The sequence below is a fragment of the Talpa occidentalis genome, unplaced genomic scaffold, assembly GCF_014898055.3.
Source record: "Talpa occidentalis isolate TD23 unplaced genomic scaffold, MPIMG_talOcc4v2.1 talOcc4.4, whole genome shotgun sequence".
Classification (NCBI taxonomy): Eukaryota; Metazoa; Chordata; class Mammalia; order Eulipotyphla; family Talpidae; genus Talpa; species Talpa occidentalis.
The window spans coordinates 146213697-146282950 of NW_023604295.1; the positions used below are offsets into that span (position 1 = coordinate 146213697).

Here is a 69254-nt window from a genome sequence, read left to right on the forward strand (position 1 = left end):
ACTGGTGCCTAATAGATCCAGGATCACATGAACAGAAGAGATGAAGACATTTGTCTCTCACTTTTCACATAGATTAACAAACGCTTTCGAAACTTGATCAAGGCCGCTGCTTAGGGACGCGGGAGATGGGCTTTCTAGCTGGGAGATTGTAAACCAGTGTTGCCTTTCTAGAAATCAATTCAGCATCACAGCACAAGAGTCTTAAAATGTGAAAATTCTTTTTTTTTTTAAGATTTATTGAATGATTGATTGATTTATATATACAAGCACTGGGTACAGTCAGAAGCGCGGGAGGGTGAGAGGATTCACCAGAGCCAGAGCGGGGAGCAGAGCAGGCAGAAGGACCGAAGCACACTGCTGAGGGGAGCAGCGGGCGGCAGGAGAGGTCTGCGCGCCATGTGGGACCCTCCTCCGGTGGCCGGGGAGCAGCCGGGGATCGAACCGGCGCTGCAGAGGCCTCGGGCAGCTTCGCAGCCCAGCACTCAACCGCTGCGCCACCGGGGAGGCCCCAAAATGTGTAAATTCTTTCACTTAGCCCACTTACAGCCATATAGCTCAAAAAACAGCTGATCAACTAATTACATATTTTACAAGGGTGTTCAGCAGTTTCTTTACACTACTTAAAGCTGAAAATTACTTATTTGACCAATAGTGGCTAAATAAATTAAGGGGAAGTCTGTGACAGTTAATGACAATGCTCCAGGAATTGGGTTTATTAGGTGTAACTTATATTGTCTTGTTGACTGAAATAATCAAGTCCTAACACTGTATAAGCAGTTTGGCCCTGTTTTTTTAGAGCGCATATGTCTATATAAGGACTAGAAATCTGTGCTCCGAATGATCAGAGTCTCCACTGGTGGTGGGATTTTGAGTGATTTCTTTACACAGATCTGAATTTTCTGATTTTCAACATGTATGTGTTCCTCACTCTGCAAAAAATTAGGTTAAAAGGGAAGTAATGACTTTTTTATAAGCTTAGGATAAAAGGAATAATCTTCATTAGAGAAAGTCAGGAATTGCTCCTTCTGCCCAGCTGCCGTGAGTGGCCGCCGGGCCTGGGCAGGTGCCACGGGCAGGCTCCGGGCTGCCCAGTTCTGCTTCTGAGAGTTCAGCCTCCACGAAGACTAACAGGGGCACAGCGAGGAGAAAGCACTGAGCACAGCCTCGGGCAGCATATTTCTGACTTGGAGTAGAAGCGGCTTGGGTGTGTCACCCAAGGGTGCCCTTCAAGTAGGGTGCCCAGCCTCGCCAGGCCAAAGCCTGACACACTCTGAGAAGCAGGTCACGAAACAGGAAGTGGCGTGTGGCCCCGGCGTGGCATTTCTTAAAAGTGGCAATGGAAACTCCCACCCCAGAGTCGCAGCCGCTGTCTCTGGATGGCGGCCGGTAGGTAATTTTTATCTTTCTCTACACTCTCAGTTTCCTGTCAAAAAGCCAGTCGCGGTATAAAGAGGAAGGTGCTTTGCCTGTGGTTGATCGGGGCCCGCGGCAGGTGAGGGGCGTGGAGGACCTGCCCCCCCACAGCCTTCCTGGTGTTTCTCCAGGGCACACAGCCCCATACTTTGGGGGGTAATTGCTTATTTTCTTTCCTTTACACTTTATGTTTTAAAAAGACACGAAGGCAGTGCAGTCACGTCGCTCTGCGTCCTCCCGTCCCTTTGTGACCTCACTCCGCAGCCAGTGGCTCGGCTGGTAGTCTGCGCCCGCCACCGACCCCCGCCGTACACGCCCGGGGTCACGCACGACCCTCACGGACATCGGCCGTTTTCTCTTCGCTCCACAATAGTAGAGTCCGATTTCCCTGGTGGGTTCAGATCTCTTTTATTTTGCTGATTTACTTATCAACTCATTCGATTTTATTATCATATTATTATAGACATTATCTGTGACCAGCATCTTAAAATATGAACAGCTCCCAAAGGTGTAATTGAAAAATAAAGGTCGCTTCCCTCGTAAGCTAGAGAACCTCTCGGGGTTTCCAGCCCCCTGTCTGCCTTCGCCACTCTTCTAAGTGCTGCGCTTTTCAGTCTCTCTCCGGGTGACGCACGCTGGCTTCCGCTGAGAGAGACCAGGAGCCGCAGGCTTGGCCTCGGTCCCCCAAGTGCAGGTCGGTTCTCCCTGCCCCCACAGTGGCTGGCTTTGGGCTCCGAGTAGCATCTTCATCTGACCCCTCACCCTGGGCTGCGGAGTGCGCCTCTGGCCTGCTGCCCACACGCTCTCCCTCCAGCTCACGCCCTCCTCCGTGCTCCACTATCACCACAGGTCAAGGCCCCCGACATTAAGCCCTGTTCTGTGTCTGTATTAGCGTCACTTCATGAAGAGGTGACGCCTCGAAATTTTTTAAATCGAAAGGCAAGTATTCCAGCAGTTACACGGCTGCGTACATTTTTCTGTAGATTAGTTGGTCGCACCAGGAGGGCAGATGACATCACCTTGTGAAAGCGTCATCAGAGGGAGAATTTCCCAAACATCAGGGTGTAAATGAACCTCTAGTATTTTCCTTCCCGTCTTTGCAGTGACATTTGGGGCCACTACTTCCCATGCCTCCCGCCACCCCCTCCCAGATGTCCTTCATTTCATGACTGTCTGAGGTCAGGTCTCTCCCCGTGTGGCCTGTGCTGCACGGGGGCCCCGGGGCCTTCGCAGACCATTAGGCTGCCTCTGGGAGGCCTGGGCAGGATTAAGCCACATCACACAGCAGCCCCCAAAAACCCCCAGGCTCAGCCCCCACCGTGGCTTCCAATTGCTCCTTCCGAAAAAAGCCGGAATGAGGAGCTCGCCCTCTGCAAGTGCCTGCTGAGTGTTTGCAAGCACACGCGTTAGCCTCCACTGTGGTCAACACGCGGGGCCGCAGCCCAGTGCGCTGTGGCTGGCGGGCCACCGGCCTGGGACCTCAGCCGCCTGCTGCCGAGCACCCTCCGAGCTGGGCTGTGCGCTTAGCCTGGCTCAGGAGCACCACAGGGTCAAAGCCCACGTCCCTCCACCAGCCAGGCCCTGGCATCTCCGGCGAGGCCTGTGCAGAGCTGCTCGGATCAGGCGCGCCCAGCTGCGGGGCCGTCTCTCCACAGTCAGTGACTACAGAGATGAAGGCTCGGGTCACAGGATAAAATAAGTCCCAAGTGGTTTTGTCCACGTTTTGGTTGCAGCTGGCCACGAGTGCGCGTGAGTCACGGCCCCAGGGCCTGGCCGAGCAATGGCACTCAGCGACTGTCCGCACCTATGGCCACGCATTTCTCTCTTTATTCAAGTAGTTGCTCAGCTGAAGTTTTGTCTTCTTTTATTAAATCCTAAAAGTCACGTGTGTATTTTCCTATCAGATGCTTTTCAAATACTCTCCCCCACCTGAGGTTACCTAGTCACATCTTTAACAGTCTCTTTATTGAAGTGCAGTCTTCAGTTTAGAAAAAGTCTAATTTAACTTATTTTTCAATTGTAGTTTATGCTTTTATATTGTAAAGAGATTTTTTTGTCTAAACCAAGGTCACAGCGATCTGAAAATATGCTTCTTTTTGTGTGTAACTTTAAGGTTTTCTTCTTTGCCTCCGACTCCCAGTGATCTGGTTTTCATTGAACTTGGTGCGTTTTTCTCCATCCACAGGATTGATGGACTTTCTTGAAAATTTGGGTTAATGGTTGTTAGGAAATTTGGAATTTCTAGCTGCTATTACTTGAAATATTTTTTCCTTCCATCCCTTTTTTGATGGTGTCTTGGTCACTTGACTGGCCCCCAGGTGACCGGCACCCTGCCATGTTCTCCCCAGTCTTGTCTCTCTCCATGTCCACTTTAGATCTGATGCCCAGGCCCGGGGGCTCTGCCAGTGCCGCTTCTGGGCCTCTTCCCACCAGAACCCGCCCCCGTGGGGCATCTCCACTGCAGCTACAGGGTGCGGTGCAGGCTGGAGGGGACACGTCACGTCCACTTTGTCACACACGGGAGATGCCACAAAACCAGGCCGCGTTTGGGGCCCATAACAAGGGGTCCCCCAACCCTCCCATCCTGCCCCCCCAGCCCCACCCACGCATGTCCGTGCCGCGGGGCCTCCCTCCTCTGTGGCGGGTGGCAGCACTTTTTGAGCCCCAGTGTGCACTTTCCTGGTCTTATTTTAACTCAGTGTAGTGGCGGGCGCTCGTTCCTGAGGGCAGCTTTTTAAAATTTGGGCTTCATTAGTTTTCCCTCTCACTCGTATATCAGAAATCCTAATGAGAAGACTGAAGTCTGCGTACAAATTGCTGAGGAAATACCGAGGAAGAGAGGCTGAAGCGAGAAGGCGGCCACCCCCGAGTTCCCTCTCCTGACGCGTCCACTGCCAGGTGCTGCCCAGCCAGGTGGCCCTGGGAGAGCGAGGCTGGCCCGAGCGAGCATCCCCACGGGGCCGGGGGTCAGCACTGCAGACTTGTGCCCTGCCCCGGACTCCCACTGCGTGACCCACCTTTGCCAGTGGGTCAGGACCCTCCCGGGGCCCCGGGCTCGCCTCTGCACAGGTGTCTGCTCCCAGACCTCACTCACCCGGGCAAGCGCAGACGCTGCCAGACCGCAGAGCAGACAGGCTGGTTGGTGCTCACGGCAGCGCCGGGGCCTCCACTCCCCCGATTTCACAGCAGAGAAGACAGGCTCTGGGGCAGGGCAAGAAGCCCCCGCGGGTGGTAATGCGCCCAGGGGTGCGCTTGGCTCCGGTTCCTGCCCCTTAGCACCCTGGGTCAGCCGAGGCCTGTCTGTGGCGCCTGGGCCTGCTCTGCCCGCTCAGTGCCGCTGTGCGCTAGAATAACATGCTGTCGCACACACCCGCATGAGCACGCACGGCACACATGGCAATGCTGTAGAATACAGGCGCCACAGCTAAATGCCACTTACCTGTTCAGAGATGGGGTGACGGACAGCTTGGTCCAGCCCCATACTGTGGATGGATCATGTTTTAGAAAAGGTCTAGGCCACCGGCGGGCCAGTCAGCGCCCAGTCCCCGGGCCAGGACCCTCGCCCCGATAAAGGAACGTGGTCAGCAGACGGCGGCCTGTGGCTCACCGGTGCTCCTGGGCGTGGCCTGAGGCTCCAGTGGCGGGGACTGGAGACCCGGCCGTCTGCGTGGGGCGCTCCACCTGGCGGGGCCGGCCAGCGCACGAGGGCCTCCTCCACTTGAAGTCCACGGCACTATTCACTCTCCCCGCCGTGAGCATTTGGTGGTTTCCAATCTTGGCTCCTGAAAAGGTAATGCTCCGCGAACACTGGGGTGCAGGTATATTTTCAAGTGAGTGGTTTTGTATTCTGTGGGTAAGTAGCCAGAAGTGGATTAGCTGGATCATACGATAAATTTTTCTTAATTTTTGGAGAAATCACCATACTTTTTTGAGACTATTGGGGAAATTTGGTATGGGCTGGAGGCCAGATACTGTGGGATCACCGCCAGCTTTGTCAGGGGTGATGACAGCGTCGTGGTCACCCAGACAGTGGCTCCATGTTGTGAGACTCGTACACAATACGCCGAGGTGAGGGGCCTCCTGGCAAGTCATTCGTTTCATCGCTTTTCCAAGCTGCATCTTTTATTCATAAAATAATTTGTCCTGAAATAATTTGTCCATAAAATAATTTGGAAGATAACTGTGACTCTGGGTGGTGGCATTGCCGTGTTCATGCCCGTCTTTGTTTTCCACATATTTTTATTATATTGGTCTTGCTACTCGGGTGGATAGCTTTGTGCTTGACCTCTGTGTGGACCATTGGCCTGTGTAGACACCTGCCTGTGTAGACACCTGAGCACGGCGAGCTGGTTTCCATTGGCACCTTCCACGGGCCTCACCACCCTCGCTACCTCCTTTCCCTCCAATTTATCATCTGTCTAAGGTTTTCATTCATCCACCATCTTTCGTATATCAGTAAAATCATGTTTGTCTTTCTTTGATGTTTGTCTTTCTCCTTCTGGTTCATTTCACTGAGCATAGCCCCCTCACTGTTGCAGCAAATGGCGGGATTCCGTCTCTCTCTTTAAAGCTGACTGCTTTGCCCCGTGCGTGTGGGCCGCGTCGCCCTTGGGCATGTGGGTGTCTCCGTGTCTTGGCTGTTGTGGATGGAGCAGTGTCCTCTCTGTCCATCTGTCCCGCTGGAAAGGAGGCTAGCGTCCCAGGCTGGGAGACCCCTGGAGCCGCAGGACCTCGCGTGCACCCTGGGCTGCTGCCCTTGCACTTCCTGGCCCCACCCAGCCTGAAGCTGCTCGAGCCTCACCCTGGCTCCACTTGAGAAACCGTGACCTGTCACACCAGTGGCGGGAGCCCCGGGGAGCCCATGCATCTCGAGAACCCGTGGAAAATCATCTGCACAGACACTGTTAAGAAGCCAAAAAGAAGTGTAAGTAGTGGGCGATTTCTTCCAGTCAAGTTACTTAAATGTTTCCTTGTGTTGTTTAAGGGACATAAATATTTGCTCGGGGAGCAGAAATTGTTGGCAGCACGACTGGCCAGACAGGCTGGTCATATGGGGAGGTGCAGGAGTAAGAAAATTCTGGAAGCTGTTGCCCACTGACCCTTCACTGAGCCCGCAGCTGGGAGACATCAGGGAAGACCTGAGGGTGCAGCAGCCCTGGCTACTCAGTGACCCTTCTCCAGAACTGGGGCGACCCCAGCTCCCAGCCTTGTGCCCTTCTGTTGCTGCCTAAGTCCTTCTTTTTCATTTTTCTGTGTGTGCCAGTAACATATATGTACTCTGAAAGAATTCAAGGAATACATGAAATTATGAGAAAAAAAGTAGAAGTCATAAGAAGTCCTATCACCCAGGGGGGGACATTATTAGCATTATAAGAAATGACTGTGGGGGCCACTGCTTTGCATGAACGCATATGCGCACGAGGGTGAAAATTTGCTTTTAATTGTTTTTGTTTGTTTGTTTTCCGTCCCCCTTTCCTGTGTCTCCTTCCCTACCAGTAACCAAAGTAAGCACTTGGTGTTCATCCTTGCCAGCCTCTCTCCATGTAACGCAACACACAGGCCCACGCCTGGCAGGAATCTCTGTTCCCAGGCTTTGGTGTTTTCAGACATCTCATCGCCTGTGCAATCTGCCGATTGCTTTCCTCATTTTTGGTGCGTTGTCGAAACCCTTCTTGGCCTCCTGCTAAAAATTCAGCATGTTATTTTTAAATGTTATTTTTAATATTAAAAAAAAAATTAATATTTTTAATATTTTAGAGACATTTCAAGTCTATATTCAACAATTCCCCAACTGGTGAGCATTATTCAGTTTTGTTTTTTTGGTTTTTTTTTTGCTGCTACGAACAATGCTGCAGTAAACATTTTTATAAGTCATTTATTCCTATATAATGATGCCTTGTCACTCTGTGAGATTTCCAGAAGTAGGATTGTATGTCCAAAGGTATGTGTATATTTTTTTATTTTAATAGAAGCCCAAAGATTGTTTGCTAAGGGATCACTAGCATCTTATGTGTAACTGTTCAGAAAATATTTATTAAGCACTGACTCCGTGCCTGGGACTGGTTTAGAAATGAAGATTCAACAACTGTTAAAACAAAGATCCCTGCTCTCAGAGTGGCTCCATTCTGGCAGTGGAGTGGGAAGAATAAATGAAATAGCATTTGTTATAATAAATATTTTTCTTCTAGAAATATGTGAAAAGATGATTTTTACTTGCTTTACCATCAATAACTGGTATTTTCATTCCTTTTATTCCCCCCATCTTACTGTGTAATGTGCTATTTTATTATCTTAATTGGCATTTTCCCATCAGTAAGCAAATTTTCATGTGCATATTTGGCACCTGGGATTTGTGTTGGATGAATTGCCTGTTTGTGATCTGCACGAATTTTTCTCTTGAGCGTACTGCATGCTGAACCCACACTTCTTGTCAATCTTCACCAACTCTGTGACTGTGATAAGTAGATGTTTATCTGCTGAACACCCTGCAAATCTTCCCCCCAATCTGCTTATCTGCTGACATCAAGATGGCTTCTATTTTTAAATTTTTATTGAATTAACCTTGGTTTATAACATATATAGATTTCAGGTGCACAGTATTATCATTCAACATCTGTGGGTGATCATGGCCACCACCAAAAGACTAGTTTCCATCCATGACTGCGCAACTCACCCCTTTGGCCCAGTTTACTACCCTTCCTCCTTCCCTCTGGTGACTGCCATTTTGTTCTTATAGTCTGACAGTTTGTTTTGTTTGTTCATTTGTTTTATTTCTTGATGTCCCACATATGAGTAAAGTCAGACGGTGTTTGTCTCACTTATTTCACTAAGCATCATACCCTCAAGGTCTATTCATGTTGTCACAGATGGCAACACTTCATCTGTTTTCTCTTTTAAATAGCTGAGAGGCATTCGATTATATTCACATGTCTTCTTTTTCTTTATTCACTGGCAATGGACCCTTACTTCCAAATCTTGGCTACTGAAAAAGTAACGCTCCATGAACACTGGGGGGTATGTATATTTTCAAATTAACCTTGGTTTATAATGTTATATAGATTTCAGGTGCACAGTATTATCATTCAACATCTGTGTGTCATCATGGCCAGCACTAAAAGACTGGTTTCCATCCATGACCAAGTGTCTTTGTATTCTTTGGGCAAATACCCAGAAGTGGATGAGCTGGGTTGTACGGTATTTCTGTCCTTACTTGCCATACTTTTCCCCATATGCCTGCACTGGTTGCCACCCACTGTGTACAAGGGTCCCCCTCGCTCCACATCCTCACCAACACTTGTTGTTTCTTGTCCTTTTGGATAACAGACCTTCTTACAGGTATGAGGTGACAGTTCATGGTGGTTTTGATTTGTATTTTCCTAAAATTATGTGACGATAAAAGTTTTCGAGGTGCCTGTTGGCCATCTGTGCATCTTCTTTGGATAAGTGTCAGAATCACTGTCCGTTTTAAATTAGGTTGCTCCTTTTTCTGTCGTTGAGTTGTATGAGCTCCTTATATATTTTGGGTGTTGACCCCTTGTCAGATAGATGATTGACAAATATCTTCTGGTCTGGAGGTTACTCTGAGGCAAATTTCTTTTTCTCCGAAGAAGCATTTTAGTTTGGCTTAGTCTCATTTGTTTATTTTTGCTTGTGTTTCCCTGGCCGTTGGCGTCCACAACAACATCACTAAGGCTGATGTCAAGGCCTAATGCCTTAATTTCCTTCTCTGTATCTTCTGGCTTCCAAGCTTACAGTCAGGACTTTAATCCCTTTTGAATTAATTTTTGTGTATGTTGTCAGCCAGGGGTCTACTTTCATTCTTTTGCCTGAACCTGTCCAGTCTTCCCAGCACCACTGAAGGCTTCCCTTGCTCCATTGTATGCTCTTGGAGCCTTTGTCATAAGTTAGTTGTCCATATACGCCGGGGTATATTTCTGGGATCTCAGTTCTATTCATTGATCTAGGTATCTGTTTTTAAATACCATGCTGTTTTGATAACTACAGCTCTGTGTTCTATTATGACATCAGAGAGCATGATACCTCCATCTTTACTATTTTCCCATGGTTATTTTAGCTATTCAGGTCTTCTGCGGATAAAATTGATTTATTGGAAATAAATTTTAAGATTTTTTTTCTCTATCTCTGTAAAGAATGTCATTAGAATTTTGATAAGTGTTGCACTGAATCTGTGCTTTAGGTAACAGGCCCACTGTCATGCTGTTATTCTTCCAATCCATGAGCCCGACATCTCTCCTGGGCTTTGTGTCACCTATTTCTTTCAGTGATGTCTCATAGTTTTCAGTGTCTATGTCTTGAACCTCCTTGATAAAGCTTATTCCTAGATATTTTATTCTTTTAGATGTGATTGTGAATAGAAAGTCTTGATTTCTCTTCTGCTAGCTCATTGTTTTTCTGTAGATATGCAACAGATTTTTGTGATTTTGTAGCCTGCCACTTTACTATATTTGTTTATTATTTCCAACAATTTTTTTTTAGTGGAGTCTTTATAGTTCTCTGTGTAGTTATCATGTCATCTGCAAATTGTGATAGTTTTACTTCTTCCTTTACAACTGGATACCATTTATTTCCTTTTCTCACCTAAACACTCTGGCTAGTACTTCTAATACTACCTGAAAAACAGTGATAAGAGTGAAAATCTTTGTCTTGTCCCTGATCTTAGAAGAATATGGTATTAGTTGTGGATTTGTCATATATGACTTTTATTATGTTGAGGTATGCCCTTTAAACTCATTTTATTGAGTTTTTTAAATCATAATTAGATATTGAGCCTTGTCAAAACTTTTTCTGCATCTATTGATATGATCATCAGATTTTTATCTTTCCTCTTTTTGGTGTAGATTGTCACATTAGTTGATTTACATATGTTGAACTATCATAGGGGTTTCTTTTACCAGATCATATCTTTAATGTTTATGAATTTGTCTTGTTACAAATATATCTTTTTGTTCTCTCTAAACTTCAATGTATTCTGTCTTTATTAATTGTTATTTCCAAACTCTGGGTTATATGTACAGGTTCCGAGATTTTCTTCCAATTAACCTTTGAACATTGTTTATATTTTTCTTCAGTATATGGGATTTGTTTTTTAATATGTTGTGAGGTAGAAATCCAATAGTACTTTCTTCTAAATAGATAGCCATTTGCCCATTCCCATTTATTAAAATAAACCATCAATTCCCCGCCGAATTAAAATGCCACCTTCTCCATATCTGCAGGTTCCATGTGTTCTAACATCTGTTTGCTGGTTTGTTATCTGCCAGTAGACCACATACCTACTCCGGTTCCAATTTCATGCTATTTTGACGACAGCCTTCTTGCTCATACTTAAAAAGTTAGGTTAAAACTTCACTCAGTCATGTAAAATTTCAGATAATTTTACCCATTTAAAAACTGACATAATTACTGAAAGTAATAATGCCCAAAGTACATTTTACTTATATTTGGAACAAAAATGAAGTCATAATCAAGAAAGCATAAAGATAAAAAAAATTACAAGACAATACTGTGTAAAACTTTACGGCATCAAGTGAATTTCAGTATTTTTCGTTCTATTTCTGTGAAGAATATAGCGGAAAGATCTCCTGTAAATTATATAAATCACCAAAATGGCATAAGGAGGGGGACACACAGATTGGAATGGACCACTTTCCACTGAAGACATTGAAAACCTATTTAAAGATCTGCTATTTAAAAGGACCTCAGGCACAGAGGACCCACAGCCCAGTTCTGGCCTTTAAAGAACAAATAATCCCGATGTTAATCAATTATTCAGACCTTAGGAAAAAAGACAAGCGCCTCCATAGATGTTATGACACCAGTGCCGTCGTAATGCTGACTCCTAGATGAGCCCCTCTTGGGCCTACAGATCCCATCAGCGCACTCACGTTAACACAGACAATCAGGAAACATCCAATAAGGAAACGTCCGTCCTGAGGGAGACTAGAGAGTCGCCTGATAAAACCCAGCAGCTGCTCCTAGTACAAAGCCATAACCCACCCCTCGTCCAAAATTCTGGGACGAAAGCCTCTGAACGCTGAACTGTCCCGGGCATCAGCGCTCAGTTTCATCTGGTGTTAAACTTGCTCTGAACTGGCAGAAAGTAGCTGGATGCCCAAAGGACTGTTCTTTGCAGATGTCACCGTGACTTCTCTGTGTGCCCCAAATACGTGGAGACGAATCGTCCCCGACTGGGCTGCACTCAAACGACGACGGCCTTTCTTTTGCTGAGGTGGGCCTGGAAGAAGGCGCGTGAGGCGGGTGTTTCCAGGGCTGTGGAAGAGCCGTCCTGCCTTCACTGGATCCAACGCACAGAGAGAGCCGATGGCTGCTCCCGGCCGCTCCACACCAGCACTCAGGCCCTTTCTTCCGGGGAGGCCGCGCGTGGCCGGCGCTGCGGGGCCCGGCCTGCGGTCAGCCCGGCCTCCGGAGCTGGCGCTGCCTTGGTGCATCGCCTGGCATGAACCCGCTATTTCACCTGCCCAACCTCAGTCCCGGGACAGCGATCACCCCCTTCTCTTCCCGCTGGGAAGGCTGATTGGAGACGGGCCCTGTCGAATGGAGGGCCGAGGGTGAGGCAACCTGCATGGCTGCCCGGGGGCCAGGGTGTGGTGACAAGGTCGTCCCGGGCTTCTCCCCACATCCAGGTCCTTGACCTTCTTCTCTCGCCTCTGGCCTCTGGAGGAGATGCCGCCATGACCAAGAAGCTGCCTGTGGCTTCCATGGCTGAGCTGGAAAGCACTCGGGGGTGTAGCACGAGCTGAGGGAGGAATCAGACTTTCCCAAGGGATCAAACCAATACTAAATCCCAGACCACCGTCCGGTGGTCAGGCTTTTCTCTGGGACGATGTACCACCTCACCCCCAGAGCCCCTGTCCCCAGGGACTGGGGCTCCCCCAGCTGCTTCTGGCCCTTTCCTTGGGCCAGACGATCTCCATGTCCAAATCCAGCCGCTTCTCCTCTTGGGCCACGTTTTCCTGTGCCAGGGAAAATACAGACGCCAGCTTGCCCCCCCCCCAATTCCCTCTCCTGCCTCCACTCTCACACCCTGAGCCTCGATGCCCCCCTTGCCACCCCTCTTGCTAAGCAGCCACTGGGCAGGGAGCTCCTCTGCTGGGGAGGGGCTGCTCCTGAGTGATCCGCTGTGTGCCCTCAGGCAGGATGGGCGTGGTGAGCAGCAAGAAGCAGGTCAAGGGGAAGGCAAAGGACCCCTGGAGCCCCGTGCCAGTTGGCGCCCAAAGCAAGGAGCCCCCGCCGCTGCCACCCCTGGTGAGTGATCCCAGCGCAGCTGCTGGGTGCCCCAACCCTCGTCTGCACAGCTGCAAATGGGCTTGGGAACAGTGTCCTGGGGCGGGTGCCCAGCGAGCGCAGGGACAGGTGGGCCACAGTGGGGGACAGGCGGGTCTGGGTCCCCACACGCTCCCAGAGCACCTGACATCACTTTCCTCTCCAGGGATGAGTCACCTAGAGCTGAGGGGCTTATCCCCAAGCCCCATAGATCGCCCGATTTAGGGAGAGCCTGTCACAAGGTCCTGGTGTGTTCCTAAACCTGTGTAGGGACTTCTTCCTGGCGGCTCGTGTCCTGCACCCCTGCCTGACCGCCTAGTCCTATTGGTTGGGGGGTTGGGGTGAGGCTGGAGCCCTCTCTCTAGCTCTCCTTCCCTTGGGGGGCAAATCAGCTGGTCATGGCTTTATTCTAAGGGTGACCTGCTGGGGGTGGGGATTGCTAACCCCACTTAGATAAACTAAGCAGTTCATCTATCTGTCTCTCAGTTTAGCACAGGGCTAAATTGCACAGTGGAATGTTTGTTGAATGAATAAATAATTTAATAGGGCAAATTCAAACTTGGATTGAGTAGTGGCCCCCAAATCATCGGCTAGTAAGTAGCAGAGCTTGGAATCTTTTAACCTTTGTAACTTAAAAAAAAAGTCACATGTTTATCAATTATGCAAAAAGCGCACGGTCCATGCTCATTATCCACTGCCCCAGGGTACCGGGGCTGAGCTCTTCAGAGCTCCTGCCTCAGACACTTTGCATTATTTATACTGCGTTTATATTTTTGATGGAGTCCAGCTCTGCATACCGTTTTGCAGAATGCTATTTTAAAACCGCATTCAACAAATATGGAATAAAAAAATGTAACACTGTATGTCAAGTTAACAGAAGAATAAAATGAGCCCCGATGCCGTCCCTTCTCATTGCCAGAGGGGAGGGTGGTGGGTCCCACTGAGACTCCCTGCTGCGCCCCTCCTCCCTCCACACACCCCGAATGTGCTTCTGCCTCCTTAACTTGCTTTTCTGGATTTATTCCTGAGCAGTGTTCACTTTCATTTTGCACGTTGTGACCTTGAGCTCAGGTGACTGGACGCACGTGTGTCAAGACAGGGCTTGGCCCCGCGGGCTCCTTCCCACCTGCAGCCCCGTGGGGTGTCTCTGCACTGCCGCCGCCTCTGTCCCTCTGCATGGTCCGCAGGTTGAGCCCCACCCGTTAACAATCCTGGGGCCTCATATTTACCAGCCCTGAGCATCTTGTCCATGTGTCTTGATGCAAATGCCCAGCCGTTTCTCTGAGGACTACCCTGGAAATAGTCTTTTAAATAACTTTCCTTAGGTAAATACTCTCTTGCAGCAGCAGAACCAGGGTGTAGCCAGGTGTTCACACCTGGGCTCTTGTGGACGGTGAAGCCCCTCCAGCCCTGTGCGCATGGTCAGGGCGGTCCCGGGGGTCTGCGAGGTGGTGCTGGTAGCAAGGGAGATGCAGCAGCCCGTGGGGGATTTACCTGTGCAATCTCCAAAGACCCGTGCCCCAGACCCAGCCTGGGCCAGGCCTCGGGTCTCAAATGTGTTTCTGACCCAGGTCCTGTTTAATCACCTGACTCCTGCCCCTGCCGACCAACACCTGGACCAAGGTAAGATGGGGCTGCTGGAGCCTCTCGGGCCTTCCCGGCCCTCCCTGCAGTCCCCGGGGTCCTGCGGGGTGGAAAGAAGGTGCTCGGAGGGCAGGCTGAGGGAGGGGCAGGCTGGCCTGCGGCCCTGCCCTGCCGGGGTCCTTGCCCAGGACCAAGGGTTCCCTCAAAGAACTGGAGTCGGGTGGGGTTTTTAAAAGAGGGTTTCCAAACTCCAACGAGGACAAAAGGAAGAGAACTATGAGAAATCCAGGCAGCCCTTCAGATTCAGCCCCCAGCCTGAGGGGCAGCCTGGCTGGGCGCCCTCCGCCCTGTGTCTCGTTCCCCACGTTCCCAGCCCCCTCATCACCCATGCGCCCTCCAGCCCTCAGAGCAGAGCGGAAACGTGCCGTGACCCCGGCCTTCCTCAGTCGGGGCTCAGACCTGGAGGCCTCGTTAGGAGAGCAGAGCCCCTGGCTTCCCACCCACTTCCATGCAACCCCCGGGAAGGCGCCTGGGCCAGGCAGGGTCAGGAACTCACTCCCCAGTGAGCACTGAGCTGCACCCCAACTGTGGAGGGGGGGGCTGCAAAGATGAGTAAGAGGAGGCTCCTCCCACAAGCGCTCAGTCCCCCGGCTCCAGGTGCTGGGGCAGGTGCGTGGCCCACCCGGGGTCCCCCATCCTGCTGCAGGCCCCGCCCCAGTGTCCCTCGGCTCCCTGCCAGGGGTCCTGTGTCCAGAACAGAGGGCCGGCGGGGCGGACACGGGAACTGCCTCTGGCCCGAGCCCTGAAGTTTCAGACCCGAAAGGGGCCATTGTCCGCTCCCGCGATCCCTCCTCCGGCCCGGGGCAGACGACCAGCCCAGGCCACGCCGCGCTAGTGACCACCTGCGTCCCTCCCGCAGGAAACCCCGGGCTCTCCCTTTGGGCTTTCCCGGAGGCCTTGGCCCCCAGAGGTCTTGACCCCCAGAGCTCTGCGGCCCTATTGAGAGGTTCAGGCCAAGTCCCAGATCCTTCTTCTCACAGTCTCTGTTCTGGGAACCACCAGCACATAAGGGCGTCTCCAGCGGGGAGCCCGGGGAGCCCCCTGACTGTTACCGGTCGTAGCTTCAGCTGCCACACTGCAGGCCACTCCCCTCCCGGGGGCAGAGCCGGAAGGTTCTGGTGGGAAGGGGAGGAGAGTGGAGGCTCGGGGCCCCCAACGATGAGGGGTCAACATGGTCCCAAAAAGTGGGTCTGAGCCCCCCAGCCATGCGACTGAGCCTCTAGATCAAGTCCCTTACATGGTAGCCCTGTTCAGGCCTTAGGACTTGGACGCGGGGTGCAGAGGGAAGTGGGGGTGAACTCCACCCCAAGCCACAGCCTCTCTTTGCTGCTGGGTCTAGAGCCGCACTTCGTGGTTGCCCTGTATGACTACGCCACAGTCAGCGACCGGGACCTGCAGATGGTGAAGGGGGAGAAGCTGCAGATCCTGAACAAGTGAGCTTTGAGAAGGCTACCGGGGTCAGAGGCCATGGCAGGACGTCCCGGCCCCCGCCCAGCGTGCCTCCCTCCAGCCAGCACCCAGCCCAGGCACCCCACATTTCCTCAAACCCTCGTCATCCTCCTGGCGCCTGCCTTTCTAGCGTCTGTCTGAAGTGGTTTCCATTCGCAACTTTCAGCTCATCCTTCAAACCCACTTCTCATGCCACCTCCTCCATGCAGCCCTCCGGACGCCCACGGCACTTGCACCCTGCTCCGTCACAGCTCTGGGTTGGAGCTGGTCGTGTCCATACTTGTCTCCCTTGATGGACAAGATCTCTCTGGGGGTCTCTCGGGGGTCTTCCGCTTGTGTCTGTTTCTCCTTCTCAGAAACTCCTCCACAATCTGTTCTCACTCCAGCACGGGCCTTGTTCTGTGGCCCCAGGCTCTGCTTCCGCTCCCGACATCCCCTCAATGGCCTTGAGTGAAGCAGGGCCGAGCCCTGATCTTTGGACCATCCCTGGGCTTCTGCTTCCTTTCTTCAGCAGCCCTGCTCCTGTTGTGGGGGCTCCTTGTCCAGCCTGACTCGCCCACTCAATTCTCAACACGTCCTGCTGGTCCAGAGGAAGAGACCTCTGGGAAGGCCTCAGGCTGGTTGGGCTGCTGGACAACCTCTTTGCCAGAGGCCATGCCCTCTCTCTCCTCCCCAGGACAGGAGCACCTGTCAGAGGCCCAGCCACAGGGCAACAGCCCAGGCCACCACCACCACGCGCCAGTTCCCTGCACCCCCATCTCCCAGGGTGGCAGCGTCCCCGAGGGCTGGGAGTGCCCCGGCGAGATGCGGGTTTGAGCCCTTGCCCAGGCTGTTTTTCCTCCTCCCTGCAGCTCTGGAGACTGGTGGCTGGCCAAGTCCCTCGTCACAGGCAGAGAAGGCCTCGTGCCCAAAAACTATGTGGCCCAAGTGGAGACACTGGAAGTGGAGAAGTAAGTGGGTCAATGACGCCCCTTGGAGCAGAGGCAGGGAGCGCTGTCCAGGGGAGCAGGGAGGAGACACACAGAAGCCCAGCGCAATGCAGGAGAGGCCAGGGCTGGCGCTGGGGGACAGGCTGACCTGCCTCTCCTACAGCTGTGTGATGCTGGGAAGCCGCCCCCCGCCACTCCCCTGGCTCACCCCGCTCTCCGTGTTCCTCAGGGTGGCCTTGAAGCTAATGGGGAGGTGAGCACCCCCAGGTCCCTGTGGGCAGGGCTGACAGGGTGGTGGCTTAGAGGCTTAGCGTCAGCACCCCGCCCCCTACTTCCACACAGTGGGCCTGGGGCAGCCAGAGGCCAGGAATCCCCTCCCGTGAGTGCTGAGTCCCAGCACCCACGCTGCCAGGACAGGGGTGGCCTCAGGATGAGCGAGAGGTGGCCCGGCCCCTGGATGCTCAGCACCTCGAGCTCCAGAGCAGGGCGTTGGAACCCCGGGAGTGCCTCCTGCCCCCCACCCTCTTCCCGGCCTTCCTCACGGGCTGGCCCACCTGGAGGCATCCCAGTGCCCAGAGTCCCAGTAGTTTGTCCAATTCAGGCCTGACCCCAGGAGGGAAGGGGTCCAGTGCATTGTCCCAGGGCAGAGGCAAGAAAGCTCACGCAAATGCTGCTCGGCTCCCCTCCCGGTGAGTCCAGCTGGCGGAGCAGGAGGGAGGGCCTGCGCAAATACAAGAGCCTTGGCTCTGCTGTCCTGAGAACAGGGTTACGGGGGGCAAGGGGATGAAACTTGAGAGGGAGGTTTGGAGAAGGGTTCCAGGGGCTTGGCCGCCTGAGCCTGCCGGCCCCTCCAGGTGGTTCTTCAGATCCATCAGCCGCAAAGACGCCGAGAGGCAGCTGCTGGCCCCCATCAATAAGGTCGGCTCCTTCCTGATCAGAGAGAGCGAGACCACCAAAGGTGAGTGTGGGGCGCCCCGGCCGCCATCTGAGGCCCAGGGGGGGCCAGCCGGGAGCCCTAGCTCCCCCTGCTCGGTTTGAGGGTGCACAATCACACCTGGCTCCCGTGCCCTGGGTATTTAGAGCACTGACCCCGGGCTGGCCTGGCAGCCTCCAGGAAGGTGGGGGCAGGAATGGGGGGGAACTTGTGAAACCCAAGCATTTGGAGCTGACGGAGTCCTCAGTGAGTCACCAGCCTGCGCCTGCAGCCTCCGACCCTCGAGGGGCCCCGGCAGGTGTCCTCAGCATTAGGAAAGCTCATCTCAAAGCCCAGCGAGCCAGACACAGGCCCGAGATGGGGCGGAGGACCCAGAATTTGCGAGCCTGAGCCGATGGGCTTTGGAGGTGCCTTTAAGGAGAACACCAGATGGCAAGAAGGTCTCAGCAACAGGCCTGTGGACAAGCCTGCTGGGGCCCTCGCCCCCCTGGCAGGTCCCGGGGGCTGGAGCCAGGCACCACACAGGGTGCAGGGGGAGGCGGGTGGGGTGATGCAGCCAGCGGGCAGGCTGGGCGCACACCTCTCCATGTTACTTTGCAAATAGGGATGAGAGAGGGGCGCCAGCTAGGGGAGGTGGGGGGAGGAGGGTCAGAGACTCCTGATGAGGCTGGACAAGGGCGCAGGGCCTCACCCGGGGACGGAGGCGCCCGAGCCTGACCCCTGGTGGGGGAGGGCGGAACTGCACCGGCGGCCTGGGACGGTGGCCAACTAGCAGGTGACCCAGACAGGCTTCACCCCCAGCTGCGCCTCAGCTTCTTCATCTTCAGTGAAAGGGGGGGCGTCACATAGGACCCAGAGAGACAGGCACAGAAAGAAAAGTTCAGAGAAAGCACTTTCTCAGCTGGAAACGCTTGTCTCAAGTTGCTGTCAACCCTTGGCACCTGCTGCCTGGCAGCAGGCGAGCGCTAGCGCAGATGCCCAGATACGTAGATGTGTGTGTGCGTTTGAACAGAAGCAGCTAATATCTCCGCCCATGCACTGGGTGCGTGAGCCTCTGCCACGGCGTGGGGGAACCGCCAGCCTTTCCCGGGGCTGGGGGCGGTGGACATGACAGCAGGATGGACGGATGCGCCAAGCTTTCCAGCAGCCGCACATTTCTCTACATTCCCTGGCAAAGTGTCCCCCGGTGACCAGATGTCCAAGTGGGGGGACAGCCTGCTGGCCGCGAGCACCGTGTCCTGCCTGGCCCGTGCTTCCCGGTGGGCCTCTCCGGCAGGAATGTCAGACAGCGTCAGATGGGGCTGCCAGGGAGGGCCCCGAGGGTTGAGGTGGAGACAAATGGAAAGGTGACTCACGGTGGGGGTGGTGGAATGGGGCGCAGAGCAGAACTGGGGAGCTTTCATCCCAGGCCCTGACAGGAAGCCCAGCCCCAGCCTGGCTCCTGCTGCGGGACTTCTTCTCACCACGTGTCTTTCCTGCCCTCGAGGTTCCTTTTCGCTGTCTGTGAAGGACGTGACAGCCCAGGGGGAGGTCATCAAACACTACAAGATCCGCTCCCTGGACGAGGGGGGCTACTACATCTCCCCCCGGACCACCTTCCCCTCCCTGCAGGCGCTGGTGCAGCACTACTCCAGTAAGCAGCCCCTGGGGCGGGGCGAGGCGTGCCTCCTGTCCCTCCCATCGCTGAGACCCCAGATGCTGTAGATCGCGGGGGGCCATTCTGGTGGGGGGGGGGCTACCCCATAGCCGGGCCCAGGGAGCTGGCGACTCCCAGCATAATGAGTCACAGTGGCCCTCACCTCCAACCCCCAGCCACCAGCACGGGCCTCTTGGAGGCAGGAGCGTGTCCCCCGCAAGAGAGCTGGCCCGCGAGCCTGGCCTTCTCCCTGAAGGGCTGAGTGTGTGCGCGCCCTGGAGGGTGGGGGGCTGATAGCGGGTGGGGCCCGGCTGGGAATGAAGTGTCCCCAGTGAGAGATGCCCCCTGCGTGGTGACCCCCAGCCCGGCTTCCTTCACACAGAGAAAGGGGACGGTCTGTGCCAGAGACTGACGCAGCCCTGCGTGAGCCTGGCGCCTCAGAACCCCTGGGCCCAGGACGAGTGGGAGATCCCCCGCCAGACCCTGCAGCTGGTCAGGAAGCTGGGGTCCGGGCAGTTTGGCGAGGTCTGGATGGGTGAGTCAGGGCCTATGTCCTGAGAACGGAAGGTCTGGGTGCGGCCGTGGGCCCAGGGGGCTCGGGGGAGGTGGGGTGGAAGCCGACACCCCTTTACAGAGGAGGTGATGGAGCATGCGGGAGCGGGAATAGACTCCCCGGCCTGCCTGCCTGGTCCCCCCGGCTCCTCCTCTGCCCGGCACAGGCCTTGTGGGGCCGTGTGGGGCCCTGGCCTGTCCTGCCAGCATCTCTAGCCCTGGCCTGGCAGACACGAGCCTTATTTCCACGCTGGAGCTGCCGCTGGGGGAGGGCCTGGTTGTGGGGGGGTCGTGGGCGTGGTGGAGGTGACTGAGCGAAGGACAAAGGGCTCCACCCGGTCCTGGCGTGGGGCACGGAGGTGAAGCCGCCCCTCCCAGGGTCCAGTCTGGGGCTGAGCCGGGCCGGGCACCCGTCCCCCTTGGGTCGGGACAGGCCAGCAGGGGCCCGCCCCCCGTGGGTCAGGGAAGCTCCCGGACGCTGCTGCCGACCGAAGAGCCGCCTCCCCCCCACCTCCGCCCGCCTCAGGTTACTACAAAAACTGTGTGAAGGTGGCCGTCAAGACCCTGAAGGAGGGCACCATGTCCCCGGAGGCCTTCCTGGGTGAGGCCAACCTGATGAAGACGCTGCAGCACGAGAGGCTGGTCCGGCTCTACGCCGTGGTCACCAAGGAGCCCATCTACATCGTCACTGAGTACATGGCCCGAGGTGGGGCTCTCGTGCGGGATCGTGGGGGTCCAGGCTTGGGGCCGCGAAGGGGAGGCCGAGCAGCCGAGGGGCCCCCACAGGACACGCATCCCCTGGCGCCTCCTAGTCAGCGTCCTGGGGCTGGGGTGCCCCCGGGGGCAGGAGGGGAGGGTCGGGAGGAAGGCGGCTCCTCGCAGCCGTGTCCCAGGTTAGAAGCACCCACCTGCACCTCGGGGTGGCTGCTGCACCAGCGCTCTCTGGCACGGGCCGGGCCGGGGCGGGGGCAGATCGTGGCAGGTCGACAGGGCCTTGGTTGGCACCCAGAGTCGGACTCTGGCCCCAGCTGAGCAGCTGAGCTGTGGGGGACGCAGCACAAGCGAATGGAGCTCTCACGGCGCTGATGGACAGTCCACGGCGTGCCCAGCTTTCAGGGGGCCATGGGCTGGTCACCCCAGGCTCTGACCTCCCCCACCCTGGGCACACACTGCTTCCCGCAGGGGCCTAAGGTGCCAGGCCAGTGGTGTCATGAAAGGGCCACTGTGGGTCAGAGAGTAAGCTGGGGGTGCAATGTCTCCCCGCTGCCTCTTAGCTGCACCCCAGTTCTTAGGTGGCACCGTGGGACTGCATCTGTCCCCTCGGCAACCGGCCTCTCCATGTGGGAGTTTTCTTGCTCCCCTTGGGCCACAGAGGACAATCTCTGCCAACAAAGCCTGGGGAGGGGGACTTGGTGGGAAGCTGGGGTGACACTTTCAGGGAGCAGTTGTGCTCCTGGTGCTCAGCCTGTGACCTCAAATCCGGCTGAGCCCTGACTTCCTAGGGCCGGGGAGCTGGGAGTTGTCTGAGGCGCTGTGGGTGGGAATCTCTGCAGAGCAGGACTCCACGGGGGAGAAGACCCGTCCCCTGTTCCGTGAGCTTGAATGCCACCCTTTCCCTGCTCCAGGAGGGGGCAGCCCCCCAAGAGACTGAGCCAGCCAGGGTGGGGTCTTTTCACAGAAGTGCAGTTGCAACTTCTCTTCCCCAGGCTGCCTGCTGGACTTCTTGAAGACGGACGAGGGCAGCCGGCTGTCCCTCCCTCGGCTCATCGACATGTCGGCACAGGTGTGTGGCTGCTGAGCCCAGGGGGGACTGAGAGACACCCTCGCCCAGCTGTGGCCCCAGAGCCTCCTCCAGGCCCCTAGACCCTCCCTCTAGGCCCCCAGGCCCCCTTTCCATGTCCCTAGACCCTCCCTCTAGACCCCAGACCACTGCCCCTGGCCCTGTGGCTTAACAAAGTCCACTGTTCAGAGGTTGCCCCCTAAGGCATGGCCTGGATGGTGAAGGACAGAACCCACAACAGTAATAGTTTCCATGTGAGACCAGGCAGAGGGCAGCCTGGCGGGGGGCCGGTGTGGCTGCCCCCGGGGTCGCCCTGCGTGTCACTCCTCCCCTGCGGGCACCTTCCTGTGTCTTCCTACGGTCCTGGAGAGATGCTCAGGCATGGCTGTCCTTCCCTCCTCAACACGTGCAGGAAGAAGGAAGGGGAATAAACCTGCCTTCCTCCCTTAGAGCAAGTCCCCGAAGTCACCCACTGCGCTTGCCCTTAGGGCCCCTGGCCAGACCCCACGGCCATGCCTAGCTGCAGGGGAGCCGGGGGCTGTGCTCTGCTCTGGGGTCATGTTGGATGAGCTGCTTCTCTGTAACACCAGGGGAGGGAGGGAGGGAGGACCAGGGGGGACCAGGGCATCATCATGACCCCATCTGACACGGCAGGCAGGGGTGTCGGGTTGTGACATCATTTCTTCCTGAGACGGTGCCCACAAGTACTTTGTGTGGCAGTGACTGAGGAGGCCCATCCCACCCCAGGAACCCTAAGTCCTCATGAAGCCCTGGGGTGGCCCTGGCTAACGGACAGACATGAGCCTCAAGCAGGGCACAGACAGAGTCTCCGCTCAGCCCTGGGGAGCCCCCTCCCCTACACTGGGTACCGCAATCGCCAGACCTCAGCTGCCCCTGCACGGGTCCTCGGTGGCCCAGGGTTCTCATGCAGAACTTTCCAGACTGGGTGAAGAGCAAAATGGAGAGGAAGAATCTTTCCTCCCAGGATTTTAGCTGAGGCAGGAAAACACAACTGTCTGTTAGAGCAGGACTCTCAGCAGAAAACCTCGGTTCTGTGGTCAGCCCGCGACACGCGCGCGCGCGCACACACACACACACACACACATCCGTTGCAGAGGGGAAAACTCCCCGGCCCCCCTCCCGCCCCGCCTGGCGCTATCTGCTGTGAGCATCGGCAGGAACTGATGTCCCCACACCTTTTTCCACTGAGGTGAGGGCAGCTGGTTCGAGCAGGCTGTGACAACGTCGCCGACATTCCTGCCGCGACCGGTTTCAAACCACAGACCACGACACGCCTGCTCACACTTCCCCCCTCCCTCATCCTCCTGCCTCTTTGCTCTCCCAGGACCAGCCCTTGGGACATATTGGGGTGACCGAGAGGCGCAGGATGAGGAGGCCCCCGAGTGGCGCCAGGTGTGGTGGGATGAGGGGAAGGCAGCCCGAAAGTCAGAGCTTCCCGCTGAACAGCTGCCAGACCCCGCTCTCGCCACGCCTGTGCCTCCAGGGCATGCAGGCACACACGCGTGCACGCACAAGGGTGCACACTCACATCTCGGTAGTGCACACAGGCATGTGCAGGTGCACGCTTGCCCCCCTGTGCACACACATGCATGCCCACGCCTCAACACCCCCGGGCTCCCTCCCGGCTCTACAGGATGACGGCAGATCCCTGCCAAGCCCCCTCGGCAGCCCCTCAGCAGCCCCCACCCCGCTGCCCCGTCAGACCTCTGAGCCCGCCAGGGGGCCGCCCCCAAGCGCCTGAGGCTCTTGCCTCAGAGCACTGAGCCACGTCCGCCACCCAGGGCGGCGTCACTGCTGTCCCACCTCCTGGACAGGCGGCCGGGGACGCCTGGCCTGCGTGTCCGCCTCGCGCCGGGCCTGGAAGCTCCTGCTCCCTGCGAGCAGAGGGGCCTGCCGGGTCTGCCCGGGTTCGCTTTCCGGCGGCGCTCCCTGCCCGCCGTCGTGGGCACGGGAGTCGGCCAGGCGTCAGCTGCTTGGCGCGGCTTTGCAGGGCCCGTGTCAGGGCGCGCGTGCATCGGCGGAACGAGTGAGCGTGGAGGACGTGCCGGACGAAGCAGCGAGGAGCGCGGGGATCGGGGAAGCCAGCCCGGGCCAGCCCCTGGCCGGGGCAGGTCTGCGGAGGAGAAGCCGCCTTCTGCTCTGCGCGGGGCTCTCCATGCGTCCGCGGGCGGGCGGGGGTCAGGCCTCAGCTGGGACGCCGTGCCTGGTGCCCGCGGCTGCCAGGGGGCCGAGCCCCCTGCTCCGTGCCTCCGTTACCCCTGGTTGTGCACACGTGCCCGGGGGCTGCCTCCGAGGCCTTCACGTTTGCGCCCCTCAGCTCCACCGCGTGCCCTGGAGACCCCAGGCCAGACCTGCTCCAGGAGCAGCGCTGACCCTGCCGAGAGAGGAGCCTCTCCTTCCCCGCCACCCGCGCCCCCGCCCGGCCCGAAGCCAACGCTGACCACCCACCCTCCGGGGTGAGGGCTGGGGCCGGGGTGTCAGGACCCTGCTCTCCCGGGGTCGGTGCCGGGGACGCGGGGGGGCGCCGCCCTGGCTCGGAGCCCCCGCTTCGCCTCTCACCGAGCCGTCCGCCCGCAGATAGCCGAGGGCATGGCCTACATCGAGCGGATGAACTCCATCCACCGCGACCTGCGGGCGGCCAACATCCTGGTCTCGGAGGCCTTGTGCTGCAAGATCGCCGACTTTGGCCTGGCCCGCATCGTGGACAACGAATACACTGCCCAGGAGGGTGAGCCCCCCGCAGCCCGACCCCCCAGGTCCCGGAGCCCCAGAGCGGTGCCCTGGAGCCGGTGGGAGGGAGCCATCCCGGCCGCCATCCCGGCCTTTCCTTGCTTGCTCAGCAGCACCCCACTGCCGAGATCTGCCAGGGAGGAGCTCTGTGACCAAGTCAGCCTGGCCCACGGCTGACTGCAGAGTGCCTGTGGGTGCTGGGGAGCCTCGACTTTAAGCAAAAGGGTGTGTCAGACAAGCAGGCCCCCAACAGCCTGCTTCATCCGGGGTCAGCGCTGGGTTGTTCTCACCAGCGTTATAAAGAAAGGACATGATCCAAGGACCTCCTGTACCCACTCTTCTGAACATATCCCCACTTCTGAGGCACCCACACACTGAGGGCACTGGGGAGCACCCCAGAAAGAAACAGCCCACATTTACTTCCCCCAAAGTCTCCCAAACTCTCTGCTGCTTACCCCCCATGGAACTAGGGTCTCACAGACACACTATAGGAAAGGCTGCTCTGAAATGTGAACACCAAACCTCACACCCCAATCGGGGCTCCCACAAAGCACTCTGCTTTGCTTTATTAGGATAATTGAGGTCAGAATCCTCTTTGCAAGAGGAATTGAAGTGATCAGATGCGTTTAAGCAATATTGGCAAGGTGGGGGTGCCCACCAGCAATGTGGGAGTGCCCGCAAGCAGTATGGGGGTGCCTGGAAATAAGCACTATTAGCAGTGCGCGTGCACCTGTGGCTGAAGGTGAAGCAGCCACGTGGCTCGGGGAACTCAGTGCACGGGGTGGTGGGGGTCAGGAGAAAGCAAGGCGGTGGGGGTGTTCCAGGGCTGAGTTAGGTGGGCCCCAAAGCCGGCCCCTCTGGGGGACCCTGCAGATACAACATTTTATGTCATTTCCTTTTGCAGGAAAAGGGTTTGCTTTTCTTTTGGGGGGCACATAAAGCTTTGGGAGGAAGGTGGAGCGGCTCTGTCCCATGACCTGCCCCTGCGCGAGACGCACGGCGTGTCTGGACGTCCCCCTAGGGCCCCCGGGGCCCGCGGGCAGGGCTCTTGCGTGCTCCCCAGGAAGGTGTCACACTCGCAAGGCTTCCAGATGCCTGGGGGAGGGTGTGCACCTGGCAGGGAAGGCGGAGCCGGGCAGGGTGGTCACCAGTGGCTCCCTGTCACCACACAAGGCCATGAGTGGCCGCTCTCCCGGCCCCGATGGGACACGCGCTGCTCACCAGGGAGCCCCTGGACAAAGACGGAGCACGGACCTTTGTGTCCATCTTGTCCTTTCGTGTCTGCACACGCGGTCGTGTCCGAGGGCCCCGGTGACTCCCTGACCGCATCTCTGGGCATGCGGGGTGCAGGCCTGCCCGCAGCGGGAGGGGTCAGGGAGCACGGCCAGCCAGGCCTCACAGGCCGCCTGCTCTTCCCACAGGAGCCAAGTTCCCCATCAAGTGGACCGCCCCCGAGGCCATCCACTTCGGGGTGTTCACCATCAAGGCGGACGTGTGGTCATTCGGGATCCTCCTGATGGAGATCATCACCTATGGGCGGGTGCCCTACCCAGGTAGCTGGCGTCCTCCTGAGCCCCCCCCCCAACGTGGCCGCTGCCACAGGTGTCAGAGTGGGGTCCCGTGCGTAGAGACCCAGGCGCGCCACTCTGGGCCGGGTTTCTACCCCTTTCTGAGTGGTGCCCCCAGGCAACAGAGCTGTGCCCCTTCCTCCAGGAAGGCCACTGAGCCCCCAAACCTGGCATGGGGGTGAAGGTCAGGGTATGAGCTGAAGTTCACACCTGCCTGGTCTGTCCCCAGCGAGGACGGCTGTGCCTCCATGGCCTGGCACGGCGGATGTCCTCCCGAGAGCCTCATCCTGATAAACCCTCCGGGCCGAGGCACAGCTGCCTGGCAGGGCCCGCTTGTTAGCCGCCGGGCTTGGGCGGAGTGCCCCCTCTCCGTGACAGACACAGGCCATCCCCGGAGGGCCTGCCGGTGGAGGAAAGGTGAACTCCAAGCCTCCCTCCAGCTAGCTCTTCTCCAAGCAGAGAGCAAATTGAGGGTGCTGTAGAGGTGGCACCAGCAGCCCAGCCGGTGACCTGTGCAGGACGACGGGCCGTGCTTTGGGTGGCTAAGCCGCCCCTGGTCCCCTCTACTCCCAGGAATGAGCAACCCCGAGGTGATCCGCAACGTGGAGCGCGGCTACCGCATGCCGCGGCCGGACTCGTGCCCCCCGGAGCTGTACCGCGAGGTCATCGCCGAGTGCTGGCGCAGCAGGCCGGAGGAGCGGCCCACCTTCGACTTCCTGCAGTCGGTGCTGGAGGACTTCTACACGGCCACGGAGCAGCAGTACGAGCTGCAGCCCTAGGCATGCTGGGGACCACAGCACCTCGCCAACTGGGGGGCTCTCCCTCCAGGCTAGCTGGAAAGGCGGACCGGGGCGGGGCGGGCCTACCACTCCCCGCGGCAGGCACGGCCACAGCCGGACTCCGGAGCAGGATCCCTGCAGTCCCAGCCTTCAGGGCTGTGTGCCCTGGGGCCAGTGACTTAGCCTCCCTTGTCAAGGAAGAGGCGCAGTTGTACCTACCTCGTCTGCTCATCACGAGGATGCCATCTAGCCTCAGAGGTTGTTCAGGACAGTGCCCGCACACTCTTCAGGGTTTGTCCTAGTGGCAGGACTCCCCTGTGCAGGCATCACAGGTGGGGGGCTCCGCTGCTCCCACCTTTGCGCACAGCGCCCCTGCAAGGGCGCCCTTTCTGCTAACCCAGAGGCAGGACAGGTGGGCAGCGGGGGGACGCGTTCTCCTGGGGATATGTCCACTGGGGCACGTCCTGCGTCCGCTCTGGGACCAGCTCCAGCACTTTGGGACATTTCTGTAATAAAGTCACAGGATCTGATTTCCGTGTGCGAGCTGGTGACGACCCTGCCAGCCGCAGACCTGGCAAGCATGGCTGGTGTGTGCCAGGGCCTCCCACCACCCGGTGTTGGCGTGGAAAGCGGCCCCGAGGCCCTGGCCGGCTGCACCGACACGCGGGTCGCCGCCTTTCCGGGGAGGGGAGCCGCCAGCAGGTGGCGCCCTCGTCTCAGAAATCTGGGGCTCGGTCTGGGCACAGCCCCAGAGACCCCCCAGGGGCTCCGCACTGCCCACCCACTCGCGTTTGAAGCTTGTGGTTGGCTGGGACGGACTGGTTTGTTTTGGGGCAGTTCCGTTTACAGAAAAGTAAGTGAAAACACCAGGAACCCTGCTCCCCTCCCGCACCGGGTCCTGGGATCGAGCCCTGGCGCTGGTGCGGGTGCGCCTTGGGCCCAAAAGCCAAGACTGACAACTGCCCTGGGCTGAAGCCCCCATCCACACGCGGGCGCACTTAGTGGCCTTCATTCCTAGGCTGGACAAATGGATAAAGGCTCGCGTGCCATTCGGTGTCACCCCAGCGACCCCCCAGGGCTCAGGACTGGGAGCAGAGTTTGGGGCCTGGGGAGCCGCTGGGGTACAGAGGTGAACGGGCAAAGGACACTGTAGCGTGTTTCTTTCTAGAGGCCTTTCCCGGGTCTGGATGGTCAGACAGCCCCGCGGGGAGGGCACCGTGGGGTCATCAGCTCCCTGGCGGGGCCATCAGCTCTCTGCCGGGGCCAGTGCTGGACCCGGGTTGGAGCCCGTTCTGGGCCCCCAGCGTAAGGGAGCCCAGCACTCGGGAGCAGGCGTGTCTGCAAAGGTGGGTCGGGCAGGACCCCACGCAGTTCCCAGCGGGGCCCACATGAGGGCCAGTGGGGTTAGACTGGGGCTTGGACAGGCCTCCTCCAGGCCATCTGGGGTCCCAGACACTGAGCGGGGGGCCTGCCCTGGGGTGACAGGCGCTCCAGAGAAGCCCAAATGCCACATGGGCAGAGGCGCCTCTCGGCCTCCCGCGCCCTGGGTTTCCCTGAAGACTGGGTCCGAGCCGCATCCCGCAGGACGAATGCAGCTTCTCCCACCGGGCGCGCACCTGCCCGGCCGGCGCCTAGAGGCCATGGGGTCTGTCCGGGCTTAGGAGCATGAAGGACCAGGGCCTTGGAGGCCAGCTGGAAGCAACGGCCACCAGCCACCGGGGAGACCAGAGAGACCGACAGAGACGGGGCCAGGCAGAGGCAGAGGCCGAGGCAGGGAGAAACAGAGGGGGCAGAAGCTAGACCCCCGCGGGCCCTCCCTGCCCCTCCCTCCCAGGCCAGGGCTCTCTCCTATCTTGTAAAATGAATGACGGCAAGATCTTTGGGACCCGCTAGCACTTGGGGTTCAAACACAAGCTCTTCTTCCCCAGCACGGGACAGGGCGCTGTGCTGTCTCTGCCCGTTTCCGGTTACCTGTCCCCCGCGTTGCAGGCGTGCGGGCTGAGACGCCACGCACGCTCCTCCCAGCAGGCGCGCTTAGCCTGAGATCCCAGCCCCAGAGACTTCGAAGACCTGAACCCCTCCACCACCCCTCACCGTTCCCCGGTGCCGGGAGGGTCCTCCGGGCCGGGGCTCTGCTGTCCGGAGGGGGTGCTGGGAAGGGAGGGGGACAGAGAGCCCCGCACCTTGCACCCGCGTGGCCTCCAGCAAATGGCCCCAGAGCCTCGAGGTCAGCAGGGAGCAGGGCTCCGGCAGTGTTAGGGAATCAGACGTTGGATCGCCCTGGGCCATAGCAGGGAGCCCTCGGGTGGGGCTTCCACACACAGCGCTTCTCGCAGCTCTGGAGGCTGGGGGTCCGCATAAGACCAGGAGGCTGCTCCCCCTCTTCCGTCTGTCTCCATTTCCAGCCAGCAGCTTGTTCCTAGGCTGGCAGACGCCGGCCTCCTCGAGGGGCTCCCTGTGCACTGGGGCCTGAGAGCCCCTGGAGCAGGGCCCCCCAACAGCTGTGTGTCATTCCCATTCTGAGGTCCTAGGGGTCAGGATTTCAATAGAGGAATTTGGGGGTGCAATTCAGACCGGAACAGACAGCGTCATCAGAGGCCCAGCACACATTGCCCGGACTCGAGTGTCCCCAGACCTCACGTTTTCGGGGTTTCTAACAGTGGAAAAACACGTGACATAACGTGTGCCATTTGGGCCTGCTTAGGGCCCCGCCCCAGTGGCGTGACGCACTCGCCGCCGTGCAGCGCCCCACCGTAGCCCTCCGGAATTTCATCTTCCCAAAGCGAGGCTGTCCCCGGGGAGCCCTCGGTGCCCCCGCCCCCAGCCCGGGACCCCACTCTGCTCTGTGTCTGTGAACTTGATCTCACACAGGGGGGACTTGGCGGCTGCTCCTTGGGCTTCTTTCACCTGCGTCACGTGCGTCCCCAGCCGGAGGTGGCAGGTGGCAGAACGTCCTCCCCGCGCAGCCAGACACTGAACAGCCGCCGCGCGGACAGACGCGCCGGGTCCTCGCTGCTCTGCCCGTGCTGCTGCTTCTGCCACCTTGGGCCCCGCTGCTGCGACGCGGGGTGCAGTACCTAGGGACCCCATTGGGAGACTGTCCCTCTGTCCCTTGTGAGGAAACCCCTGACTCTGCCCAGTGGCTGCTGAGGACACCAGGCGGGTTTCGTGCTGGCCTGGGGGGAGGAGCTGGGCAGAGAGCACAGGTGCTGGGCAGTCTCGGGTGCTGGGGGGCCTCCAGCTGACAGGTCTGCCTGGGCCGGGGGGCCTCAGGCACTGGGGGGCCCCGACTGAGAAGGGAGGGACAGTCCCCACAGCCCTCTGCAGGCAAGTCAGTCACAGCTCGCCTGACGCCAGCCAGAGACCTAAGAATAGCCTCGGGGAGTGTGCAGGAGATAGTGGGGGACGGTGGAGTCCGTGGGCAATGGTCGCAGCACATGGAAAGTGTCTAGCTGGCCCGGTAGCGACTGTGACCGCCGGTCCCGAGCGGCCCAGAGGGACTCAGCCATGAGGGAGACGCCCCAGCTCCCAGGGCCCCGGAGCACAGGCGCCCTGGTTGGGGAAGCAGGACTTGCGTCCCGGGGCTCGCGGGCAAGGAGCTGAGCAGCCCTTGTTGTGTGCCAGGTGCTGCGTGGCGCTTTGCGTGGACAACCTCTCCTGGCCCGCGCCCCCTCAGAAATGGGTGATTCTAATCCCACTTTGTGGGTGAGAAAGGTGAGATCCTGAGAGAGAGCACCTGCCCAGACCACACAGCAGCGACGCCCCGGGAGGGGTCCCCCAGGGAGGCTTCCCTGCAGAGGGAGGCCCCGGTCCGGCCGACGCGCCCGCGGCCGGCTCCCTGACTGGTGGGAGGCACCAGGTGGTGTTCGCGCTTCCTGCCGGTGCTGGCTCTTTCCGGCTGTGGAATCTCTGGCAAAGCCTTTGACCTCTCGGACCTCAGTTTCATCTCTTTAAATCGGACGCAGGCAAACCTCCCTCGGCGGCGCCGGGGGCCGGGAACTGAGGGAATGGACAGAAAGCTCCGGGAGCAGGACTCGAGACGTGGGCGCGCCCTTCCTCGGCAGAGGCCCCGGTCAGGCGGCGTCTTCCTGGGGTCACCGGGGAGTCGCCTGCCGGCCCTGCTCCCCCACCACCCCTCTTCCATCTGGCTCCATTTCCAGCCGGCAGCTTGCCCTGGGCCACCAGCAAACCCGGGGAGGCAGAGGCTGACAGGGGCTGATGGGAGCCAGTCCCGGGGGGCCTGAAGGCAGATTACCCAGGACTGATGAGGTGCGGAGGCTCTGCCTCCGGCCAGCGAGCTGACAGCCTCCCGGGAGAAAGGCAGGAGGGCGGGGGAGGACCCTAGCCTCAGCCTGATGGCACCTAGGAGCAGGGCACCAGCCGGAGCTAGAGACAACATGTGTGTGCCAAGGCCACGCTGGGCACCTCGGTTAAAATTAGCCTCCTGCGCCTCTCTTTGCCCCAGTGCCCTGTCCCGGGAGCCCCGGGGCCTGGCGTGCAGTGGCGGGTGGGGCTGCGGACCCTCCCGGAGAGGAGCCCAAGCCTTGTGTGCCGCCTGCAGGCTGAAGGGGGTGCCGGGCCGGCGTGCCTGCACAGTGTCTCCCCACCCCAGGCGTGAGCGAGGAGACGTAATCACAGAATGTTCCAGATGTTGTGGCTGACATCATTCCTGGACGGTGGCATTTCTCTCTCGCCTCCAGGGCTCCCAGGCGACATCATTGCCGCCTTCATTTCTAGCGCCCGGCACTAAACAGCAGCCCCCACCCCCGGTGAGGAGTCAAACGTGCAGGTGTCTGAGTCCCGGGACCCACATGCTCCCCGGGTCCGCGCACAGGTGAGAAGGTGGCCAGCGGGTCCCGGTGTTCAGGGGGCTGTGACTGTGCCCCCAAATCCCTGCCCCGCTCAGCCCCTGGAACACAGCGCATGTCGGTGGACATCTGCCACCTCCAGGGCTGGAGGGGTCCCGTCACACGGACAGCGAGGTCTGAAGCAAGCCCCCGGCTGGGGAGCGCAGGCGAGCGTCAGGAGGGCGGGGGCTGGGACCTGGCGGCAGGTCCTGCTCAACCAACCCCCCCCCCAAGTCAGCAGGCCCCCCAGGCCCAGCCCTCACGCAAGGGCATCCACACAGCAGACCCTCCCCCAGGGGACAGACGGTGCCTCCAGGGTCCTCTGCATTTGGCAAAGGGCCCCGAGGGTGTTTCTGGGCGTTCAGCACAAGAACTGTGGTTCCATGTGCGGACACACGGGGTGGGGTGGCCAAGGCCCTCACGTAGGACCGTGAGCAAAGCAAGAGTGAGGTCAGTGCTGGTGTAAGAAAGGTCACGGCCAAGAAAACGCAGGAGGCCTGCCTGCCCACGCGCGCCGGCCAGGGCCACAGGGTGGCCAGTGAGGAAGATGCCGGGACCCCCCAGGAGCCCACACAGGGAGCGCCGCCGGCTGAGCAGCCGGGAAGGCGCAGGCCCACCCCAGGCGGGGCCCTGCCCTTGGGGAGGCTGATGGCCGTGATGCGGGTGCCGCCGTGGGAGAGGGCCGCCCGCGCCAGGTGTCCATGAGGGAGCTGTCCTGGCGGGTCTGGCGGAGGGTGCTTGGCAAGCCCACCCCCGGGTAGAGCTTATGGTGCATTGATGTAAGAGGCGCCACCCTGCCATGGAGACGAACGGGCGAGAGAGAAGGAGCCCGGGGGTGGGGGGCACGCTGTCACCAGGTGGCTTCCGGCGCATCACAGGCACACTTGTCTTGTACGGAAATGTGCAGCCCAGGGCCGGGGCGATACGCACCAAAAGGAGCCCAGCGTGACCTGTGGTGGGGGGCTAATGGGACACAGGCAGATAAGGGGGGCCCTCACATTCTCTGTCTCTGCCGCCAGCTCGAGGATGAGGCCACATTAGCACTTCAGGGGCGGGGGCTGGAGGCGGCCCGGGTCAGAGATGGATTGCCTGGTTCCATCGAGCCTGGTGGCGGGGAAGGGATGACACGAGCTGGGTCCGCCCTGGGGCTCTGAGCGGCTCCAGGACTGGCCTCTCTGCCCCCTCCAGCTCACTTCCTCCCGGGCAGCGCCCTCTCCTCGGGTTATCAGCGGCCTCGCAGCGGGGCCGCCTGGCCCTGCACCGCCTTTAATGTGCCATCGCCCTTACTGGCCCTTCCCCGGGAGGTGGGGGGTCTGGGGACCAGGCTCCGCCAGCCACGCCCCGCAGCCCCCCACATCCGACCACCAGGGGCTCCTTCCCCGCAGCACCGGGGGCTGCTCCGGGCCTCTCCCTGGGGTCCCCTCCTCAGGGCCCTGCGTGACTCGCGTGCCCACCTAGGACCAGCAGCAGCCACACGGGCGCCTTTTCCTTCATTTAGTTTTCCCTTCCCACCACCTGCCCTTTGACGCTGCTGCCTCCCCCGCCGCCCCTTAACCTCAGGAACCCCACTTGGGTTATCAGGGTCCAGTGGCTTATTGTTATTTTGCTTTGTCAGGGCATCCGCGTGGGCGCCTCGTTCGAGCCAGGGGTGCCGTCGTGATGTTCGTCTCCCGACCTGCTGCACTTCATTGGGCCCGCGAGCCCTTCCCTGCCCCGTAGCTGGCATCTGGGGGTCTTGGCATCCCTCGAGGCCGCCCCCATCCTTGGCACCTAGGTTGCTTCTGTGTCTGTGAACAGCTGCAGCCAGTGCGAGGCGGGGCTTTCCCCGCGGCTGGTCTTGGCCCTGGGCAGAGCCCGCAGAGGCTGGCCGGGCCGCACGGCCGTCCCGCAGGTAGCTGTCAGGGCCACCCCAGATCCCTCTCCACGGGGCGGCTCCGGTTCCAGTCCCGCCAGCACCGTCCTCCCCAGCCCTTGCAGCTGGGGGTCTTTCTGGCGGGGGCGCCGGCAGGTGTGATGCCATCTGGCTGGCTCTGACCTGCACGTGCGCTGCCAGGGGTGGCGGTGAGTGTCTTCTCGACAGCCTGTTGGTCTTTGGTTTCTTTGCTTTATTTTGAATCTTCGCACCAGGAGCCAAGGCCGCCGGCGGGTATGTGGGAGAACCATGGACTGGACCCAGGCAGCCTGGCGGCTCTGGGACTTCTGCCGGGAAGGACTCGCCCCGGCCTGGCCTCCCCGGGGACCCTGGTCCTTGGCAGTGGGTCAGGCACCCTCTCCTTTAGGGTCACGCGCACAAACACCATTACACTTGACCCTGGGTGTGGAGAATTTGTGTCCCCTGGTTTTTCGGCGGGGGTGGGGGCCAGAAAGAGCACCCTCAGGCTCGCAGGCTGAGGTCCGGGTCTCACCCTCCTCCGGAGGGTGTCCCCTGAGTGGGCGCAACTCCCAGAGGCTGCCCGGAGCCCAGAATAAACCCCAGGGGCCTCTTCCCTGGCCGCAGCTCCATCAGCCCCGGGCCTCGTGGCCTGAAGCGTCGGGACAGCTTTTAAATCTTCAAATTCCAGCCCAGTGCCCAGTCCGGCTGCCCCTGCCCGCCCGCTCCTGCCCAGGAGTTGGCTGGGGTGGAGGAGCTGGACTGTGGGTGCTGTACAAGTTCTGCGAGAATATTCTGAAGCCTAGGGGCGGCCCCTAGCCCTTCAGAGGCGCCCCTGAACTCAGCTTGGCATCTGTTCCCGCCTCTCCTACGCCTGTCGGCGAGGAAGGAGGCACCGGAGCGCTCCCCCACTGCCGCTGCTCGGCCCGTCCGCGTGGCTCTGGCCCACGCCGAATCCCGGTGCCTGCACGTCCCGCTGGAAATGTCCAGCTCTGGCTCCGGCCGTCGGCTGCCCCAGCACGGCTGGCAGCAGAGAGCCCCTCGGTGTTCCTTTGCTTGTGAGGACAACAGTCAAGACAAACAGGAGGCGATTCCGGAAAGGCCTCCAGGGTCAGAGGCGAGCCTGGTCCCTCTGCCCAGACGCTTCCCAGGATGGGGTGGGTGTGCACAGGCGCGGGAGGGCCATGGGGGTAGGATGCAGGGGGCCAGGTGTTGAGCCTGGAGCTGTGGCAGAGGGGCAGGTGGTGGGCAGAGAGTGAGGACCTTCTGTGGGTAGGTCTTGAGAGGGTGGGGTGGCATGGACGGATAGGGCCAGGACAGACAAGATGGGGCAGCTAAGGTGAGGTGGGAGGGAGGCCAAAGCAGCCCATGAGGCCGTGGCCAGGTCACCACAGAGTGCCCCCCAACAGCAGGCTGGGGACACAGGCACTTCTGGGGTGCAATCCCCTGGGGGCTCTGGGCTGAACGTCTTTCTTGGTGACTTGGTTCACTCAGCAGCACCTGGTGCCCCCCGGGAGGCCTGGCGTGGAGCTCGGCCGTCATGACTTCATTTCATGGCCTCAAACGGGGCGAGGAGGCCTCAGTGAAGAAACTCAAGGACATTGGGTGACTCACCCGAGGTCACGTTTTGTTAGATGCCAGGCCAGGACCCTCTGACCGCTGGCCGAGTGCTCTGGGCAGTGGTGGGCCCAGCAGCCACTGTCTGAGAAGGCAGGGGGCAGCCCAGGGCTCAGAAAACGTCCTGCGTGACCCAGAGTGCCGGTCGGGGGCTCCCAGTAAGCCTTCTTGGGCCGGCGTGGCCTCTGGAGCATGAGGTAGGGCCTTATGAAACTGCGGGGGTTGGTCAAAGGGGACCCACTTCACATGGTCCAGCTTGAAAGTATCTGGAAGGTCATTGAAACCCCAGCACACCCCCAGCCCACCTGCTCCCCAAGTCTAAGCTGGAGCTTGGTGAGGAAGGCCGGGCTGGAGAGGCGCGGGGGCTGCAGGAAACTCCTTGTCCTGCTCTGGACACCCTCACTGCTCCCTTGAGTCTGACCCACCTACCTTGGCCTCACCTGGGTGGTGGCTGCCAGGCACTGGTGCAGCCTCCACAGCCACCAAGCCAGGCGGGACTGGAGCATCTGAGGACCAAGCCAGCCGGAAGGCGCCCAGGCCCAGGCAGGGAGGGGGGCTCAGCCTGTAGCCTGGTGTGTGGCTTCCCAGGTGGGCAGTGCCCGCAGTTGAGAATGCACTCTCCCCCGCTGTGTGCCTCAGGCCTCAGATTCGGGAGACCCACAGTATCTGACCCACAGTGGCTGGGAGGGCAAGCCAGGTGAATTTGCAAAAGGCCCATAAGGTGGTAGCCCATGGGCGTGGGGGCACTGTCCACTCAAACACCGCCCAGAGCCAGGACTGTCTAGGCCAAGGCCCCTCCCGCACCTCCCTCCTGCTCTGGCCGCCCTCGGCCTCTTCAGCAGCATCGTTGGTGGTCCAGGCCCACCGCAGGCCTGTCTCCTGGTGATGACTCTGGGTCAGGGGGTCAGACTGGGGCCAGCAGCTGGTCAGGCCTCCGGGATCTCGTGCTCCCCGCTGACGGAAGGGGCAGCGCAGGAGGCCTCGGACTCTCAGAGCCAGTGTAAACACGAGATGGACACGGCAGTGGCAGCAGCACATCCGGGTGAGCCAGGCGGCTCCTCTCCTCATACCAGAGCCACAGGCCAGTCCCTGGCAGAGGAGGCCAACCCGAATGGCCAGCACCTTGCTCGCGAGACCTCCTTGCCCTCTGGCTCACTCGCTCCTGGTGTCCTCCGTTTACCCCTCTGGATCCCATGGGCCACTCTGCTTGTGGAGGGCGATACCCTGTCTCTGCACAAACAGGGGTGGCCGTGAGCCCTGGGCTGCGCCCAGGCAGTGCTGGGCATGGAGAGCAGTTGCTGCACCCACTGGTGCCTTCCCGCCTCGAGCTGTGCCCTCTCCGAGAGCCCTTTCCGCGAGCCCAAGTCACTGGGATGAGGCCCGCGGCATCTGGCCTATGGGTCTGCCTGCAAGGAGAGCGAGCTGAGTACCACGGGCTCAGAGCTGAGGGCCCCTGGAGCGGACGAGCCCAGTCACGTACCCCCCGCCCCCCAAGGGCCCAGGCAGAAGCCGCCGCTCGTGTCTGAGCAGACACCCCACAGCCAGACCTCAGCACCATGCCCTTCTTTCTACTGTTCCTTCTCAATCCCCTCCCATCTCCTTCCTCCTAGTGATTAAGCCCCCTCGGCCTCACAGCTGCAGCCACTTCATCGCCAGCTCCCTGCACACCTGAAACTGAGCCCCGTCTTCGTCACTAGAGGCTTAAGGCACGATGGTGTTCTCGTTGCCAGCGTCACCAGAACTTCGCCGCTGCCCTCGACACGGTCCTCCTCACCCCCTGGCTCCCTAGACAGGCCCTCCCTCCTGACCACCCTCTTCAGCACTCGTCACTGTTCAAAGAAGGCCCCCGGTCGCTCTTATACCCCATCGCTCCCCCCCAGGATGGAAGCCTGCTCCCCACCCCGTCTCCAGCTGAGGCCTCAGGCCCCAGAGATGGATTTCCTGATCCCCACCAGAGTGAGGGGCGCCCGCTGGCGGAAGCCGCTGCACCTGCTGCTCTGCACCCCGACAGGCGATTTCCAGGGGTGACATCACTCCCCCAGAAGCGCCACGTTGGGTGGGAGCCAGGCCCCAAGGAGGGTAGTTCCGTGGTCTTTCCCAAGGTCCCGCCCTTCCCCACACCCTGAAGGATACCCTCCTTCCGGGCCCCAGAGAAGCCCCTGCCTCCCCCCTGACGGGTGAGGACCCTCCCTCCCGGCCCTGTGCCTTCTCCTTTGTGCCTTCAGAGCTCATCAGCTGCTTGACGGGCAGCTCCGTGATTGTGGCTTGCTCAGTGGGGGAGCAGGGCCACCCCGCTGGTTCCCTGGGGGAGGTAGAGGGAGAGGGCACCCCCCAGGGCCTCGGCTCAGATCTGGGTCCCCCCCGGCCAGCTGACCCCAGAGCTCGGAAGCCAGAGGCGGGGTGGGAGAGAACAGAAAGGTTGACGTCAGCGGAGGGAGACTTCCAGGGCTGGCAAAGGAGCGGGCAGCGATCTGCAGGGGCCGAGCGACGGCTGAAATGTTCAGAATTACAGGCTGAAGGCTGTGCCCCAGCTGCCCTACCCCCAGGCCTCTTGGGGTGAAAGGAGGTCAGGCTTCTGCGCCCTTGGCCTCTGTGGCTACCGCCTGCGGCCTTGAATGCAGGAGGCGCTGGGGAGCGCGGGCCGCGGGCCTGATGGAGGACACCTGGGGTGCAGTGCGGGCCTGCTCAGGTGTGCACGCCCGGGCCTGGAGGCTGGGGATAGGAGGGCGGTGGCGCTCGGAGGCAGGAGCGGCTGCGGCGGAGCCGTGCTGAGAGGACGAGAGCGTGAGACAGCCGGGGAGAAAGAGCAAAGACCCGTCGGGGCTGGGAAGCCTGCCAGCCTCCGGCCCCTGCCCCCTGCCCCCTGCCCCGCCAGCCTCCCAGCCCCTGCCCCCTGCCCCGCCAGCCTCCGGCCCCTGCCCCCTGCCCCGCCAGCCTCCCGGCCCCTGGCCTCCTTGGCCTCCCCGCCAGCCTCCCGGCTCCTGGCCTCCCTGGCCTCCCTGCCAACCTGCGGGCTCAACCCACGACAACCGGCGCAGAAAGAGAGGTAAGGCCTGGAAAAGCCAGAGGGCTCCAGGACTCTCCTTTACCCTCCTGCCCAAAGCCACGGAGAACCCGCCCTGCGCCTGCCGGCACCGCGCCTCCCGCTTGGGGGCTCAGGGCGGAAACAACCAGGCCGCTCCAGCCACGGGGCCCGGAGCTCCTCTCCGGGCCTCTCCCAGGCGGGGCTGGAGGAACCAGGCTCCCGCCCTCGTCTCTGCAGTGCCCCGTGGTTCCGGCCTAAACTGCGTGCTCCAGGCCAGACGCTGGCTCACGCGCGCGCCGAGCTGCTCCTTCTAGAAATCCCAGGACGAGCCTCTGACTGCAGAGAGGGACGGGCAGAGGGGCAGGGCCAGCGCGGGCCTTGCCGCCTCCGAGGCTGTGGGTCCCCGGGGGGCAGGAGCCTCTCCTGGCCTCTCCCCGCTTCTCCCACCTCGCCCCACCTCACCCGTGCCCACCGACTCTCTCTCCGTCTTTCTCTCCGTGTCTGTGTGTCTGTCTCTGTGTGTCTCTGTCACAGTCTCCCCCAGGACTCTCTTCATGGGAATGAACCTGCCTTCTGCCTCCACTGGCTGAGAGAACTTCAAGCCCCCATCTGTCGAGTGACCCCCCAGAAAGCTGCTGGGAACTAGGCCTCCCTTGAACACACCCTGGGAGTCTCTGTCCTCAGCGGGAGCCCCACAAGCTGCTGGAGCGGACGGACAGCTCGGAGGGACGGCAGCCCCGGGGGACGAGCTGGGGGCACACGGCCCGCAGCCTCTGGCAGAGGGCGCCCGCCATGCTGAGTTCTTTTCCTGCCTTTTCCTTTCTTGCTCCTTCTCTCCACCGTCTGTCCTGTCCGCCCAGGAGCTCCCATCCCATCCCCACCTGCGGAGTCCGGAATGTCCCCAGGGCAGGCTTGGAAGGACCAGGGAGGGTTCTTGGAAGGACCTGCTTTTCCAGAAGCACTTTTCATAAGATGGAGGTTTTCTCCTCCATCTCACGAATGGTGAGGACTGGGGGTGCTGATGGAGTCAGGGCCCCATGCCCCCGGCTCTGGCTCCCTCCCAGCCCTGGGCAGGCGCCCGCCCGCCGGCTTCACCTCCCGCCTCTCTTGCCCAGGGGGTGGCTATCTGGCGGCTGTCCACTGGACAAAGCATTTGTCAGCTCTAATGGACGGACAGCCCCCTGCCAGCGGGGCTGATGCGCCGGGGCTTTGATCCCCTTGTCTGCGTACATAAATGAGAGGATTAGGGCCTGGAGCAGGCCTGACACCGCTTTCACTGAGGTGCCTTTGCCTCCAGCAGATAAGAGCAACGGGCTGCAAAGCCCAGGCCATTAGGGCCCCGGCTGGAGGGGAACTTTACTCAGCCAGAAAGGGCCGCAGGGGACTGGCCCAGAGGGTCCCCCTGTCCTGATCCCCACATTGTTTACATCTGGGAGAGGTGGATAAAGACTCCGGTCACTCCTGGCACCGCCCCAGCGCCCTGCAGATTACGAGCAACTGTGGCTGACATTTGCCAAGGTCGCTTGGGCTGACTTGGGGTGACATATGGTTACTGTCAGGGATTGCTGGGCGTGGGGGCTGGGGCAGGGTGGCGTGGAAACTGGTATTTTTAGGACACTTGGAGGCAAGCTGGATGCAGGCAGCCTCCAGGCCGTTCCGTAGCACCACTGACCCTCCCCCCTGGAAAAGAGGAGCAGAGGGGAACTTGGGGGTGGCAGGCACCCTGATGGCCAGTGTGTGGGAACTGGGGGCCTTTGAAGGCCCACCCAAAGTTTCAAGATGGCAGCTCGAGAGGGTCACAGGCAGGAAGCCTGGGGGACAATAGCAGCCTGGAGCTGCGAGTCCCCCCCCCCCATAGCTCTGACCTGCATCTTTTGAATAAGGTCACTTCACCTGTTGCCATAGTTACCCCATGTGCCATCCAGGGCCAGGCAAGTCCAGACATATAAGGCATACCCCTCCCTGCAGCGCACTCAAAAGCTTGTCATTACTTTCCTCCTAAAAATAATTGTAAAATCCCTCAGGGTTAGAAGAGGTCCTGAAGGGCTGGCGAGCCCACGCCCAGCTAGTGCGTGAGGACCCCCTACAACATCACGAAGAAAGAATTGTCTGCCTGAGCCTGAATACTCCGGGGGACGGGCGCCTCACTGCCGTGAATCTGACACCTTTGATTATCCTAAGCTCGTCCTGCATTGGACCAGATTTGCCTTCCTGCAGTGGCTACTCCCGTTTCGTGCTCCTTGTCTGCAGCGGGTAGAACAAGGGTAAGTTCCATGGGTCTGGTGGGGAGTAAACTAATCCGCCTGGGGGTCGTGCTCCACACGCATCCCATGGTGAAGGAGTCAGTCGTGCGTGTCGCTGTCTCCAGGCCACGGTGAACCCACCCGGGACCTCTGGGAATCAGGAAAAGGTGCTTTTCCCCAAGACGCGCTGGCGCCACCTGCTGGAGAACTGGCGCGGTGCGCTGGTGCAGTGCACAGCCTGGGCTCCCTCCCTGGGGACTCCAGTCCCCCCGGCCGCCCGCACCCCAACACACACGCACACGCCCTGAGTCTCCTTTTCCTTTACTACTTGGGGCGGGAGAAGGAAAGCTCAGGGTCTCAACATTGCGGGGGGGCGGGGATGCCCTCTAAAGCTGATGGGATTCTTTTAAATAATTTCTTTTAAAGCCGACAGAAAGCTCTCGCGCCTCCGGAGCCTTGCTTCTCCAAATCCCACATCTCCCAGATGCTTTTAGCCTCCGTCCCTGCCTCTTTTTTCCTCGCCAGCTTCTTTCTCTCTCTTTCCTACGGAGGGGCCTCATTCCCAGGCCCCTGCCCTGCTGCCTCATCAGGAGGGGACAGAGGGGGTCAAGGCCATGGGCTACGCCCAGCCACAGGGGGTCAGACTCGGCCACGCTCTCTCCTTCGAGGTCCCAGGAGAGGTCCCAGAGGCCGGCGGCGCCCGTCCCCACAGAAGGGATGTACAACTGTAAAAATCTCAGAGCTGGGACTATGTTCCCAAACCTGGTTCAGAACAGGCCCTGGCGGCCACGCAGACCCTGGCTCCCCTCCCTCAAGCCCTCGGGGTGCCCTTATGGAGGAGGGCTGCCTCGCCCTCTGCTCCTGGACATAATTCACTTCTTAGAAGACGTGACTTTCAGGCTGGGCCTTAAAAGGCAGGTAGATTTGGACTCCCGGGAGTCCCTGGATGGGTGGGCGGTTGGGTGGATAAACAGAAGGTGGTAGGGCCATGGGATTGACGGGCACTTGGCCCTATGGAGGGGGCCTTCTGGCCCTGAGCCACGGTACAGGCCCTGAGGACGAGGCACTGAGTGACACTCACCAGCAGGAGTCTGTGGGCTCCAGGCCAGCCAGGAGCCTGGAGACACGAGAAGCAGGACAGGAGCGTGGCCACCGGGAGTGGGGGGGATGCGGGACGAGTGTTTCACAGGGACAAAGGTCCAGCTTGGGAAAATGAGAACATTCTGGAGACGGGTGATGGGGAAGGTTGCACAGTGTGTGGACGTGCGTCTTGCCACAGTTACACAGAGGGGCAGCTGGCAGGGACGGCGTGGGCGGCAGAGGCCGAGGCATATCTGTTCAGCGCCCGCAGGGCTTGGCTCCGCAGTAGGACCAGTGGCCAAGGGACGCTCACTCTCCATGCGCAGCCCCCCACCCCGCGCGGTGCCCCATGGGGAAGGTGGGATGCCAGTCCCAGCCCACCTTTCCCCGGGGGTCCACGCGGCACAGGTGCGGCCACATCCTCCAGCGCTCTGGACACCAGCGCCCGAGGGTCCCGCTGACGCTGTGGCCAGTGTGGGGGTGAAGACTTGGCTGCCAGCCATGTCCTAACCCCATACTCTCCACAGCTGGTCGTGGCACCTTGAACAAGCCACTGACTGCCTGGTTTGGGCCAGTCGCATCTGGAAAACGGGGCAATGGTACCACCCACGGGTGCACAAGCCCGGGGCCGCTGATCCAGGAAGCGGGGTCTGACCTGAGCCATCGGCCAGTCGGGGACAGGTTGCTGGGAAGCTGAGCTGGGGTGAAGGAAAGCACCTGCCTTTGCTCAGGGTTCTGACAGTTAAACGGGGGTTTAAAGCACACCTTGCTGAGCCCCAGGACATGCTTCTGTCAAGGGCAGGGTGGACGTCCCTGGAAGGAGCATCTGGGAGGACCAGGGATGACAGGCAGCTCCCGCAGACCCGCACCCTCCAATACCACCCAGGATCACCTGAGCCTGTCTTTTTGGCTGCCTGAGCACCCCGACTCTGTCTGGACTGAGGTTCCACCCACCTCCCCCAACACCCTCCCTGGACCAGTCATGTCCCAAGACTCCCCCTGCGCCCGGAGAGCCTCCTCCCACCACAGGGGCTGCAGCCGCTGCGTGCCAGGAGCTCCGGGGGAACTGGAGCTGGGCCACCTGTCTCCTGGGAGCTGGGGACCACCTGGGCACCCCACCTCTTGGGCACCCAGCTGTGCAGCTCCCCTGGGGTGGGCGCCTCTGGGGGTTGCCCGCAGATGCACTCTGAGACTGGGTGTCCTGGCTCACGTCCCCCACCTCTGTCCTGTCCTGCCTGTGCCCCAATGTTTCTGAGAGCCCAGGGGGACAAACATGGAGCAGGCTGCAGTGGACTCTAACTGCTGGCAAGTCTGGGTACACCGACCCCAGGGTTCTGCAGACTGCCTCCAGGGAAGTTCCAGAGCAACTCGAGACCCCCTCCCTGCAGACCCCCCTGGCTGGCCACAGGTTGACAGGCCCAGCCACAGGAGGAGGATTGAAGGGGGGGTGGGGAGCTGAGGATGCCACGGATGCCTCAAAATAGGTCTTTCAGTCACTCACCGACTGCTTGAAATTTCTGAAATGCCAGAGACGCAAAAGCTGCCCCTGCCCACCTGCCTCCCCCTCTGTCTCCAGCACGTCCTCCAGAGGGACCCGGGTGAAGGGCACCGGGCCTGCAGCCCCACGCCCTGCCGGCTGCCTGGGCTTGGACCGGCTCCAGCCCAGAGCCAGGATAAGACCTGCTCCTCCCCTGCTCCCGGCATTTGAGCCAATTAAAAAGACAAATCACCTCGGCTTATCTCCCCTCCTCCCCGGCCCCTCTTCCTTCCACCCCCACTTTGGGGCCCTCCCCTCCTGGAAAATGGGGCTGGGGACCTTGGGGCTGTGATTCCCTTCTGGAATAACTAGGCTCGCCTCCCCACCCCCAGGCCTGAGGGGGGCCTTTCAAGGTCAGGAGCCCTGCAGGCTTCTCCTGCAATTTCTGGGTGTTCCTGAGGCCTGGCGCTGGAAGGAGCGCAGTGGGGGCACCGCACGCCCGAGAGCGCCAAGCAGAACTGTCTCAGGCTGGGATATCTTCTGGTGAATAAAGCCTTGAAGCTTATTTTGAAGCTTTGGCCTTGGGGCCTGGAATGTCACCAGGAGGCTGTTTCTGGAGGGGTGTCGAAGGCACTTACTCCCGGTTATGGTGACCGGGCTGCAGGCCGTGGAGAGGGGCCAGCCTGCCCCAGAGAACAAGAGCTCTGGAGTCGGGAGCCCAGGCCCAGCCCCAGACCGCAGGAACTCTGGGCCCAGCTCCCTGGCGCCTGCGAGCTTGCGCTCATCTGTGGGAGAGCAGGGGGTAACGGGGGTGGCACGCTGCTGGAGCCAGGCGCCGCGCTGGTGTCGTCCAGTCCCTTCTTTGCTGTGGTCCTCTCAAGACCGTCATTCTGGCTTCCCTGTGGCTTCCAACGTCGCCCCCTCTCAACTCATCTACGGGGCTCACGAGTTTCCAGAGACAGTTTGTCCTGGAGTCTGAAGGGAACAAAAACTATTCATCCTTCAGAACCCGGTCCGGTTGTCACCTGTGGCTTTTTCCTGCACGCTTCTCCCAGCACCTTCATGCCGACTCTGTAATACTGTGATTGCTTCATTAAGTGAATGGGCACTCAGTGGGTGCCCCCTGTGTGCCAGGCACGTGGCCGGTTCTGGAGAGCGCCTCGGTGAACAGGGAGAAGCACGTGCCACTCTCCCGTGGCTTACATTCAAGTTGGGGGATGAAGGCATTTTAAAAAAGTCTTGAAAATAAGCGGCGCGTCCATCTCCCAGACAAGAGTCCTGTCTTCTCCCTCCTCACGCCCCGAGAGCTGCCTGGTGCGGCAGAGGGAGGCTCAGCAGATGTCCACGCTCCGTCGGAAGACGCTTCATTCTCACCGTCCCTGTCCTCTGGGAACATGGCTGAGGCCCATTCCCAGGCCTTGCTGTGGTCAAGGTCCAGGGCTCCTGAGCCGTGCAGCTCCAGCCACCGCTTCACAGACACGCCGGGCGCTCTGCTTCTGCACCGAGGACAGGAAGGGGCGGTTCAGGCATGCAGGGGGGCTCCCAGGGGCTCCCAGGGGGCTGCGCGTGCAGGCTGGAAGTGTGCCCCAGGACCATCTGGACCCACCTGCTGAGTCATGGAGGGCTCCCGGGAGCCCAGGGAGGCAGGAGCAGGGCAGAAGCCGGGTCCTTCCTGTCCTCAGCGCAGCCAACTTTCTGAGAGGAGCCCTTGGGGAAAGTTCATCTCAGCCAAGACGAGGAGCCGTCGGGTCCCGGAATGATGGAGCCAAAAAGGAATTCGGCCCCCGGCCAGCCCGACTCCCTCATGGGTGGAGAAACAACCGAGACCCAAGTGTTCGGTGAATGGGGTCTCGGATCCCCCTGGCAGGAAGCGGAAACGCCGGACTTTATGCTCCTCGCTCACGTCCAGCTGAGCCCCCCGTCAGCAGGGAACTCCAGGCACACCTGCTGAGCGCCCCTTGCAACACTGGTGACTGGATGCACTGCCCGCTGCACAGGCAGGCGGCTCAGGGGCCACCACGGGCGGCTGCTGACCAAGCACGTGAGTGTGTTGCACACTCTCGTGGGCTGCAGCCACGCGGGCGCAGTTGATGCTCACGTTTGTTGCTTGAGCAGCTCCGTGTGGCGGGGGGGAGAGGAGACTCGAGGGAGGGGCTTGGCCTGAGCCCCAGCAAGTAACTTGTGCATGCCTGGCCCTCGGCCGGGGGAGGCGGGAGGAGAGCTGCGTGGAGCAAGCAAGGGCTTTGGGGAGCCCATGGCACCCCGACGCCATGCGGCTCAGCCCCACTGAGTGCACTAACCCCGCGGTGTGGCCGCCACTTGGTGGCACCTGCCACGCTCCATCCCCCAGCAGCCCTACAAGCCCAGCACCCCTGCCCTCCTCTTACAGGTGGAGGAACAGGCTCCAAGAACTGAACCGACCCAGCGTTTGAACTTGGGCCTGGCTCTGGAGCCCGGTGCTCCCTCTCCATGACCTTGAGCCTCCTGGTGGGCTGACCCTGGCAGCGGAAGTACAGGGGACAGGTCAGCTGCTCCCCAGCACAGCCCCTGCTCGTGGGACACCTGGGCTGGGACAGGGGCTGGGTGCCCCCCAAGCCAGGCTCACTCCACCGGCCCCCACGGGTCTCCGTGAGGACTGTAGTGGGTTGAGGGCAGGGCTGGCCACAAACCTACTGGGTCCTGCCTGTCCAAGATGCCGAGTGGTAGAGAAAAAAGTGCCCAAGAACTGAGGTCAGAGGTGTGGGCGGCCACTCCACCCACTTGCACACTCATGTAACCTCCCAGCATCAGCTGCCCCTCAGAAGTGAAGAGTCAGGATTTTCCCCTCCAGCCCCCTGGGCTGTTGAGGGCCCTGGGGCTCCCGTAGGCACCGGCTGTCTCAGAGGCAGGAAGGCTTGTTCAGACGCGAGCGCCACCACTCGCCAGCGGCGCGGCCTGGACGAAGTCCTTCTGCCTTGCTGAGCCTGTTTCTCCATCTGCAAGATGGGGGTGGGGGCCAGCAGACGTCCGTCACCCTTCACTGTACAGATGGGGGGGAGATGTGTCTGGGAGCAGCTGCTAAGCCCCGGCCCTGTGGACGGCGCTGCCACGAGCCGGGGGACCAGCCACGGCCCGGCCACGGGGCCCGTACCCCAAAGCGGCAAGGTCGCGGGAACCAGACCAGCAGCTGGAAACCGCTGCCACTGGCCCTGGCCCTGCAAATGTCCTTGTGGGGCCCTGGGCCACAGGGCCTGGGGAATCGGGCCTCAAGCTCGTCCCCAGGGGGGGCTGTTTCTCCCTGGAACTTTCCGGCTCTCCCTGGGCAGCTAGCTGCAGCTGCTTGAGACGCTCCGTGCCCTTGAGGGAGCTGCCAGTGCAAGCTGAGGCTGAAATTCCATCCCGGGGCCTCCCCTGGCCCTGGGCCCGAGGCCTTGAAGATGTTGCCTGCTGTGTGGGCCGACCAGGAGAAAGCAACGGGGGAGAGAAGAGGCACAGAGGGGACGGGGGTGCAGCGACTGGGGGTCAGGGCCAGAGGCAGGCGCAGAGCAGGTTCCCAGCTCGCCTCTGGCTGAAGCGTTACTCATGGCGACCAAGAGCAGCCTCTGCCGAGCTCCTTCCCTAACGACCTCAGGCTGTTCTCTGAACATGAACCCCTCCCGCACCCCAGCCCTGGAGCCTCGAGCCCACATTTCCCTGTGGCCCTCGGGTCGTCCCTCCAGCCCCCACGCACGCCTGCCCTGCTTTGACATGGGCGGAATTCTGTCCCACCACCCCAGACTCTTTGTTGAAGTCCTACCCCCACCCCGCCCCCCAAATGTGGCTGGATTTGGAGACGGGCATTTCAGAGAGGGGTTATGTTAGAGCGAGGCCGCAGGGCGGGCCTGGCCCCACAGGGATGGTGTCTTTTCAGCAAGAGGAGATCAGGACACAGGTAGCAGGGGAAGGGTCAGGTGAGGGAGGGGGAGCCTGCAGCCAGGAGAGAAGCCTCCGGCACCCCCGGCACCCTCAACCCCGCCAGCACCAGATGGGACGCTGGCTTCTGGCCTCAGAGAGGATGCACGTCCGCTGACCCAGGCCAGCCAGGCACTCGTGACGGCAGCCAAGCACATGCCCGCGGGCTCACACCCGCTCGCCTTCAATCCCAGACGGACTGCCCGGCCTCGTTTGCGGGTGCTGGGTCTGCCCCGGGGTACCGAAGCCTCCAGGAAGGAACCCACTTGTCCTGGGTTCAGAAGGAGGCGGGGCTGACTCACCATGGAGAGTGTCAAGGAAGAATCCTCGGAGGAGGTGACATCTGAGGACATTTTAAAAGGCTGGAAAAGGCCACGAAGCACACCGGCACGGGGGCGAGTGCTTTGAAAGATGCTGGTGTACAGAGACACGCGCGGCTGGAGAGTGTCCAGATTACAGACGCCAACGCAACACAAGCTGGGGGCCGGGCAGATGTCAGCCCTCTGAGCTTGCCCCTCCCGCTGTGCATGGGGAATAACAGCCACGCCGCAGACGCGAAGGTCCACTGTGACGTGGGCGGAGACCATCAGGGCAGATCCTCACACTCCGCCTTCCAGTAGACTCATCGTTAGCCCCCCAAACTGGGGGTTCTACTCACCCCACATTGACCTGGGCATCAATGAAACCTGGTCTGGCCTCATAATTTTTATGTAGACTTTTTGTTTTAGATTAATTTGTGGGAAAGTTGCAGGCCCTACAGAGCCCCCCCATATTAATGCCCCACGTGGACAGGACAGGTGTGGTTCCAAGGAGGAACCAGCACCTTTTTTCAGATTTCCTTAACTTTTCCCAGCATCCTTTTCTGCCGCAGGGCCCCCTCCAGGTCCCCCTTTCTGCGTCTCCAGGAGGTCCTCTGGGCTCTGATTCTTTTCCTCCTAAGAGAGAGCTAAGAACAGCACGAATGCACGCAGAGCCGGGGTGGGGTTTCTGAGGAAAATGGGGTGTTTTCCAGCATGACCTGAGGCTTAACAACAAGCACTGGTTACAGCAGAAACCAGCTGTTCTCTGAAGGCCCTCAGGGCCCTGCTTGTTACAGTCTCCGTGCATTTTATCCTTTGCACTGCAAAATAATCACTTGTTTACATTAAATGCCTGATTTTAGACTTCGCCCGCTGGCAGCAAAGTCGTTATTGCTTCCCCAAAGCCCTTCTCCATCCCAAGATCCCAGGGTCTTCCGAGCATCTGGGCCCCGGGGTCCTGCCAGTGCGCTAGATGGCTCCCCAGTGACCCCCGAGGACTGGTGATGGGGGTGGGGCCAAGACAGCTCGGCGCAGGGGCCTCCAGCCCCTCCCAGGCTGTCCCCACGCAGCAGGCTTGAGACGCCTCCCGGGAACCCAGCTGGGTGGCCCAGAGGTGGAGAGGGCTGGGGTGGACTGTGACGGCTGCCCCACGAGAACGGTGGGGGCGGGGGATGCAAGCGGAGGGGTGCTCCTCTTGGCAGGCACGCTCCGTCTGGAACACCCGGTGCCCGGACTGTCCACTCACAGATCGGCGCTGAGGCCCCGTCGGGATGACCAGGGACCAGAGAGAAGAATCTGCTGCAGAAGCAACATTCCTGAGCCTGAGAGTCAGCCCCGAGCCCGCCTGCCAGCCACACCCAGCGCCCGAGCCCACCCACCCCCCACACATCAGCACCCGCACACTCACTCCTTCCACACACACCAGCACCCCCACACCCACCCACCCCACACACACCAGCACCCCCACACCCACCCACCCACACACACACCAGCACCCCCACACCCACCCACCCACACACACCAGCACCCCCACACCCACCCACCCCACACACACACCAGCACCCCCACACCCACCCACCCCACACACACCAGCACCCCCATACTCACCCACCCCACACACACCAGCACCACCACACACCAGCACCCCCATACTCACCCACCCCACACACCAGCACCCCCATACTCACCCACCCCACACACCAGCACCCCCACACCCACCCACCCCACACACACCAGCACCCCCACACCCACCCACCCCACACACACCAGCACCCCACACACCAGCACCCCATACTCACCCACCCCCACACACCAGCACCCCCACACCCACCCACCCCGCACACACACCAGCACCCCCCTCTCCTACCCACACCCCACACACACACCAATGCTCATTCTTTCCCACCCGCCCCACCCACTCCGCTCTCACCCACCGGCACCCACCCACGCCCTCGCGCACCCTCCCAACCTCCCGACGGCACTGCAGGGCCACAAGCCATCACCATTCAGAGCCGAGCTTAATTGTTCTCTTTTTTAAATTTTTTTTAATGTTTAAATTTTATTTATTTATTATTTTTTTAATTTTATATAATTCTTACATCATTTTTCATTTTTGCACAATGTACACATTTTCATCTTGGTTGTGGTCCCCGTACAATTCCCACCCCGCTTGCTTCTATTTAAATAGAGCGTTAGTTTAATGACTGAATTCACAAAAGGGCTCAAACCGGTGGCTGAAGTGAAAACCCCCCTGAGCACAGCTGCTCCCACCCCTTCCCTGAGGAAGACAGAGGAGGCTGACACGGCCCGAGGTGAGGCTGCGCCACGGCGCCTGGCACTAGCCGCTTACCCAGTGTGGATTCTTTCTCATGTTTTCAGGCCATTCTGTCACTAGAAAGGGTTTCTTTCTGGTTTTACAGGCGGGCCTGGTGAGTGTCCGTGTCCCCCGGGGCTACATGACCACACCGCGTCTCTGCTCACCCCAGGAACAGCAGGACGACACCCTTGCGGGGGTGTCTGCAGGGACCCTTCGGCGCCCCGCGTCCAGCTGTCCGCCCCCAGCCGTGTCTACTTGCAGAAGCGCGGCTGATGAGTCTCGGGGAAGGCTGGGCAGCCCGAGCTCTAGTTTTCAGGCCGCTTGGCCTGTAGCTGGCAGAGAACACGGAGATGCGTGGAGATGCGGCCGCACGATGTGGCCAGGCCCCAGAGCCCCCCTCGACAGTTAGAGCTGGCCGGGGAATACCGGGCTGCTCTCATCCCAGGAAGCACTGCCCCAGGGGCTGGTTATGCGACCCAGAAAAAGAATGGGCAGAATGGACACTTGGGTGTCTTGAATGTCGACTGGATTCCAAGGAATAACCACCCATGAAGCCAGGCGGCTGCGGGGAGACGTGGGGACGGAGTGGCGTGAGGGCTGGACAGCTGGGTCACTCACAGTCAGCAGAACAATGGCAGCGAAGAGGGGCCCGGGGCTGCCTTGGAGGTTGGGACTCAAGGCCACCTTGCACTGGGGGCCAGGGATGCTCGGGGCAGCAGTAAATGAAAGGTAGTGGCACTGGCAGTGAGGCTGGCAGTGAGGCTGGCAGTGAGGCTGGCAGTGAGGCTGGCAAGGTGTAGGAGGTTCAAAGTCAGGAGAGACCAGAAGGCCAGGGACGCAGGCAGGAAGCTGGGGGTGCAGGGATCGCATCGCCCAGGGCGGAGCTCTGGCAGGACCTTGGAGAGTTCCGCAGGAGGCTCTGCTGAGGGGCACTGGATGGCTGGACTTCCTGCCATGGACCCCAGGGGGTACCTGGATCCAGCTCTCAAGGGAAGGCTGCGATTTACAGGACCTTGAATGGTCAGGGTGTTTCCAGTCCTTCGATTGTGGGGGACAAAAGGGCACTCCTCCACAGACACTGCAGAGGAGTGTGTCTGCAGTAAATGCAAGGTTCCTGTGTCCACAGCTCTGCAGGCCACGTTCCAGTTCTCCCGCGCCAGCGGCGTGGGCCCCGCCCCTGGTCTGGCTGGCCTGCTCCAGAAGTTGGACCCTGGCTCTGCCTTGGGAAGGGGTGCTCTCCCCTCAAACAGGCTCCTCAGACACCCCCAGCTAGCCAGGGCCTCTGGGGTACACCTGACTGAGCATGGACGTTGCACCCAATTCACCTTCAGCAAAGGTGAAATGTTGGGACCTTGGAGCCCCCTGGGTCCGGAGGCACGAAGTTCTGGAAGCTGCTCGCTCTCACCATCTCTTGGCTGTCTCTCCCTGTGCATGGAAATCCTCCTTGAGGCCTAGAGCTCAAGCGCCCCCACCCACAGCGGAAGTGGCGACGACAGCTCTAGACCCCTGTGGTCTGTTTAGATCCCCCAAGAGTCTAAATTAACGCCAGGAGGCCCCCTGCATCAGGTCTGGATCACTGCATCAGGGCTGGGGTTCATGACCAGTTAGGTGTGGGGTGACTCTGGACCTCACGGCAGGAGGCTAGACAGAGGTCATCGCCTCTGGCCCCTCTGTTTTCCAAGTCACCTGGCTGGTTAGGGGCCCCCCTGGGCAAGCACCCAAGTATCCTCCCCAACACACAGCTGCCCTCTCCCGCCAGCTCACACCCCTAGATAACTGGGAGATCCGCTCACGAGGCGGTGGGAGCGGATTTGTGCTACTTCAGCCCCACAGGAAATGTGGGCCCCGCCACTCACCCTTCCAGAATTTGTGGTGGGCTCAGCCTGCAGCCATGGTCAAGCTGTCATGCGGGAGCTTCCCGATCCCCCCATTCCTGTCCAGCCAGGCTGCCCTGCCGTTCACGAGGGGCGCAGGGGGCAGAGTTGTTCTATGGCGCCATCGTGACAACGAGGCCATGATGCTCTCGGGAGCTCCAGGGCGCCACGCAGCGCTGCACACACACTCAGTCCCCTGCGCCGCCATGAGCGACATCCAGCCGGCTCCTCCCTGCAGCTCTTCGCGGTGTGTGACCACGCTGCCCGCAGCTCCACCCAACCCGCAGTTCCTTGGCCCCAGCTGACTCGGCCACTTCGCAGAGCCCTGGGACGGGCAGCATCACCACCTGTTCCGGCTGGAAGGGGCCACAGTGATCCTCCGAAGTCTCCCAATTTACAGACGAAAGTTGAGCATTAGAGAGGATCACATTATTTCAGGTCAGAACGTGGCACCAGCTGTCCAAGAAACACGCAGCCCAGTCAAGGCCAGGAGCTGGCCAGGGGCTGGCGGCCACCCCACCCAGGATCTGTGGACCCTCCACAGCCACACGCGTCCTGGGGCACTGGACCAGAGTCCTGGGTCTCACCAGGCCCAGTAGAGGGAAAGCTGGCTGGCCTCCCCGGCTCCCCAAACAAGGTCCCGGCACCTGGGGTGAGGGCTGCCCCGGATCCCCCATGCTCAGAGGCACCCCGCAGCCCTCCAGAACAAAGCGTTGAGCCCTCAGGAGACCCCGCTTGGCCAGCTGTTCCATGTCCAAGTGGAGAGTGAAATTCTAACAGGAGTGATTTATGAGCGTCTGAGTGCGAGGAAGGGAGTCCCCCTCTCGCTGACGCAGAGCCTGGTCCCGCGGGTGCCGGCGTGAGTGATGCTACCCACGGGGCAGAGGGCGCTGGGCTGAGTCAGGGATGATTTAAGCCCCCAGGGAGCCAGCCTGCCGCCCATAACTCACCCTTCCTTGGCGTCTGCGCCCATTCAGGCCAGGAGGCGCCTCCCGGCCTGCAGCCAGACTGGCCCTCCCGGGCGGGTGTCCGCAGGGCAGGGAGGGACAGCGGCAGCCGGGCTACTTCACCAGTCTCCAGGGAGGCAGGTGGCAGAACTAGGCCAGGTGATTCCGGGGCGCCAGCTGTGACGACACAGTGTTTGAACTCTGACAGAAAGAACTTCTTTCCCCACCAGAGAATAAACCTTTTCCCAAGGTTGTTACCAAGGATGAGAAGAAATGAACCCCTTCGCAACTGCTGGAGGGAATATAAAAAAGGTGCCGCAACTATGGGAGACAGTTTGATGATTGCTCAAAAAATTAAAGTTAACACAACCGTGTGATGGGGAGGGGTGGTGATGGGTGAGAGGCGCCTGCGCGGTGGGCCGTGGGTTCTCTAGGAAAATGGCATCTTGGAAGTGACAGTGTTTCATGTTGCCTCAAAAAAAATTGCCATTCACCAGCTATTGCTCTTTGGGGCATCTACACAAATACTTGAAAGTAGAAATTTTAACAGATATTTGTGTGCCCGTGTTCACAGCAGCAATAACCAGAAGTGGTAAATGGATAAGTGAGGTCCACACCAGGGAGTATTACTCAGCCTTGAAGAGGAGGGACTCTGACACCTGCTCAGCACAGGCAGCCCTGAGGACGCGACGCCAGTGGCAGAAGCCCATGCCAAGGACAACACTGTGGCTTCCCGTCCATGAAGCCACCAGAGTAGCCGAGGGGGAAGTGGAAGGTGGGCCAGGGGCTGCGGGTGGCGTGGGGGTGGGGCTTGGTTGGTTGATGGTCTCAGACTCTCCATCTGGGATGATGAAAAAGTCCTGGAGGCGGGTGGTGGTGAAGGCTGAGCTCTGTGCCGATACTTCCTGCTACTCAACTAGACGTTTATAGCTGGTTAAAATGGCCGATTTCATGCTAATGTAGTTTACCACCATTCCAACAAGATGAGGTCAGTAATCAACACGAGAAGGCACTCAGCCTTTCCAAGGGCCTGGATGACTTTGAAATGAACAGGTTGTTTAGAGGCAGACTAACCTTAAGAGGAAAATGGGGGACCTCCCATGGTGGCGCAATGGTTGAACGCTGGGCTGTGAAGCTGCCCGCAGCTTCTGCAGCGCCAATTCGATCCCTGGACACCGGCGAGGGTCCCACATGGTGCACAGACCTCTCCTGTCGCGCCCGCAGCTCCTCTCAGCAGTGTACTTCGTCAGTCTGCCTGTTCTGTTTCCTGCTCTGGCTCTGGTGAATCCTCTCACCCTCCCGCACATCTGGCCTATACACTGATTCTTGTATAAATAAATAAATAAATCTTTGAAGAGGAAAATGGGGGTGCCCCCAGCCCCAGTCCCCTCAGCTGCCACACGGGTGCACAGGCAGGCACCCCTTGAAAATCCATGCACACTTCACATCAGCCCTACAATCTGCCCCCCTGCAACCCCTCCTGCAAAGCATCTCCCCTGAGGAGCTTCCTGGGGTCCTTGACATTACAGGAGGCACCCTTGCTGCACCCCCTCCATGGGGCTGCTCCCTGCTCCCTTAAACCCTTGACAAGCCCAGAAGACACCGGATTCTCTTATCACCACTTGACATGAGGAAAACAGACACAACGTGCTGACGTCTCCAGAGATTTCTCCAGCATCTCTCTCTGCAGCACCCCGGCAGGAGCACCGGCTGGCGGGGGTAGAGTTGGCGGGAAAGTGGCATGGAACAGGGCCTCGGGGAGAAGGGCTCCAGCTGTAAGCCTGGAGGGGGGACTCGGTGGGCACTTTTGGACAGAAGCCTCTGTTCCTCTGTGACTGTGATAACCCATCCGCCCCCGGGGTTGGCCTGAAGACTGTGCTGACCAGTGCTGACCCATGTCCACACTCCCAGTTAGCAGGGTCCCCCTTTTCTGAGTCCCCAGAGGGCCTGGCAGGCTCCCTCCATCGCACTTGACATTATTCCCCCCTGCATTAGCTGGAGGCTCTGCTGCAGGGCAGCCTCCCCCGCCTGGCAGAATGCACACCGGGAGGGCGGAGGTCGCTCTGCGCTGGGGCTCCAGTGCGGCGGGGACGTGCAAGGCAGCGTCTTGGATGGCGTCAGGATAAATGAACGCGTGATGCTCTTTGACCACAACAACCCCCTCCCCGCCGGTGTAATCAGAGCCGCAGCCACCCCGCTAATGAGGAAGGCCAGAGCACCGGCCAGCCCTGCCCCGCGCAGACAGCCAGACGGCCGCGCGGCCAGGCCCGGCTGATCGCAGGAAGGATAAGAGGGAGCAGGCGGCCACGCGGGGCAGCCGGGCCTTCGGGCTCTGAGGACACGGAGGTGGACGTGGCTGTGGACAAATGAGGGCGGGAAGCGGGAGTCAGGGGCCCGGCGGCGGTGGCTGCGGACAGGCCGTTGGGCCTTTGTCTCTGGAGAAGGAAGAGGATGGAGAGGCGCGCGTCCCCGGCGGCTTCCTGCCCGCCCCGCCCAGCGGGATGGCCCAGATAATGCCTGATAGCAGTGGAAGCGGGGAGACGAGATAAAGGGGTGGCCGGCCACGGGCGCAGACCCCTGGAGCCAGGGAGGAGCGGCAGAGGCCTGAGGAAGACAGGGAGGAAGCCGGGAGGAAGTGCGAGAGCAAAGGCCTCGCTGAGACCACCGGGCAGAGGCTGCCAAGCCGGCCTGTGTCTGCAGGACCTCGGGGAATCGCCGTGTCCAGCCAGCCCCGCACCCACTACACCTCCTTGTCCTCGGCCGCGAGGGGGCTTCTGGGGCCTGTTAGACGCCGGCTTCCTTCTGGGGGAGAGGAGAGCTGAGATGCCACGGGCTGTGCGCAGGCGCTCCGGGGCAGTCCTCGCTGGAGACAGTCCCGCGCATCCTGCCACCCACCGCTGGGGCAGGCCCGGCCCCTGCTCTTCCCCGAGACCAGAGGCCACCCTCCATGATCAGGGCCTCCTGTGGCTGTGGGTTCAGGGGTACACTGTCCCTGATATGAACAGGCCCTCCTCGGGAGGCCCCCCAATCCACTCCGCCACCCCTCTTGGGCCTGCCCACAGCTGCCGTCCACCCGGAAGCCGCGTGGCCAGCTGGGCCTCCTGGATCGGTCCCCATCTGGGCGGCCCTCACAGGACCAGGTTGAGCGAGTCCGGGGTCGCCTGGCCCCAGTCAGGAGAGCCCCCCGTACCGCCCTGGAAGGCATGTTCTCCCCTCAGCCAGCTGTTCTCTTTTCCTCCATCCCTCTGGGCTTGACCCAGGGCCTGGGAAGACAAGTGTGCCACCTCGCCCGCAGCCCAGTGTCGGGGCAGCCCCCGCTGGAACTCAGACCCTCTCTCTCCACCCCCCACCGTTGCCTTGGAACTCAGGCACGGCCATTCTCCCAGCTGCTGCTCCCCGCAGTTGGCACACACCTTCACGCGCCTCACACTCACCTCCTGTGCCAGCGGGGGCTGAGCCTGGGCATGAGGGGAGCAAGAGGCCCGCCCGCTGGCCCAGCCCTGGTGTGGAGGCAGAAACGGACTAAGAGCGTTACGGAGCCGAGCGCGGGCTGGACGGCCCCGTGACAGCACAGCTGCGTGGCCGCGGCATTCTCCTCCTCACCTGGGCCGGAGGGCGGCCCCTCGGTCGCTGCAGCTCACCAGGGGGAGCGGGGAAAGGTGGCGATGGGCTGGAGAAAGAGAGAGGGGATAGGTGGCAGAGATGGGCTGTGCGTCTCAGAGCCCCGGGCTGGCCACTGTCTGGGCTGGCGGCTTCCCTGCGCGGGCGCGGGCGCTGCTCTGCTCGAAGGACTCTCCAAGAGACCCTGCCAGGGCTCTGATTTCCCGAGAGTCACCAGCTGAGAAGTCGGAGCCGAAGGGGAGGAAGCACATGGGGGAGCGAAGGGGCCCGGGAAACACCGCCCTGACCCCAAGAGCCCCAGGAACTGGCGTCCCAGCATGAGAAGGGAAGGAAACCTCACCCCTCAAGAGCACTGTCGAGTGCGTGGCTGCCCTGCTCTGCCCCTCCTCTGGCCCCCCAGGACTGCAGCAGCACCCCCACTCTCAGAGAAGCATGGAAGTCCCTCATCCATGCTGCCGCGTGTGAGACCGTGTTGCCCACCAGAAACACTTCACTTGATGTGGAAGAGGCGGGAGATGGCTGGTCCAGCCTTACCCGAGCCTCGAAGGGCAGCTTCACCCAGCCCCTCAGGCCCTGGGAAAATAATTTGCTTGTGTGCAGCTGCCCAGGAAGCCGCCTCTCTGTGCACACGGCACGCGGCGCCTTCCACGCTCCTGTTCTCAGTCTCCCACCCTGGGAAGCCTAGTCCTGCCAAGGAGAAGGGGATCCCACATGGTCTGGAGGGGAGACCCGGAAGTGCTCCTGGCCTGGACTTCCGGCCACCTGAGTCCCACCTGCAGGCCGAGAGCCCCAAGGAAGGCAGTGGGCGGGGACCCCACAGGGAACACGGGACCTGCGATGACCAGCCCCTGTTTGCTAAGGTCCCAGGGTGTGGGCCGGAGACAGAGTCAGGTGCTTTATCTGGGTCACCTGACCTCACGGGAAAGCGCAGGTGTGGCCTGTGCTCTGGAGCTGGGGGAAGCGTGGGAGTGGAGCCCCTCCCTGCTGTGCCACTGAGATCTGCTGAGGACCAGGCGGCCCAGCCCCTGGGAGCCCGGGCAGGGTGGGTGGTGGGAAGGGTTCCAGCCACTGTGAAGCTGGTGACCCAGCAGCTCGGCCGCGTGCGTGCCGCGGGACAGCCTTGGCCTTGGCGCCCGCCTGGACGGCAGGTACTGTGCTCCTCCCGCGGCCTTTGTGCGCGGCTCTGCTGGAGGAGGCGGTGAGGGCTTCCTGCACAGGTCAGAGGGACCCTCGGGTGGAGCTTGCCACCCGAGTTCCCAATGGTTTCCTGGGGACCATTCGCTGTAAACTGGTCCACACAGAACAGGAGTCTCCAAGGCCTGCGCTCACTCTCTTTTGTCAAGTTTGAGACTAAAACAAGGGCCCTGGGGGCTCCCTCCCCATCCCGACCACAAGCAGCCTGGCCTCCCGCAGGCTACCTCCTGCGGCTCGGCTCCCCGCGAGGGTGGCAGGAGAAGGGCCTCCAGCCGGCTTTTTTGTGCCCAATACACGCACAGCCCCATGGAAACCACCCAACCCACCCCCGCACCATGGTGCTACCTCCCCCCCATTACCCCTAGTCACCCCCATCACTCCTGACACGCCCAGTCACCTGTCACCCCCAGCACCCTGATACCCCAGTCACCCCTGAGTCACTCCCTTTACTCCCTAGCACCCCTGACACCCAGCCACCCCCCAGTCACCCCTATCACCCACCCCTCTCTTTAAACCAGAGTCACCCAGGGGCTCTCCAGCGGCCGCCCGCCAGGCGTGCTCACAGGCACATGCATGGGCGCTGCATGCGTGTCTCCTGTGAGCCGTCAGGGTGGGGGCCTGGCAGCGGGGAGGAGGGGGATGCGGAGCTCAGACTTTCCGAGGACTTGAGGAGTCGCCGTGGGGGGAGGCAAGGCTGTGGGTCTGGGGCTTTCTGTGTGTCCTCCCCGGCCTGCCCCAGCCGGCCTCTCGGCCCTTCTGTTATAGAGCAACCCCGATATTAAACGGGTTCCTGGCTGTGGGTCCTCACCCGCGCGCTTACAAGGGACTTATGAATACTCCACTACAGGCACACACAAAAGGTTCATAAAAGGTTTATTTACAAGAGAAAAGGAAATAAGGAAAATGGACAACTCAGGGAGAAAATAGGGAAATAAAGTCTTTAATGCGTCCTACCCGATCCGACGACCTGGAAACCCCAAAGTCACTCTCAGAGCTAGACGGACGCCGCAAGCTGGCCGAGGGCCCCAAAATGGAGAGAGCCCCCAAAGCCCACGTGTCTGCCTTTTGTATCCACCTGGCTGCTTAACCCCACCCTCAGGTCCCAGCCACCTTCCCTTGGGTGGGGATGGGATTTGGAGTTCCCAGTGTCTTTGGCTTTGGCCTGGGGTGGGGGTGGAGTCCACAAAGCCTGTATGGAATTTGCTTTGGGACTGCCTTTTCCCCCTAACACTTCCACGCATACTATTGGTGCTGGGGGGAGGCGGCCTCGGCTGCAGGAGACTCAGAGGAAGGGACAGCCGTGGCCCCTACCCATCAGAGCCCCCCATCTGAACCCCGAGGTCCAAAGTGCGATGAGACAAGAGGGGCCCTGGGCTCCTCCCGCCTAAGAACTTCAGCTCAAGAGAGGCCAGCAGGGTGGAGACGCAGGGACGGAGAGAAAGGCCAGCACTGGTGGCCAGACCCCACCCCACCCCACCTCGGCGCCCTCGGAGGCCCTCTGGAAGGAGAAAAGGGGTGAATTCTCGTGAGAATTCTGATAAATGGGCTCCTCACCCCTCCCCCTCCCCCAATTAAAGCGAAGTGTCCAGATGCAGAGACCACTTCCGAGCCAGGCATGACATCAACGTTTCAGCGATAAGCGGCGGACAATGGGGTGTGAGACTAATAGAAAAACACGGCTGGATAAGGCCGGCTCCGGATCCCCAGGCTGCTGGGAAGTGCCATTGTCTGTCCACTGTCAGCTGAGGCCCTGGCGACAGGATTCCAGGGCCCACAGGCGGCGGGTGGGGGGTGGGGGGCGAGGGGCATGAAGGCCCCTCACTCTAGAGGGTGCAAGGGACTTTCAGGCAAGGGGAGGCCGGCACAGGGGTGTACAAGGAAGGGGGTCAGCAGGGGAGGGAGAGGGGTGGTGCAGGGGTGGGGGTGGCAGGGTGCAGAGCGACTGGGGAAGGGGAGGAGGAGGGGGTGGGAGGGGAGGGGCTGGGGTGCTGGGGGGAAGTGGCAGGGTCGGTCAAGGGGGTGGGGTAGTGGGGGGGGAGTTGCAGAGAGGGGGTGGTCAGAGTGCAGAGGAGGGGACAGGTGCTGGGTGAGGAGCGCCCTTCAGCAGCGGCTGGGTGCGGCCAATACAGGAAGTCCCTTGGTGAGAGGTTCCCTCCCCGCAGAAGCCAGCAACACCCAGGAGGGGCCCTTGCCACAGGCTGGCCTGCAGCAAGAGCCCTGCAGTGAGAAAGCCCCGCCAGGGCCGGGCCGGGCCGGGCCGGGCCGGGTGGTCTCCTGCTGCCCCGTCTTGAATTGCTGGCCTGGAAGAGTCACCAGAGTCCTTGCCAATTCTCAGTGTTTCTTCCAGGCTCAGCGCGCGGCGTGGCAGCGGCTCTTCCAAGGAGGCTGTCTCCCTCCTGTCAGGTCTGGAGCGGCACCTCGGGGTCCCAGGTGTTCCCCAGGTGTTCCAGGGAGCAACCTGGTGACAAGGGTGGGCTGCTTAACTGCAGAGGTGTCGCTCGCTGTTCTTTACTCTTAAGCATTTTCACCGAGATAAAGTCTCCGCTAAAAGGTTTATTCTCTGGAGACAGCAGGCGCAGGGGGTGCTGAGGGCAGCTTGCTGACGGCCCCCCCACCTCCCCCCACCTCGCCCCGCCGCTGCGGCTGGGCCTGTGCCGTGTGGCCCATGCTGACGGCCGGCTGGACCCGTGCCGTGTGCTGACGGCCGGCTGGACGGCACCTTCCCCTCCAGAGCCTTCAGCAGGGCCCTGTTTGCCGGGACATCCTTCACGCTGCGCCCCAGGCACCCCGGAAACCCCTCTCCCTCGGGGGCCGGGGGAAACCTGTGCATTATTTCTGGGCTAATTTCTACCCTTCCCGATCGTCCATGTTCCCGCCTTGTGGAACTTGTGGTAACTGGCTGACAGGCACCCGCCCCTCACATGGCGGTGTCTTCAATTTCAGCCCCACTTTGCTTCGGTCACTGTGTCCTCCATTCAGGGGGATCCCGTTCCCGTTCTCTTCACAGCTCCTAGAAAATTCTGACTTTGTTCTGCTGTGGTTGAATTGCCCAGAGATCGTGCTACGCTTTTTCATAGCTTCCTAGTCTTGTTCACGAGGCAACATCTTTTCATTCAAAATGTATTTGTCCATCACGTTCTGCAAGTCGCCCCCTGCCCTCCCGCGGCTTCCTTTCGTCTGTTCCTCTCAGTCTCGCTCTGTGATACTGGAGACGCCACTCACGGGCCGTGACCTTAGGCGTGTCCCCACCGGGAGAGGGGTCGAGGGGGTGCCACGGGCCGTCACCTGGGGACAGGGTGCAAGGGAGGACTTGGTGGCTCACTTGCCCTGGTCAGCCTCGCCGACTCCTGTCTGGATTCCTCCGTCAGCTCCGCGTCCTGGGGCTGGGGCCGGGAAGCGCTCCTGTGGGAGACGTTGCCAACTTCCTATCCTCGTGGTCTGGGCCATGCCTCGGCCCTGCCTCCCCTCTGCCAGATCCCCTGAGTCCACCATAGTTGGGGTCCCACCAGGAAATGCTTTGTGTAGCTCCTACCACATGCCAAGCCCAGGGATCATGCCGGGGCTCACCAACTCTGCCCTTCCTCCCTCAGAGAGGGAAGCTGAGCTCAGGGGCGCGCACAGCCCTAGACCACTCGGGGCCAGGGCAAGGCTGGGCCTGCACAAGCCCAGGTCACGCACAGCCTTGACCTCCACTTCCAGCTGAGAGGTCCCCTTCCCCGTCCACCTCTCTGTCACCCTGTGTCCCGTGCTCTGGGTCTCTCTCCCCTCACTGAGGATCTCAAAGGGCAGACATTTGTTTCGAGCTGCACCAACTGAAGGAAGGAAGGAAGGAGAGCCTGGCGTGGTGTGTGCGTGCTTTAAAGTGAAGACACAGGAGAAAAAATTGTACACAGCCTGTAAATTAAAGTCGGACTTGCACCACCGGCGCTGGGGAGCTCTCTTCCCTCGGCCTCTCTCCGCCTTTGCGGGGCGTTTCCTGAAAGGACTCTGAGCTCTCCCTTGGCGCTGCTGGCTGGCTGCAGACCAGGCGCTCTGGGCCAGGCCTCCATCTTCCTCTGCTGAGCGGCGCTGATGCGCGCGGCTGTCTCCATCAAACGGCGCGCTGTCCTCCTGTGCCGGACAGCTCCACGCTGTCCTCCTGTGCCCGACAGCTCCTCGGAAAACAGTCGAGAGTGCTGATTGACAGTGGTGATAAGAAGGGTCCGGCCTTGGGCACCCAGCTCGGTTGTTAAGCTGAATATGCCGCATTCACCTGGCCGGCGGGGTTCAGTCTGGGAGGCCAACAGCCCAATGAGAGAACAAGTCTAAAAGGCTGAAAATGAATCATGAATGTTACGTTTGCAAGTAAGGTGGAACCGAAGAGCAGACCATTGTTTTAGCTCTCAGGCTCTCTGCAATATACAAATCTATTGCTTGTTTATTTTTTTTTTAATGAGTTCTGTGTTTGTTTATTTATTTATTTATAATAACCGTGGAGGGTGAGAGAATTCACCAGAGCCAGAGCGGGGAGCAGAGCAGGCAGAAGGACCGAAGGACACTGCTGAGGGGAGCAGCGGGCGGCAGGAGGGGTCTGCGCGCCATGTGGGACCCTCCTCTGGTGGCTGGGGAGCAGCCGGGGATCGAACCGGCGCTGCAGAGGCTGCGGGCAGCTTCGCAGCCCAGCACTCAACCGCTGCGCCACCAGGGAGGCCCTGTTTGTTTATTGTTTTAACCTGACTGATTTGGAGAAAGTGACTAAGACATTGGGACTGTGGGGTCTTCTCAGCCCCTAAAGTGGGGCCAGGGTCAGCCTCCCCACCCGGAACGGAGCCGCACCCACACAGCCCCCAGGGGCGCTCCAGGCCCGGCGCCTACGAGGGACGAAGCCCCTGCCGGTACCTGCACGCTTGGCTTTGCTCAGAGTAGGACTCTAGGCGCCGATTCAGGAGAGAGGGAGCCCTCCCCCTAGGACCACCCACAGGCTGTGGCCGGCCCGGGACCCTTTCGTTCTCTGCTTCTGCCCCCAACAAATGAGGGTGCAGCCTGGCCTCCCCACGCCCCAACCTGCTTCTTCACTTCCCCTAGCCCCCACCATGTTCCCCAAGTCACCGAAGCTGAAAGCACTTGAGCCTCCCTCAGATCCCCCCAACCTTGCAGGAGAACTCACTGCGTCCTGTCAATTTCACATCCAACACCTGTGGGTCAAAGCCCACATGGCTGCTGCCTGGGACAGGGGCCCGCATCCCATCGGGCAACTCCCATCACCCCCCAGACTCAGCCTCAGCGGCCCCCTCCAACCCGCCCACCACACTGTCACCTGAGTAATGGTTCCAGAACGTCACTCTGGTCACCTCACATCCATTCTGACCTTCAGAGGGCTCCTTAAAGTGGGCCTCCTTACAGGGCCTTCCCCCCTACCCGCCCCAGAGCTCAAGCGGAAGCCACGAGACCCTCGAGCCTCCAGACGTCTGTCCACGGGTGTCCCCTCGTGGAGTGCCCTCACCTCCAAGGCAACAGGTACACCCTTAAATGTCGGAGCCCCTCACCCCTTCCCCGGGGAGAAGGGCCACCCCTTCTGCTTCAGCTCTGGAAAGGGGCACTGCTCCTTCCAGCGGCTGCCGCCGTCCAACCACAAGCGCTCCAGGCCGCGCGGGGTCCTCCGTCTGTCCCTTCAGAGCCTCGCCCAGCCTGGGCACGTAGCTGGCACCTAACAAATGTCTTGAATTTGTTCAATTAGACTGAAAACATGTAGCCCCTGACCACACACGGTTTGCTATCAACAGCGGCTAGAGGACTGTTTACACATAGCTGCAGAGGTGTCTCCAAATAACAAGACGAGGATTTTGCTTTTAAAATAATTTGTCACTGGCAGGGCCGATAGGGCCCTGGACGAGTGCAGCTCTGGCCCCCAGCGCCGGGCACCACTCCTGCACCTGCCAACCGCACCAGACACGCCCGGCCTTCCCCGCAGAATGGGAGGCCCAAGTGGTGCCGCGGAAACGGATGGGAAGGGACATCCTTTCTCCGCCGTGCGCGGAAACGAAGAGCCGCGGGGACAACCGCGATGTCCTCCGTGTCTTCTGTCTGCCCTGCATGACAGCTCGCAGCCCCTCTCCTCCCAGAAAATCGATGGAAACATGGCACCCTGCCCTTCCACCCCACCCTGCCCCGCCCGAGCCTCCAGCCACAGGCCGATCTCCGTGAAAGGGCGGGAACTGGGTGCGGCTGGGGTGGTGCTGGAGGTGGACACACCTGGCTCCGCTGGGCCCTGGGTTCAGTCTGCCCAGCCCTCCGCCTGTCCAGCCCACGCGTCCCCAGGTCTGTGCGTGGGGGTTTCCCGCACTGGCTAGAATGTGAAAAGGTGCCTCTGCGGAGGCACACGACATTTTCCATTTTGTAACGAGCCTTTGAGTGAATGACTCTTTTTTCCCCCAACAGGGATGAAATTCACTTAACAAAAAATGAGCCATTTAAGGTGCTTATTTGGTGATACTTGGTGCATTCATCAGGCTGTGCAACCACACTGGACACCACTAGTTAGCTCCAAGATGTCTTCCTCACCCCAATGGGAAACCCCAGACCCCGTGCCCAGCCCCGCCTCCACCAGCCTCCTGGTCCTGCTCTGGATGTTTCATAGAAAGGGAGTCATGTGCTGCGTGGCCGTGTGGTCTGGCCCCTCCCCCTGGCATGATGCTTTCGAGCCACCCACCCAGAACACGTGACAGCGCTTCACTCCTCCACAACAGTGCTCAGCAGGGTGCACCCCCACACTTTGTCATCCCCTCATTTCGTCCATGGACGTTTCCGTAGTTCCCTCCTCTGGCCAGGGTGAAGGTGCTACCATGGATATTCCCATGTGATTGTTTGCAGATTTGTCTTCCATTATTTGGGGCTTACATTTGGATTATATGGTTATTCTGTTTTATTTTTTTGAGAAACCACTATACTGTCTTCTGCAGCAGCTGAACCACTTGACATCCCCACCAGCCACGTACAGAGGGCTGGGCCTCCGCAAGCTCCGCAGGGCTTGCTTTTACCAGCTTTCCCCCACTGTGGCCATTCAGTTAGCCTGGAGTCATGTCTTTCGTGGCTTGGCTTTGCACTTCCCTGACACCTGACGCCGCAGAGCGTCTCTGCACGCGCCTGCTGGCCGCGGGGCTTCCTCTTTGGAGAAGAGTGTGTTCAAGTTCGTGGTTCATTTTTAAATGGAGCTGTGTCTTTTAGTTGTCGAGTTTCAAGGGTTCTTTATATATTGTGAATACTAGGTGTTAATCCAATATATGATTTGCAAATATTTCCCACCATATTATAGGTTGCTTTTTCACTTTCTTCATGCATAGAAGTTTTCGATTTTGATAAGTCCAGCTCATCTATTCTGTCTATTGCTGCTCAGGCTTTCAGTATCTTAGTGGTACAGATACACTGCCAAATCCAATCTTGTGTTTTCTTCTAAACATTTTAAAGTTTTAGCTCCTATGGCTCATGGACCCATTTGCATTAATGGATGTCTATGGTGTGAGGAAGGGTTCACTGTCATACCTTTGTCTGTGGATGTCCAGTTTTCCCAGATCATTTCTTGAAGAGATTGTTCTTTCTCCACAGAATGGCCTAGGCTCCCTTGTTGAAAATCAACTGGTGATGCACATACAGGTTTATTTCTGCTTTATATTAATTCAGTTCTATTCCGTCTGCCTTTTTGTTTATTGGCACGACACTGTCTTGATCACTGCAGGTCTGAGGGAGGTTCTTAAAACTGGGAAATGCGAGCTTCCTGAAGTTGTTCCTCTATTTCAATATTGTTTCAGTGAAAGAACTCACTTTTACTGCAGGAAAGGCTAAGCTCCACAGAAGTCACCCCAGGAGGCAACTTGTTACTAATAGAAGGATCCTTGGAGAAGAACCGGACACCTGGCTCTGGCCTAGCTTTGCCACCAGCCCTCTATGTGCCCTTTGCAAACCGCAGCTCCTTCTTAGCTCTTGCTTGATTTTTTTTTTGCAAAATGGAGACAACAGGGTTCAGACTTGCTTTCCTGCTTGAAGTAGTAACTGAAGCTTTTTAATAAGCTCACCCTGAAAAATGCTTGCAATCCTCAAATTGAGGGCCCAGGTACCAGAGCGGCAACTCTCAGAGAGCCTTCCTGCCACAAACTCCACAACTATAACTTCCTGACTCCGCCTTCTCTGTTCCGTGTCATCATCACAGCTACCGTTCCGCCAGGAGCCACACCGGCAGAGGGGAGAGACTGGACTCCCTTAGCTCTTCCTCAGACTGCCATTGAATTGTGCTTAATACTTTCTAGCACTTGGCTGACGAATTAGGAGTGAAGTCTCCTGTGTTTTAGATGTCACACATTCATTTATTCCAAAAAATTTGTAGAGAACTGTTCTGTGGTAAGCATTCTGCTGTGTACAATGGGTGATACCGAGACAAATTAGCTGAGTCCCACACGACGAGGATCAGTTTCACACTATCAAGGACAAACTTCGCTATTTTGAAAGTCTTATCTTTTTCATTTGGATATTTGTTTCCATTTTGTTAATTTCTACTGGACATGTAAATGGTCTTACAAGAAATCACAGCCCTGAGAGTAAAAGGTCAGCTTCCTACGCCACCGTCCACGTCAAGCAACTTAGCACAGTCTGTGCTGCGTGGCTGAAGTGCCACCACCAGTTGGCTTTCTTAACTTGGTGTCGTTGGGTAGAATTCTTTTCTTGTAAGGATATCGTCCAAAGTCTAGTATGTGTGTCGGAATGCCAGCATCTCAGTCGTCGGCCAAGTTTAGCTCTTGTCCCTTCCTGCTGCTGTGGATCTCATGGTCTAATGCCTACTGCGGAGACGATGGTTGTTCACAGAGGGTACGCAACCAGGTGATGGCAGGAGAGAGAGGAAGAAAGTGTTATCCAGAATGATGCCTGGATGTCTGCCCAGCCGCCCCTGTTCCGTGAACTGGGGAGCACAGAGGAGACAGGTCCAGGGAGAAGAACACACAGCACTTTGCTTACCACTGCTGGCTGAGTCCTGCCACGTGGGCATCCTAGGATGATGACGGGGTTCCGCTCAGGGTCCTAGGATGATGATAGGGTTCCTCTCAAGGTCCTAGGATGATGATAGGGTTCCTCTCAAGGTCCTAGGATGATGGCGAAGTCAGCTCAAGGTCCTAGGGATGATGCCAAGGTCAGCTCAAGGTCCTAGGGATTATGACGAGGTCTGCTCACGGTGTCTCCGGGGCATGCAGGCGGCCTCTGGAAGGAGAGTGAAGCACAAAGAAGAGTCGGGGTGGACACCTGCAGGTGGAGGAGTCGGCGGGTCTGGAGGAGGTGCAAAGGGAGAGCTCGTGGGGCGGGTCGGAGCATAGAGCCAAGCCTGAGAAGTGCCGGCTTCACATGTGCTGCAGGGAAGATCTCCCGCCATGGAGTTGAGGAGGTGACCAGAGGCGGAGGCGCGAAGGCCGAGAGGGCCATTAGGTCATGAAGAGAAAAGGAGAGCAACTCCTTTGGGAAGTTTGGTTCCAGACATCGTCCAGCCCCAGCCCCGCGCCTTCCCTGAGCGCTGTGCAGCCTCGAGTAGGTCTCTTCACTCCCCCGGGCCAGGATCCACCAAAGAAGCCAAAGGAGATGGGGCGCCGTACTCTGTCTCCCACACGTGATGCTCTTCTGGAACCCAAACACAGCAAACGCCGTTTGAGAGAAGAAACCTGGGCCGTTGCGGGAAGGATGGGCCAGAAGCAGGTGGAAGGTGTCATTGTTTAGAAACCTCTCCCGCCATTTTGTTTGAGTGAAGGGCGCAAGCGCTGCAGGAAAGGAAGCCACCTCCGGGGTGAACTGGGGAGTGAGTCATCTTCACAGGGAGGGTCAGGAGGGGCCCAGAGGGACAGAGAAGGACCTGCCCCCAGAGGCCGTGGAGGCCAAGCTGGTCTCCCCAGTTTATTCTTTCCAGAAACTGCAGGGGAGGAGGGAAGCCGGGCAGGGCGCTCCCCTGTCCCCTGCAGGCCGGAGGGAAGGAAGCTGGGCCAGAGGGAGGAGGGCGGGAGAAGGCAGCAGGAATAATTTCTTGAGCTGGCAGCCAGCCTGGCTAGAGGGTGACCCCTGGGACCCCCAGGAAGAAAAGAGTGAGGTTCCTTTAATGGCCACAGGTGTTGGAGTAGAAAATTTTCCATGAAAAGGGGGCTGTTCCACATGATTAAAACAGCCACTTGGGCCCTCTTGGCAGGCGGGGCCTTGTTTTTTCACACTTTGAAGCATGTCCTTCAACTCCTTCCAGAGGCTGTTCCGAGGATAAATGGGACAAGAAATTCCTTTTCACACACGCTAATAAGGAAGGCGTGGGAGAAAGTGGGCCCCCCAAAGGCAGGCCGGGGAGGCAGAGGCCTGCAGGACCAAGGGAGGCTGGGGGAGGTGGGATGAGGAGGGCCCGGCTGGAAGTGAGAAGCTGACCCTGGCATCCAGGCCCCTGGGGTGGGTAGAGACATGGTCTGTTGGGGGCTGCTGGGGGGCAAAGCTGGGAATAGAGTCTCGGGGCCCCCTAGTCCCTGCCAGCAGCCCAGGGGCGAGAGGACCAGGGCACTGTGTGTGAGGGGCTGAGGCAGCTCCTCCACGGGGAGAGAGCGTGTGCCCTCGGATGCCTGGGAGCAGCGGCGCCTGGGGCCTGGCTGGCACTCTGCGTCCTGCTGTCCCCTCCTGGCTGGCCTTGGGGACACGGGGCTGCTATGGTCCATGCAACTTTGAAGGGGCGCCCAGGAGCTCCAGGCCAGGTAACACCCAGCAGCGGCAGCCGAGGCCCTTCAACCCCAGCCTCAGGGTCCTGGTTCCAGGGATTCCCTGTGTTCCTGCAGCCCTGGATGGGGTGTCAGCGGCCTCCTCCACCCTTGGCCCGCAGGCACGAGTGCATTGCCCCCAGGCCCCCGAGACCAGGCGCAGAAGCTGTTTCGTAGCCTCCCTTGTGACGTGATCGTTGCAGACAGCTGACCTGGCTTTGCGGCCGCCGATGTCATACACAGCCTGAACAAACCACCTGCCCTGCCACTCCCCCAGGTCCTCAGCCCCCTCGAGGACAGCAGTGTGCTGGCCTTGACCCAGGTGACCTCCCCAGGACACCTCCTCTGGACCTCAGACCCGCTCACCGAACACCGGGCTTGGGCAGCTGCTTTCAGGGCACCCTGTGAGGGTCACCGACCTCCGACTCCCCTGGAAAAGCAGATTCCTGAGTCCTTCCAACCCCCTGAATCAGGACACCAGGGAGTCTGCACTTGTGAAGACTCCACAGGGAACTCCGCGTAGACACCGCAGTGTGACACCTTCCATCCTCCTCAGCGACTGTCCCTCATCACCTGTGCCAGTGGCAGCCCCGAAGTGCTTGGCAGTGCCAGCCACAGAGCCCCACGTGACTGGCGGGCAGGTAATGGGTGCGTGGATAGAAAGTGGGGGGTAAGTAAGAAAGCAGATGATAGATGGACAGATGGATGGATGGATGACGGATAGATGGACAGACGGATGGATGGGCAGATAGAAGGATGAATGGGCGGAAGGATGGATGGATAGATGAATGGATGGATAGATGGACGGATGGATGGATGGATGGACAGATGACTGATACATAATGGAGGGATGGGGGTGGTGGCTATTGGGTGCATAGATAGATAACGACAGGTGAGAGAGAGAGAACCCTGGCTGCAGTCTTCTCACAGCTCTGGCAGCTCACGGAACAGGGGTGTGGGCTGTGGAGTAGGGTCTCCCGAAGCACCAGCGCCTGGGTCTGTGAAGCCGCTGAAGACAAAGGCAGCAGGCAGCCTGGCAGGACGGGGCGTGGGGCCGCACTTTCTGGCCGTGTGCGCAAGCAAATTGCTGGGTCTCGCCCGGCGGGGGTGAGGGACACAGACCTGCCCTCCTGCCCAGGGAGCGAGGTCTGGGATGGCGCCGCCACCAGACCCAGGAGCCTAGGCCTGCTTCTCTCTGCCGGGCGGCTACCTCCTCCCTGGGACAGGGAAGCGGCTCCGCCTGCAACTGTTAGCTTGTTGACATCTCAGAGGCAAACGCCCCAAAGACGAGGGTGTCTCAGTCTGCAGCCTCAGTCTACAGAAAGGGGAGACTCGTGGGCCCCCCAGAGCTCACCCCAGCCCTAGCCCATTGGAGTGAGGGATCCGGGGGTGCAAATGTGGATGCCGCCACCCCCAAGAGAGAGGCTCTGAGAGAAGGGGG

General features: G+C 60.0%; 1 protein-coding gene across 1 annotated transcript; it reads left to right on the forward strand.

Moving 5' to 3' along the window:
• Positions 1-1793: 1793 nt before the first annotated feature.
• BLK (BLK proto-oncogene, Src family tyrosine kinase) lies at positions 1794-26739 on the forward strand. The gene is made up of 13 exons (XM_037524753.2): positions 1794-1804; positions 12587-12699; positions 14289-14340; positions 15701-15794; positions 16662-16760; positions 17594-17697; positions 19160-19306; positions 19692-19844; positions 20388-20567; positions 21568-21644; positions 24240-24390; positions 25814-25945; positions 26534-26739. The coding sequence occupies exons 2-13, from the start codon at positions 12592-12594 to the stop codon at positions 26737-26739; spliced, it is 1503 nt and encodes a 500-aa protein (XP_037380650.1). The 5' UTR covers positions 1794-1804; positions 12587-12591.
• Positions 26740-69254: the final 42515 nt, after the last annotated feature.

Bases quoted from the DNA above. Each gene is read 5' to 3' on its own strand.
- BLK (XM_037524753.2), top strand. From the start codon at position 12,592: ATGGGCGTGGTGAGCAGCAAGAAGCAGGTCAAGGGGAAGGCAAAGGAC. The intron at 12,700-14,288 runs GTGAGTGATCCC...TTTCTGACCCAG, and splicing joins CCCCGCCGCTGCCACCCCTG to GTCCTGTTTAATCACCTGAC. The intron at 20,568-21,567 runs GTGGGGCTCTCG...TCTCTTCCCCAG, and splicing joins CACTGAGTACATGGCCCGAG to GCTGCCTGCTGGACTTCTTG.